The sequence below is a fragment of the Populus alba genome, chromosome 16 (assembly GCF_005239225.2).
Source record: "Populus alba chromosome 16, ASM523922v2, whole genome shotgun sequence".
Taxonomy (NCBI): domain Eukaryota; kingdom Viridiplantae; phylum Streptophyta; class Magnoliopsida; order Malpighiales; family Salicaceae; genus Populus; species Populus alba.
Window position 1 is genome coordinate 1,575,881 of NC_133299.1, and position 60,948 is coordinate 1,636,828.

Below are 60,948 nucleotides of genomic sequence, written 5' to 3' on the forward strand. Positions count from 1 at the left end.
CCTGCGGGGGGGAAGAAGAAGAGAAACAGTGCCGTTCAAAACGGCACCGTTTGGTCTTTTTTTTTTTTTTTTTTTTTAAAACGCATGAAACGGCGTCGTTTTGGAGAAAACACGCCGTTTCATTTAAATGTGGCGCCAGAAATGCGCCAACGTTCACATCAGTCCCCCAATTATTTTTGTTCCTTTCAATTGCGTCCCTGCCAATTTCGGTCTTGTCCGCCAAGTTGGCCGCCTTTTCCACTTTGGTCCTTGGCCTCTAAATTTTGCAATTTAGCCCTCAATTGATCAATAAACTTCCAATTTCTTCAATTAGACCCCTCAATCAATTCCAAACAGCCCCCCTATCTTTGCGCCTTTTCCAAATTGGTCCCTGGTTTCGGATTTTCACAATTAAACCCCTAATTGGCCATTAAACTTCAATATTTATGCAATTAAGCCCCTGATTTGACTTAATAAATTCCTAAAAATCATAATTTGGCCCCAGAACTTTAATTTCTTCAATTTAAAGCCCAAATTGACTTAAAAAATCAATTTTCTTGCAATCAAATCCCCTATAAATCCAATAAAAAATCAATTAAACCCATAAACATCCAAATTTGGGCTTCTCTCCTCAAAATTCAAAATTTCCTTCTCAATAGGGTTCTCATCCTTCAAGAATATATTGTCAAAAATCCAATCTTTGTATCTTTATACTCCTTGATCAATTTTCTGACCATTTTCCGAGCGCTTCTGCCTCTTGTCATTTTTCTAACCTTCTTTGGCTATTTATTTTATTTTTTGCGGGGACCCAAAAATGGGTTACAACAATAATAATAAAATTATTTTTCTTGCTTTGAATGTTGTGAGGACAATTTAAACTTTTTCAACATCATATTGGTTATTAAAAAATTGTTAGAGGCCTGGTATGTTAGTTTTTTTTTATACAGTAAAATAACTCATTTACTCCTAGGGTCAAACAAATTTAGAATTATCAGCTCAAAACCTGCGCAGTTGCTTGCATTAAAGTATACAAGGTTCCTTACAACCCTGTAATATCATCAACAAGTTCTTAATATCCATGTATGCACCACAAGATGCACGTAAGCCAACAAGTTTCTTGCAGTCCAGGCTGATTTGCGTTATTATATTTTCCAAGTTTTTGAACTCCCAAGTATCAAATTCTCCAAATTTCTCAAGGCAGGAGACATGGAAAAAACAAATCAACTCAGAAATCACCTCCACAACTATATGCTTCGCAATATTCGAATTACAGATTTCAATACATGATTAATTGCAAGTAAACTGTGATATGAAAAGAGGAAATTTGAAGTCATGTAAAAGTTTGGAATTTCTAAAAAAAGAAATCAAAGCAATTTTTATAATTTCTTTCTTTTTTAAGGGTATCCTTCGACTAGCAACCGAGAATAAATTCTCTCCCAGACAATATCAAGAGCGCAACCCTTCACACTGCTTGCTGGATCAAAGGTTTGAACCCAGAAAAGTAAATTAAGGAAACATCCCTTTTTAACCTCTAAACCAACCCCTTTTTAACATTTTGTTTTCTAACATTAAAAGTGACTAAATATAATGTCGAGTTTAAGATTTTGAGCAGGTCAGAAAACCTACTCGTTGGCAATGTTCCTCAGAACCTCTGTATTACAGTCCCTTGGAAGACTAACAGCAGTGCAATTTCCATGGCTACGGCCAACTGTGATTTTGATAAATGCATCGGCAAAACATCGTCCAGTTTATATTTTCCCATGATTTTATCCAGCGAAGAACTCGAAGTCAACCAAATCTTCTCTCTATAAAGAAATCCCAGATTTCTAAACTCGATAGCCTCTCATTGATCCCTCATTCTCTCTCACACACTAAGGAATGTGGTACTTACAGGTAGAACTAGGAGATAGAGTTTGAGTTACTTGCTGCCATGGTGTTCTGAGATGGTTTCGCTGTTGTTTCAGTCTGCTTGATTACTTAGCTATGGTGTGCTCAACTCTCTTAATCGATCGAGCTAGTGCGTACGACCAGTTTTTACTGTACTCTCAGCTGTGGATTCAGAATACTTGCAACGATCACCTACTCTTGCATCCGATTTAGTTAAATCAAGTTAAGTTGAATTGGAAGGAGAGGGCTTCCTTCATCCGTTGGATATCCTAGTCAATTTAACCAGAGATTTTTTTTAAAAAAAATCACAACTAAAGATTACACAAAATCAAATCTTACGAAAATTAAAATACGAAAGTCAATAATTTTTCATCTACAAATCACAAACATCGATCATTGTATAAAATCATTGAATAAAATTGAAAAAATCTTAAAACAAAGTCAAATTAAGATCTAAACTATTATAGTTACGAAGAGACAAAAGTATATTTAATTGAGACAAAACAAGAGGTGGATTAAGATTATTTAATTGAGACAAAGTCAAAGATCTAAATTAAATAATGCATTAACAAAACAATAAAAGCCCAAAACGTAAATCCCTCATTTGCCTCACATGGTCTTGATCATAAATCAAGGATGATAGCAGGTATATTTGCACACTGTTTTTAGTATTCGATGGGCGTGGGATAATATATTCTCTGCACTATAGAACAAATTAAGATTATTAGCGGGGTTCGAAAACCCTAATTTTATCAATTAAATTAGTCGATAAATCAGAGATTTTCTGGTAGTCTACGAAATTTTCTAGTCGATGGATCCCATAAAAATGAGATGGCTCTCGCAGAAATGAGGCTATCAGCCCATACAGAAATTGAAGGATAAAAGCACCCCAGGAAATCAAGGATCCAATAGACTTGATCAAGCCTAATTGAAAAAAGGTAGCCCACCCACTCTAAAAAATTCATCTTGTATTAAAATATGACCGGTCATATTTCCTTAAAATATATATTTGGTGGAAGAAGCCTCATGTCCCCCCCCCCCCGGCGAATATTCCCTGTTTTCTTCATTATGTCATGTGTACAAGAGAGTGGAAATTCAATTATTATGGAAAACAAATCTCTTTGCTGCCTAATTACAGTTTGTATTTGACGACAAATAATTTTATGGAAGAAGTTTTTTTTTTTTTTTTGTAATTTACGAATGCATTCATAGAAATTTAATAAATGCAATATTAAAAAGAAAATTCGAAATTCAAGGAACCAGGTAATTCATAGCATATACATCCACAAAATAGAGGCACACAACGCAAAAAAAGCCACATGCGAAAAACTAATGTCATCCAAGCCTCAGGCACACAAGCAGCAAAAATAAAGTAAAGGTGATCATGAGCAGCGCCGGCCCCGTAACTGAACACCAACTTCAATATGAAATGTAACCATCATAAAGAAGGTCGTCAGGGTCAATTGCACAGTCATCTTCATAGTCATACAGCATTGAACCATCACACTTGAATGTCTTGATATGCGAAGCGAGCTCCAGTACCTCTTCATCATCAGAGTCAAAACCTATGCAGTCGCGTGCATCTAAATGTACAAGGTTTTTGCATCCTTGCAATATTATCACTAGATTCCCGAAATCGATCCGGGCCCTCCTGAGAATCAGGCACTTTATATTTGGAAGATTGACAATTGCCGATGCCTCTTCTTCCTGAATGGTTGCAGATGATATACTCAGGCCAGAGAATTTATTGCAGGCAAGGCTGATTTGGGTTATTATATTTTCCAAATTTATGGAACTTCCGAGCCACAAATTCTCCAAATGTTCACACTTCCCTATGAGGGATGGAACAATGGATGATTCAGAGCGTATAATATCATAGGGCAATGACAGAGTTATCAAGGCAGGACACCTGAAAAGAATCATTAAAACTTCTCATCTTCTTGTACCTTAAAACGCTCTTAAGAATATGTAAACAGGTGACAGTCTCTCAGTAGCATTTTTGTGAGTGTGTGTGTGTGTGTGTTCTAGTGTGAGTTTTTGTAAAGGGAAGAGAACTTACTCATCTGCAACGTACTTTGCAACTTCTTCTGTACAGCCATTTGGAAGAAAAAGACCAGTGCATTTCCCATGGCTACGACCAACAACAAATTTGGTAAATGCATCCACAGAACAGTTTTCAATTTTATATTTGTCCTTAAATCTATCAAGCAAGGTAGAATCCCATTCTAAGTCCAAATCTTTAGGGAAAACAAGATGCTTCCAACACGAAGGATCAAGGCTGGCTTTGTACCATGACTTGCACACGAAAGGGACATCTAATAGAAGTGATTCCATGCCCACCCTTCCAAGCACATTCACTAAGCAGTAAAACTCTAAATCCTCCCACTTTCTTTCTTCCATTTCTATACCTACAGAAAGAAAATGTTTTTCAGCAATTGTTCATACGTTGGATGAAAATTGGAAAAGATAGCCAGGCTGGAAGAGTAACATATCCAAACTACAAATCAAATATTTTGATTCCTTCATTGCCAACAATCAAGATTCATATGCCATTTCTTTCTAAGATCGTTAACCTGAACACAATATATATTTATATATACACAAACTAGCTATGCTCATGCGATTGTCCAGGCTAACTGTCAAAATACAGAAAAATAAAGGTAATTTTGCTTTCAAAACAAGTATCGGGGATAGTTTAACCATGGATCATACTCAACAAGTCAGTATCAATTTATAAACATCAGCTAAAAGTGGCAAGATCAAGATCATTACCTGAAATTCCAAGAATTGTGTGGCCAAAGTTGAAGACAGAATAAGGACGGTATACTCGATGGAGAGGAGATCATTACCTGGTGAAGTTCTCAGCGTTAAGAACGTCGATACCTTTACTCTTTAAACTATTGGCGTTCTCAGTCTCACTCTTCCTTTTTCTTTTCCTTTTTTGAGGTTTGCTTTAATGTTTTTTTAACCCCAGTGCACCTTCAGCTTCCTACTTATCACTAGACGCGTGGTAGACGTGCCCTCTTTATACTGAGTGGCGCATAAAAACATATCATGGATTGTTATCAATAATTAATTATTTATATTTTTTAATAATTAAAATATATTATTATCCTCTTTTTATTTATTATTTGCTTGAGTTTGGTATGGATTACTAGTCCCAAAACATTTGAGCCTTGTAAGGTTGCTAGACCCATGTACATGGATTTGCCAAGCTCAAGTATTGTGAGTTAGACATAATGCCGACCTAAATATCATGAGCAAGACATGTTGCCAAACCAAACTAAATTTATATCAAGTATAGTTGACAGACCCAACTAAATGACATGGTTTGCCATATTTAATGCATTTGGGTTTAGCATGATTGTTGTTGTTGTTGTTGTTATTAGTAATGTTATTATTATTGTTACTCTCCTTTTTCTTTTTTTCTTTTTTTCTTTTTTTATTGTTGTATTATTATTGTTGTTGTTGTTGTTATAATAATTAAAGTAAACTTGGGTCTCAAAAATTATTTATAAATGAAATATAAATAATTTATAAACAACAAATCATCACAAAAAATTAATTTAATGTTTTACATCTAAAAAATCAAATCATATTATTCCATTGAAATAATTCATTTTTATTTTTATTTTTATGAATTTATTATTTCTTCCATGGAAATGCTATCTTATCTCTCTCTCTTTTTTAACTATGTATTTTTTTTAAGTCAGTGCGTGGGTTTGGTATGACCCAAGCGCTTGGGCATAACAATCATGTCATACTCAAGCGTTTTGGATCTAACGACTATGTCAGAGCCATGCTAACAGGTCTGACAACAATATTAAACTCAATGTGCTAAAATGTTAGATTAGATTTTTATGATAATTTGTTGTTTATAAATAATTTCTGAACTTGAATTTTTGTTTTGGATACTTTAAAAATACTTTAAATATTTTTTTAATAAAAAATAAATTATAAAAAAATTAAATAGACATGGATGCCAAACCCAATGCGCTCCAAGTACTATTAAGGTTGCAAATCCAAGATGCTTGATTTTGACATTGCTGCCAAATCAAATTCGCTTTGGTATGACAAAATGGCTACCAAATATTTTTAATATTTTTTTACATTTTAAAAAAATTATTAACTTGTTAAAAAATGCAAATCAATATACTAGTTAGATCATAAAGCTCGTAATGAGAGGAGTCTTTTTTCTATATACTTATGTCTGATTTGTAATTTACTAGAACTAGCAATTAATTATTCTCTATAATATGAAAAATAATTAAATAATCTATTAATTGGCGTTGATTATCATCAATTTAGTAAATTTGTTTTTCACAAAAACCTTTCTTTTCGTATCCAAAACTCTCAATCTTTCCTATTTCTCTTTACTTTTGGTCTATTTTGAGTTATAGTGAAAAGTTTGCTTACTTCACAATTTTAAGGTTATTCTAATCTTCTAATCCATTTTTATGCTTTCAAAATTAGGTGTTGAATTAGATGTTTTTTTATTTGATAGGATCATGAAAAAAAAAAAAAGGAATTCAAATTAACTCAAGATTATGTGTTTCTACATTTAATGAGTCTTGGATCAAACAAAGCAATTAACGTTTAGAATTCTTTATTTTTCATTTGGAACAAAATCTTGACTCAAATCTATCCCATTAAAGTAAGAATACAAAAATTATTTTATGATAAAAAAAATTAGCCGAGATGCAAATAAACTAATTCGAATATCAACATTAATAATAAAAAAAAATATACTCTATGATCATTTGGTTTTTAGAATTATGAAACTATATAAAATAATTATTGCAACTTAAAATTTAATTTTTTTTAAAATAAAACTACACTTAATATTAACAATAACAATATCAATAACTAAAAATGTTTAGATAATTTTTTTTTTTAGGGTAATGAGCTCAATTTATCCTTGTATATTTATTCAAGTCTCCATTAATGTATCTCTATATTTCTAATTGTATATATTAATTATATCCCTTTATAATACCCAATTCTATTCTTGTGGTTTTCTATTTTTTTTTTTAGTTTAACGTGGGTGTCCGGGCCAGCTTGCGCGCACCTCGACTAATCCCACAGGCCCTGAAGTTAACGACCATGTAAGCTTCCAGTGGCCATCATATAAGCAACTCCAGGGCTTGAACCTGAGACCACAGAGGGAGCAAACCTCTTGGTCCCAAGCTCTTACCACTGGGCCACCACCAATTCTATTCTTGTGGTTTTCTATTTTATATGCACAAGATGTTATATTAGCAAGATTATTACCACCATAACACAATTCTAGCAATAATATTAACCTAATAACATAATCATTTGGTAAGAAGAAAATCTCGACTCAAGTAAGAAGACAAAAAATATTATATGATTGTTTGGTTTTAGGAATCTTGATTCTATATAAAATAATCATTCCAACTCAAAATTTAATTTTTTATATAAATAAAACTACAAAAATGACTTTATATTAACTCTAACAATACCAACTTATATTAGATAAATTATCTTAGGATATTGAGATCAATTTAACATTATATATTTAATCAAATTTCCTTTAATATATCTCTATATTTCCAATTGGATATATATTATATCCTTGCATAAAACCCGATTCTTAGATATGTTTTTCTATCTATATTTACAAAATTATAGATTTATTTTCAAAACACCCTTAAGCTATACAAGATTATAATTTTATTATTTTGAAAAAAATAAAATTATAATCTTGTTATCTTTAAAACGTTATTCCTGAGTAATTTTTAAAATTTTTATTTCTGAAGAAACTATGAGAAATTTTAATTGAGAAGGAAGCCCACCATTGAGGTAGGAGGGTAGTGGTTTCTACACTAATTAAGAGGTTTGCTAACAACAAATGTCATGACTTCCATTTCAGTAATCTTTTCTGAGAGTTTCAGAAATGATTTTGAAAAAAAATAATACCATCTTATTCTTTATGTTTGAAAACCTATAGCTTAATCTCTTCTCTGTCGAACATTATCTTATTCAGTATATGTTTAGTAAAGTTACCAAATGTATCCTAAATATTTTTGGCTTAATACCATGTTGGTTTTTGGCTAAATATTAAGATTTTCAAAGAATACATTTGAAATTATAAAAAAAAATGCAAATGTGTGGTCAACACAATCAAGGGACTAAGATGGTTTTTCAAATAACAAGGACTAAGTTATAATTTTGTTCAAAATATAAGGACTAAAGGATAATATGCTCAATTGTGAAGGGAACAAGTCTTAGTACCGTGTTTTGTATTCAATGTATGTTTTACATTCTGGTAGCTTTGGTAATTACATCTAGGCTTGTAATTTCTTCATGGACGAGAAAATCATGTTATTCACCCATTAAAGTGGCTCATCGGCTAGTTTGAAGTTATGCCATGGATTATGTGTGTATTACATGATTATAAGAGAAATTGTGTGCTTCATATTAAAGTAAATGTAAGAGAAAAGGACAGAGAAAGAAAAAAACGTAGAGAGAAAAAATGAAAATTGTATGTCACTGGGCCAGGCCTGGACAGGCGCCGGCGCTTAGTCACCCCGACTGCCTGATTACTTGTCCCGGACTAGGGAGACCAGATCAAATTCAGATAACTAGTTGATCCATAATTTGACTGTGCCCACCGAACTCAATCCAAGTGATGATAAGGAGTTTTTCTACTATTTGTTCCTCAAGCCGCCACTTGAAATAGTCATCCAACTCGTGCCACATTTGTCGAACTATTATTTGTTCATCAGTCATGATCTCCGACTTTTTCTACTTTTGTTTCTAAAACAAAAATAAACAAGATCATGATCCAGGGACTGTTTCTTACAACGTTGGTATTCCAAGTCATGACACATGAACAAAGCAAATGAAAAGTCTTTCTAAAGCAACGTGTTGTGTTGATTTCTTGTCGGAAAGAGAGACGATAACGTCAAGTCCAAAACTTATATATATATATATATATATATATATATATATATATATAGTCCATGCATTAATATATATTCATTTTGTCCAAATAATAGTTGAAGGCTTGAAGCCTCTGACCTCCACAAGCGAAGGCCTTCTTCCTCACCATTTCATATCCAGGTAACCTATTATTCTTTTCTCTCTTTCTCCTTTTTCTAATAAAGTACATGCCTTTTTTTTATTTGTCTATTATTTACTTTGACCTTTTATATCATGTATTCAACTGGGTTCATTTGATTTTTCTTTTCGTTTTTCGTGTGTTTGGTTGCTGGGAATTGATTTATAAGATTCAAACCCACCAAAAAAGATCGAATCTTTTCATTTCTACTATTTTATCAGCCTGTAAAGTTGATTTTTGATGCTGGGTTTTCTTTATTCTTTGCTCAAGTTTTGAGTTTCAAGTTTGTTCTCGGTTGGTTTGTGTGAGCTTTTGCATTTCTCTTGCTGTTGAATTGATTAGTGCGAGTTTTCTTCTTTGTTACTTGCTATGTTTGGTTGCTGAGAAAATTGAAAGGGAAACATGGAAAGATTAGGATTTGTTTAGTTTCTATTTGTAGATTGACTTAGCTAAAGTAAATAAATTGTTCCTTGATTCATGATGCATGGTTAGTTTAGCTGTTGTATTTGCTTATTTCTTTATTAAATTAGGGAATGGATGCCTATAAATCTTTAGTAGATTAAAGAAAGCTGTTTGTTCGTAGGAATGTTATATTCTAATTTTAACTTATCCAAAAAAAAAAAAGGGTATATTCGAATTTTGAAGTTTGTTATCATCTTGTATAGAAATTTGTGCATCTTAGCTTGGATTTGTTGATGTTGGCATAGTATGACTGAAAGGTATAGTAATGCAAGTGTGAGCTCGACTTCAAGTTTGAATAGCAGCTTTCCAGATACAGAGGATGACCAAACCATTGCAAGCATTTTAGCAGAAGAGGGAAATTCTCAAGTTGCAGGAAGGCTGGGGAAGAGACTCTCGCACTTGGACTCCATCCCGGTATTTTCCTTTCCACATCTGTATTTTCTAGTCCATACTACATGCTTGCATGTGTGTGACATTTCACATATTCTCAAGCTCACATGGGTGGTACATGTTTTTCTTCCATACGACAGAGAGGACCTTTTGAAGAATTATAGTAAATTTGGACCTCTACTGATCTTGTGCTCCACCAAACTGGTCTGTAGATATGTGATGCTAAACCAATCTATACTATAGTTTTGGGTGTTAGTTATGATGGGCGAAGCTGGGTTGTGATATCATTCCTTAATTTAAGCAAAACAATGGATAGTTCCGGGTACCCTTGTTGCAGCAAGGCTTTGAATTGATACAGTTCACGTGTATCTAACTTCCATCTATAGACAAGCAGCAGAAGTAGCTAACTGGAAATCTTCGGCCATCAAGTTTCTCCCCACAGTGAATCCTTCTGAAGTAAACAATAATCCGAACCTTAAAAATTAAGAAGCATGCCGAATCACCTGGTGAACCTGCATATACCTACCTAATAAGTCATCCTGAAAATATAAGATTAAAACTGTCAGTCTCTAAAATACAGAAGGAACCAGCTGTAAAACAATGAGAATTATTTGATATTTTTGGCCGCATAAGCCAAGCATACAATCGGTAGTTCCTTGCAGATAGTAAGGGTTGCATTGGTTCACTTTTTCTTCACATTAGCTCACAACAAGCATGTCTTTAGAGGAACTGAGTAGGAATTGCTCACTGGATTATGTTCGCCAAGGCTTCTTCAACAATTTCAGCAATTTTAGAACATATCCTGCACTTGCTTCTATGTTAGTGATTTGTTATATTTTTCTTTTAACCTAATATATTAACCAATGGCATGCATATTCGTCCTCTTTTCTTCTTCTTCTTCTTTTTTTTTTTTGCCTCATTTACCTCTGCTGTTGAGTAAGTTCTGTCTTTTTATTTAGTCATGTGAATGTTCATTGGTTCAATGTGTTGGCAGCACACTCCAAGGGTTAATGGTGAGATACCTGATGTGAATGATGCAACCTTAGACCATGAGCGGCTGTCTGAAAGGTTTGATGCTGTTATCCACCCTATATGCTGTTTCGTTTTCAGTCTCATATCATGCATTTCATTTTTAGCCTGTCTGTAATGTGGCATGCCAGTAAGTATTGCTATCTATTATTATGTGTTTGCCTTGTCTCACGGGTTCAATGAATTTTGTTTCAGTTGGTTGCATCCTTTCTACAGGCTTTGCATTTTTTATGGTTAAGTTAGCTTGGTGTTGCATGGCCCTATGGACATCTTTCTCCATTTATAGACTTCGCATTTTTTATGGTTAAGTTAGATCATCAAACTGGTTCAATGGCATGCTCACGCGCATGATTGTTGAAATATTGAATATATGGCATTTACCATCTGATGCCAAACGCTTGATTTCTTTTCTGTGCAAAATGGTTGGTTCATCTTTCAGTTGTCTTAGTAAGTGCTTTTTCAGGTTGGCTACATATGGTTTAGAAGAACTAAAAATCGAAGGTGATGGGAATTGCCAGGTGCGGCTACCATTACAAATTTCATTTTTCTGAACTGTTTATTCATGATTGTACATGTAAGGATGTTTGAAAGAGTCCCAAAGTCACTGTGAGAACTCTATTACAGAATATGCTTATAAATCACTGGTTTGACTTATTTGACAGTTTCGAGCATTAGCAGACCAGTTGTTTTGTAGTCCAGATTACCACAAACATGCAAGGAAACAAATAGTCAAGCAGGTAAGTTGGTAAATCTCCGCACACGATTGCACTAATTCATTATAACTTGGGAAAAATAGAGGTTGTGTTTTGGAAAAGCAGCCACTATTGGCCAACTTCAAATACATCCATGGGCCTGGTGGTATACACGAGTCTACATAGTGTTTTTTTTCTATGAAATTTCTGTCATGTTTCACTATTTTCCTTATTGTTTCATTCATCTTCCTTTTCAGCTAAAGCATCACAGAAAAATGTATGAAGGATATGTCCCAATGAAGTATAGAAGCTATGTGAAGAAGATGAAAAAGTTAGACTTCTATGGCGATGCCTACTAGTATTTTTTTCCCTGCAAAATTGGAAAGCATGCTTACAATAAATGTAGCTGCATTCTAATTCATTTTTTTGTGCGAACCTTACATGATACTAGGTCAGGGGAATGGGGGGATCATGTAACCCTACAAGCAGCTGCAGATAGAGTAAGTGGAGATTTATCTGTTTAGCTCCTTGATTGCTTTTTTCCTAATTAATTTATTGGATCTGTTTTTCTTAAGAACATAAATCATGAAACCTAATTGTTCTCATTCTTTGTAACTACTACTCACTTATGTGTGGAATGGGTATCCTCTGAACTTTTACGGGCATGCATTCAGTTTGGAGCCAAAATTTGTGTGTTAACATCTTTCCGGGACACATGCTATATCGAAATCTTTCCGAAAGACAGGAGTCCAACCAGAGGTAGATCTAAATCTGATACTATATCCCATATGTCATCGTTGCGATATTCTAATGTGTATAATGCTTATTATTAAATGGAACTCTGTGTTATGATTGATTCCCGTGGAGTAAATTGAAAGTCCAAATGCAAGTTCTTATTATCCTATCATTTGTAAGTCTTGCATGCTTTACCTATCTTGAGAAACTGAATATTTTATTTTACAATTATCACCTCCAATACCTTCTAATATCATGGGAATCTTGAAGCCAGTACCAGGATAAGGGTTGGGAGTTGAAAAGAAGAACTAACCTAACAAAGATCATTTTAACCACTTTTCTGCTTTTAGTATATTTGGATAAAATCTAACAGCTATAAGTTGAATGAAATTGCAGTAGTCTTGTTCTAATATTATGGCTGCTGTTCCTGTTTCCAGAAATTTGGCTAAGCTTTTGGAGTGAAGTTCATTACAATTCATTGTACGAAAATGGAGGTGAGGGACAAACCAATACTTGCAACATGTTTTTCCTTCAGCACTACAATTTTTTCTCTCTCTCATGTTACCTCCAAACTAATAACCTTCATGAAAACTGTCTGTTCCTACAGATGTTCCCACCAGAGTAGCAAGAAAAAAGTACTGGTTTTTCTAGATGTTTAACACGTCATCCGCAGATCGAGTTATCCACTGTTCCTTTGTTTTCTATACTTGTACGTAATACTCGAATAAGCAAGCAACCACAGAGTATATACGAAGCAAACATGTAACTTGATATTGAATGTAGATTATATTCATAGTTTTTATTTATTTATTTATTTTTTATTTTCTTAACTCATAAGCTTCTCGTCCGCAGAAAGTTCTAAGAGATTTCTGTCTAAAGGAAATAATCTTACTTCCTAGCTTTTCATTAACTTTTGCTGAGGTGCTTGTTGGAGCATCCTGAGCAACCCTGCTGCTTCACATGCGAACTTGGCAAGAATTTGGTACATATCTAGGAAGGAATCGAACAAACATGATAAATATGCAGAAGACTCATTACAACATTTCGCATCTAAATGCTATCCATTTAAGATGAATTCCAAGAAATTTGAGCCTTCTCCCCATCTATTTCTTGTATATATACAAGAAATCAGAAAATCATGTTGTTTGTGTTCAATATTCCTTCAAGGCGTTTCATTAGGTACCAGGTCGAACCCACAAAACGTCTTCTGAAGGATTTTGTATATGGCATTATTCAAGAGGTGATGGAACTATAAGCATCTTATTATTATTATTATTATTATTAATGTGAATGTTCAGGTCAGTTTGAGTATATTTTAATTAATTTTATAAGTTTTAAAATTAATAATTATATAAGTTTCTAGTGATTCTGAAATTTATGAAACTCAAATTAAATTAATAAGTTTTATGAAATAAATTTAAAATTTAACTAATATAATTATATTCAGGGAAAAAAAAAAAAAACAAGATCCTATGATACATTTTGTGTGGTCAAAAGAGCTTTAATGAGTATTCTCACTTGAAAGTTGCTGAAGATCTAGAGAACATAATGGAGCATCTGTAAAGAGATCCAGGACTGTACCATGTCCTGGTATTTCTGTCAGCCATGAAAAGAACTAGGAGATAAGCGCAAAATGAAAAGCATGAACTAATTTTTGTCCGTTCGATGCCATTAATAAAGTTGGAGTAAACTTCAAGAGATTCTAGGGCTTTTCATAGCTAATTATTGAGGTTTAAAGGCTGTAGATAAAGAGTTCTGTCGATAATCCATAAATTTCTGCGAAAACAAGTCCATGCGTAGTATATGAAATTGTTTAATGTTTAAGTTAGCGTAGAAGTAGAAGTAATGCGGTTTTAAAGGTTGTGTGTTATAAGTGATAGAAATAGTAAATGAAGATGATAAACGTGAAGGAATATAATTTTTTTTTTAGTGAATTAATAAATTTATTTTTCACATGGTAATTCAAGGAGTTTACATATATCCCATAAATCATGTTAATTTGCATGAAGACAAATTTTTATATAAAATATATATAATTTATTTTATAGATAATTATATGAAATAATAGCCTCGTGATTACATTCTTTGACTGTGAAAGAAAATAGATGTCTAATATTTCATGCAAATAAATGCCATATTTCAACCATACAAAACTTAATTGAAGAACATCAATATTTCATGGGACCTAATTAAGAAAAACAATACTTTGAGGGTCGAGATCATAATTTATGCATAGTTTGAGGTTATAACTTCTTTTCCTTTCTACTGCAACCGTCAGAACAACGCAGCTGATGTCTAAGATCTCACCACGTGTACTTTTTGCCACGTAGCCATTTCCTATTGGCTACTGTTTCAATTCATTTCCCACGTCAACACCCCTCCTCTGCCACCTGATTTAAGCCACTCCACTTTCTCTCCTCTTTTTCTCGTCAACCAAACAGAAAAAAAACATAAATCAATATCAGCTTCAAGTTCATACCACTTCTCTCTAGGAAATGCAATTCATCCTCTGGTATCTCCCTCTTTCCAGCTCTGCCTCTCTCTTTTTAAAAATATTAATTTTTTTTTTTTCAAAATATTTCAAGTTTTATACTTGTTATCCGGGAAATAAGAACCTGTCCAGACAGAGCACTGACCTTTCTTTTTCTTTCTTTCCCTTTCTTTTGCAGACGGATTGCTTCCTTCCTTCCTTACTTTCTTGATCGAGTGACAAGAATAAACTCGTGATCAAAATGAGTTTATTAAAATTAGGGTTCGGGTTAGTATTATTATTATTATCATTAAATTCAATTCCGTCAGAATCAGCTGTTTCGAGCATAGATCTAGGTTCGGAATGGATAAAAGTAGCGGTAGTAAACCTAAAACCAGGCCAAACCCCAATTTCTATAGCAATTAACGAAATGTCGAAGAGAAAAACCCCAGCTTTAGTTGCATTCCAATCTGGAACTCGGCTTTTAGGCGAAGAAGCATTGGGGATTGCTGCGCGGTATCCAGATAAAGTGTATTCACATTTGCGAGATATGTTAGGGAAATCGTATGAGAAAGTTAAGGGATTTCTGGAAGCAATGTATTTGCCGTATGATGCGGTGAAGGATTCGAGAGGGGCAGTTGCGTTTAGGGTTGAGGATGGGGATGAGGGTGGGAATGTGGGGTTGTATTCGGTGGAGGAGTTGTTGGGGATGATTTTGGGTTTTGCAGGGGATTTGGCGGAGTTTCATTCGAAGGTCGTGGTTAAGGATGCAGTGGTTGGAGTGCCGGCATATTTTGGGCAGGCGGAGAGGAGGGGTTTGGTTCAGGCGGCGCAATTGGCGGGGATTAATGTGCTTGCTTTGATTAATGAGCATTCTGGTGCTGCATTGCAATATGGGATTGATAAGGATTTTTCTAATGGGTCGCGGTATGTTGTGTTTTATGACATGGGTGCGAGTAGCACTTATGCTGCACTTGTTTACTTCTCAGCGTATAATGCTAAGGAGTTTGGAAAGACTGTGTCTGTTAATCAATTTCAGGTAAGTTTGGTTTCAGTAATTGGCATTTGGTGATCAGTGAGAATGTTTTGTTTGTTTTGTTCATTGTGTTGTGATAGATTTCTGTGTAAAAAAATGCATTATGTTTGAATATCGAAATAGGAGGCAGTGGATCCAAAAAAGAAATATCTTACTGAAAAGCTGCATTGTGGCCATTCTTCTTACATTAAGTCTGTGATTGTGGTTGCTTGTTCTGATCTGAATCGTGTCATTTGTGTTAGATGCTCCTCACCACTATCTTATGATAGCCTCAATGTTTTCACTTCCAGCCTTGTCCTATACAGCTTGTTGTTCTTCTTATGGATGATTAGTTCAGCACCGCTAGCAATGTTGTGAATGCTAATTATATTTCCAGGTTAAGGATGTCAGATGGGACCCAGAACTTGGAGGTCAGACTATGGAATCAAGGTTGGTGGAGTACTTTGCTGATGAGTTTAATAAACAAGTTGGAAATGGGGTTGATGTGAGGAAGTTTCCCAAGGCAATGGCTAAATTGAAGAAACAAGTCAAACGGACGAAAGAAATCTTGAGTGCAAACACTGTGGCCCCAATATCAGTTGAATCCCTCTATGATGATCGGGACTTCAGGTCAGTAGATTCTAAACAATTCCTTAAGTTCTTTTTGTTCATGTCTGTTTTCATGTACCTGTACTTTTTTTTCCCTACTGCACTGCCTCATTGCCTGCTGAGCAAATGTCTGGGTGCATATTTATGAGAATTTATTATTCCACTTTTTCTCACATTAGCCCCCTGTAATTTTTTTACACGATGAACATTCTTCTCTTTATGTGTGAAAAATTATCTTAACTGACTGTAATGTTGTTACAATACGCATGCATACTGGTGGTTAGACATTGAGTTGTGCTTGATGCTTATATTTCATCAGCACCTCTGTGGATATACCTTGCCCAAATCATTCAAACCATTATCTTTAATTTTTCTCCAGGAGCACCATAACACGTGAGAAGTTTGAAGAGCTCTGTGCAGATCTGTGGGACAGATCTCTTGTACCTCTCAAGGAAGTTCTGAAGCATTCAGGTTTAGACTTGGACGAGTTATATGCAGTAGAGCTTATAGGAGGTGCTACCAGAGTCCCTAAGTTGCAGGTTGGTACTATCTTCTTCAATTGTGTATAAGCCCACGAAAACTGATTAAGCTTCGTAACAATAGTTCAAATAAACTTAATGATAGTTGTTTAAAGCAATGGTATCTTAATCTACTACTATCACTGGTTTGAATAATACCTACTACTATCATTTTGTGTTTGCCTATACTATCCATCAATTTTAGCCATCTTAGTCTACCATTAGTCATGTCAACAATTTCCTCCTAAAATGAAGCTTCAGCTGGTAATCAAGCCCCACTGTGTCAGCTGCTGATATGTCTTTTTATTTGGTTCAACTGCCAATCTTTGTTCTTACTGTTTTGATTTGCACAATCTTGGAGAGCTAACAAGTCAGTAAAAAATCAATCTTTCATATCCCTTCTTTCTTTTTCTTTTTTTTTTTAATAAAAAAAACCCTGAATTATAGAAGAATGGTTACGGTGAAGATGATGTGTAAGCAGTAGAGGCCATGTGTTGTTACCACCATAAAAGAACAGGATAAGGGTAGTTTTATTATAAGGTCATTGTGATGTTAACGAATTGAAGTCAGCTCTTTAAGTTTCTGTTTGGAATAATCTCCTATACCATGCACTTAGCTGCTTATCAATTCATATCTCCCTTCAATCTTGAGCTTCTATTTCTGTGTTAGATCTGATTTGTGTTAAGGATGGAAATAAAAGAAAACTCTTTGGGCACATAACAGGCTAAGCTCCAGGAATTTCTTGGAAAGAATGAGCTGGACAAACATCTAGATGCCGATGAAGCTGTAGTTCTTGGTTCATCTTTACATGCTGCAAATTTGAGTGATGGAATCAAATTGAATCGCAAGCTAGGAATGGTTGATGGTTCATCATATGGATTGGTAGTTGAATTAGACGGACCTGATCTGCTGAAAGATGAGAGCACCAGGCAATTGCTTGTTCCTAGGATGAGAAAACTCCCCAGTAAGGTAAATAACATGGTAAAACGACTATCTTGTGTTTGGAAAGGTCAATCAGAAAAACCATTTTGATGCCCCAAATGCCTCAAAATTTGCTTTCCAGTTGTACTTATTATGCATGGATTATTTTATTTTATTTTACAGATGTTCAGATCCATCATTCATACAAAAGATTTTGAAGTTTCACTGTCATATGAGCCTGATCTTTTACCACCTGGTGTTACCTCCCCTGTTTTTGCTCAGTATTCTGTGTCTGGTCTAGCAGATGCAAGTGAGAAGTAAGGATATCTATACTCTGAATCATTTCTGGATTTATATAAGGCTCAATGCTTGTATCTTGAATCATTTTCCTTCACAAAAACTTCTAACATCACATTTCTCTTCTGTTCTTCCTTTGTGTTGCTAGGTATTCCTCTCGGAATTTGTCATCCCCCATCAAGGCAAATCTGCATTTCTCTCTTAGCAGAAGTGGAATTCTTTCTTTGGATCGAGCTGATGCTGTTATTGAAATATCAGAATGGGTGGAAGTTCCTAAAAAGAACCTGACTGTGGAAAACACAACCACCACATCTCCAAATATAACACTTGAAACTGACACTAAGAACACTACAGAAGAAAGTGATGAAAAGTTGAATTCTGATGGTGTGACTGACAACACATCCATCAACGTTACTGAAGAACCAAGTACTACTGAACCCATTACAGAGAAGAAGCTGAAAAGGCGGACTTTTAGGGTTCCCCTGAAGGTACAAACAAGCTTTCAGTTCTAAAAGTTTTTTCACTTGTATGCTAGAAAGTTTTATGATAGTGAGTTTTGTGTTTCACACCTCTATTGTTGCTTATTTCTATTGTTTATATTTATAGATTGTTGAGAAGACAGTGGGACCTGGAATGCCTCTGTCGGAAGAATATCTAGCTCAAGCTAAAAGAAAATTAGAAGAATTGAACGAAAAGGATGCAGAGCGAAGAAGAACTGCCGAGTTGAAAAATACTTTGGAAGGATATATATATTCTACTAAAGAAAAGGTTTGGAATTTTTGATCAATTCAACTTTTAGTTTAAAAATAAAGATTAGACTGTTCCATTTCTTGTGACGACCACCTTTCCTTGGAACTATTAATCTTGATTTGATTGCTATTATAAATTTAGAGTTTTATTATGAATAGTCAGCATTCCATTTCCTTTAATTTATTGTTGATATCCTTACCTGCTGTGCCAGCTTGAGACAACTGAAGAGTTTGAGAAAATTTCTACTGATGATGAACGGAAATCCTTCATTGAAAAGCTTGATGAGGTGAGCCTTTCTCTCTCTCTTTTTTCCAAGTATTTTTGGGAACTTAGAAGGGTCCATGATATTAGCTTCTCTGCCTAAACTTGTGACATGGGAGCATGTTGTATTGTTTTAGGTCCAAGAGTGGCTGTACACAGACGGTGAAGATGCCACAGCAAAAGAGTTTCAGGAACGCCTAGATTCACTAAAAGCTTTTGGTGACCCAATATTTTTCAGGTGTGATATTTTCTGGCTGTAGTTGGGGCATCTAATTAGATTCTAACTGTTGTTATTTACACAAGTGATTGGCTATTTGAATTATTAATTCCAACTTGTGAATTTTTTTGATATAGGTATAAAGAACTTTCAGCAAGACCAACAGCAATAGAGTTAGCTAGAAAGTACATTGGTGAGCTGCAACAGGTACTTCAGATACTGCATTTCAATCACATGCTTTATAAAAAATGTTTATTTTTCCTTGGGCTCAGATTATGTTGTCATTCACTATTGCCATCTTGATCATGAAGCTGGAAAAAAAAAAAAAAAAAAAAACCTAGTCCGGAAAAATGGATGAATTTATAATTAACTAATATGTTTATTTGTGGAAATGCACCCTTCCCAATGGATTTTACTATTCTTCTTTTTTTTTGGGTCCCATAATCCCTGTCACTTTGAAAAGTTAATCAAGGATCATTGTATTTTAAAAATATCCCCGGGGTGTGGAGGGGCTTTTGTTTATGGGACAGACAGCAGTCTTTTGCTGATCTGTCTATTTCAGCTGCTCAAATTGAATACGATAAAACTGTGGGACAGAGGAAGCGACATGTTGATATCTAGTAATCTACTTGCTTGGATAAAAGCTAAATACAGGAAAGAAAAAAAAAAAACCAAAGCTTTGATAGGCTAGCATTTCAACCATTCATTAAATATTATTTTCTTTGTGGCTTAATTTGAAGACAGCATAATAAGCACAGTGACCATTTCTTTTATCATTTCCTGCAGATTGTACAGGGCTGGGAGACAAAGAAACCTTGGCTTCCGAAGGACAGAGTAGATGAGGTTTTTTCCGCACCTTAATCTAACATGGCCTCCTCATGAGATTTTCTGGAATCTGTTTACGATTGGAACAATCTCTAGTGATGCTTACAAATGGATTTTGTGAATGTGTGGTTTTGCAGGTGGTGAGTGATGCTGACAAGTTAAAGAGTTGGCTGGATGAAAAGGAGGCTGAACAGAAGAAGTAAGTGTTCAAAGAGTTGGTTCTGCATACAAGGAGATTTTTATTATTTTATTTTCTTGCCTATGGGCATGTTCAAATCCAAGTGATTACAAAGTCGTTCTTCCTCCCTATTTCCCAACAGGGCTTCAGGATTCAGCACACCAGTACTGACATCTGAAGAAATATATTCGAAGGTGTTGAATCTGCAAGACAAGGTATTACTGCAAGTCTCAGCAACTTCTTTATTACGAAACGAGAATTTGATACCGCCGTAAAGATTTTCCTGCCTGTGTGTGCCATTTCAATTGATATTTGATTGGTGTTTATATAGGTCGCCAGTGTTAACAGAATTCCCAAGCCAAAGCCAAAAGTTGAGAAGCCTAAGAAGAACAAAACTGAGACCAGCGGAGACAACACGAACAGTGCTGACTCAACTTCTGGGGAGACTCCTGAAAAGGAGAAACAAACAACTGATTCAGATGGTTCCGCCGAAGAAAAAATCAACCCGGAGGGATCAGCTGATGAAAAAGCCAACCCAGAACCCGAAGTTCACGATGAGTTGTGATGATTAGATTAAACTGAAACGACTCTCAGGACCATTGTAGACAACATGCCTTCTGAGTTTAAAACATGGAGGCGCTCTCATAGGAAAAGAAAAGATGGGGGGGAGTACTGCTATTTTAATCAGCAGAAGAACACATTAGACCCTATTTTTCCAGGACGGCTGCTTATTTATCATCCTTGAGATTCATGATTGTCCTGGCTGACCATCTTTTGATATGCTGAAAGAACCATATAGAAAGAACTCCCCTTTTCTTTGTTAATTGTAGCACTCGTAAGATTATACCCACTGAAATTAAGGGGCATTTACTGAATTACCAGTTTACCCCTCTGGGAGTTTTGATCATGTTTATGTTTTTCCTTTCGCAACAATCTGATAGCTATAAACTTTCTATAATCGAGTAAGAGCATGCATGGAATTTAGTTTTTGCTCACATGATTTTGATGCTCTTGTTTTTCTTGATCTTACCAGTAAAGCAGAAGGTAAAGTCTGAGAATTAGTCTCTGGGTCAACCAAAAATTTTCCTTGATTTATAATTATGTTTTGGATAACAAGTTTCAGGTTAATAACTATCGCTCTAAATTTCAACAACTATCTTCCATGTTTAGTTTTAAATTCAAATACTAAGATAAATATTTAAAACTTAATATTAAATTTATTTAAATTCAGGGGATGCCATGAACTTGCGAGCAAAATCTTTGTGAACCCACAAGTGGGCTCACATGAGGCCGCCATAGGGCTGTGGTGGTATGTGGACTGTGCTCTTTTTAAGTTTGGCCCATTTGTTTCTCTGAAAAAACCTTCGGCGCCATAATGCCCAAGACAACCTTTTGGGCTTTCAAGGAAACCTCAAAATGGAGACATAAAAAATTGTCTCAAACTCATCAGTGTTTCGAATCATGAAGCAAAGGCTATTATCAGTTGGGGAACAAGGGAGCCATCATGTCTTCAGTCAAAACAAAAGAATAACCCAGTTAGGAAAATCGGGTCAAATCGAAGATGCAATCAAAGTTTTCACTCAAATGGCCCAGAAAAACACAGTCACATACAATTCAATGATCTCTGTCTATGCGAAAAATGGAAGAATCAATGCTGCACGCAACCTGTTCGATAAAATGCCTCGCAGAAATTTAGTTTCTTGGAACACTATGGTTTCTGGATACTTGCATAATGGGAAGTTTGATGAAGCTTATAAACTGTTTGTTATAATGCCTCGAAGGGACTTATTTTCTTGGACTTTGATGATTACTTGTTATACGCGTAATGGGGAGGTTGAGAAGGCGAGGGAGTTGTTTGATTCGCTTCCGTGTAGTTATAGGAAAGGTGTTGCTTGTTGGAACGCGATGATTTCAGGTTATGTGAAGAAAGGGAGAGTTAATGAAGCTAAGAGGTTGTTTGATGAAATGCCGGTTAAGAATTTAATTTCATGGAACTCAATGCTGGCTGGGTATACTCAGAATCGAAAAATGCGATTGGGTTTGGAGTTTTTCAATGAAATGGATGAACGCGACGTAGTTTCATGGAATTTGATGGTTGATGGGTTTATCCAAGTGGGTGATTTGGATTCTGCGTGGAAGTTTTTTCAAGAGATTCCAAAGCCTAATGTTGTTTCTTGGGTTACAATGTTAAGTGGGTATGCACGAAATGGAAATATTTTGGAGTCTAGGAGGCTCTTTGACCAAATGCCGAGTAGAAATATTGTTTCTTGGAATGCAATGATTTCTGCTTATGTTCAGAGATGTGAAATTGATGAGGCTAGTCGGTTATTTGAGGAGATGCCGGAGAGGGATTCTGTGTCATGGACTACTATGATTAATGGGTATGTTCGTGTTGGTAAGCTTGATGAAGCAAGAGAGTTGTTGAATGAAATGCCTTACAGGAACATTGGGGCCCAAACAGCAATGATTTCTGGTTACATACAATGTAATAAAGTGGATGAAGCTAGAAGATTCTTTGATGAGATAGGCACCTGGGATGTGGTTTGTTGGAACGCTATGATTGCAGGTTATGCACGCCATGGAAGAATCAATGAAGCTCTCTGTCTATCCAAACGAATGGTCAATAAAGACATGGTCACATGGAATACCATGATTTCTTGTTATGCTCAAGAAGGCCAAATGGATAGAGCCGTGAAGATCTTTGAAGAGATGGGGGAGAGGGATTTAGTATCTTGGAACTCATTAATTGCCGGTTTCATGCTAAATGGGCAGAATTTGGATGCTCTAAAAAGTTTTGCATTGATGGGGCATGAAGGTAAGAAACCTGATCAGTTAAGTTTTGCTTGTGGACTAAGTTCATGTGCCACTATTGCAGCCCTGCAAGTTGGGAACCAACTTCACCAGGTGGTTGTGAAGAGTGGTTATTTGAATTATTTAGTTGTCAACAATGCATTGATCACCATGTATGCTAAATGTGGAAGAATCTTGGAAGCTGAGCTTGTGTTCAATGGAATTTGTCATGCTGACGTCATTTCCTGGAATTCTTTGATTGGTGGGTATGCAATAAATGGATATGGAAAAGAGGCACTTAAACTCTTTGAGAAGATGGCTTTGGAAGGGATGGCTCCTGATGAAGTCACCTTCATTGGTATTTTGTCTGCATGTAATCATGCTGGCATGGTTGATCACGGCCTAAAATTGTTCAAATGCATGAGTAAAGTGTATGCTATAGAACCCTTGGCGGAGCACTATGCTTGTATGGTTGACTTGCTTGGACGGGTGGGGAGGTTAGACGAAGCCTTTGAAATAGTGAGGGGAATGAAGGTGAAAGCCACCGCAGGAGTATGGGGTGCATTACTCGGGGCTTGCCGGGCACATGGGAATCTGGAACTTGGAAGGCTAGCTGCTCACAAGCTTTCGGAATTTGAACCTCATAAAACATCAAATTATGTGCTCTTGTCAAACATTCACGCAGAAGCAAACAGATGGAATGAGGTGCAGGAAGTAAGGATGTTGATGAACGCAAGTAGCACGGTAAAAGAACCGGGATGCAGCTGGGTTGAGGTGAGAAATCAAGTGCACGGCTTTCTGTCTGATGATTCAACTCAGTCTAGACCGGATATTGGCGTTACTCTGGCAAGCTTAAATTCTCACATAAGAAACGCATTTCACATCTCTGAAGTCTCTGCTTGACTATACGATTTTACTTTGGAGGTCACAGTGTTTGTTCATCTGTGTTCTATTAGCAACTTGTACATTAGGAAATATACAATTCAATGTAAACCATGTAAACTCAGAACAGAATGCCTCAGTCTTGAGCTGATTCATTTCTTTTCGTCTAACCATATTTTTGAAATTGTTATGATTCTTTTAATTTTTAAATTATTATTTTTTATTTTTGGATAAAATCTGAAAAAAAATATTTAATAATAACATAACTAAGCTAAAAAGAACCTTCCAGCCTAATTTGAAGGTCTTTCATCAGTGAACCAAGGATGTAGAATTTCCTAATAAAATTTAAACATCATCCAATTATCACTCTATATAACTCAGACCTCTTCTTATTAAATATCTGTACAGAGCTCTTCACATAGCTCAGTGATGAAAGATCAACAACTGTCAGATCAGAAGCACTTACATTGATGGAGAAAGGCGAAGTAGAAGTTTCCATTTATTTCTAACTGACGAGTTCCAAAAGATAACAGCACAGTTATACAAAAGAGAAGCAACTCCATTGAAAGAACCAACTAAAAGAAACCACATTAAACATTGGTCACAGTCTTGATTATCCAAATGTCATAAGCTGCCATTTAACACAAAACAACCTTTGTCAAGAAACAATCTTTCCTGTCGTTTTCCTCTATACGTAAGAATTTCATTTGGGATTGAGGCCTGGTTACATCCCCATAAATTTCCTCTAGGATGCTTTGCCACTTGAAAACATCGAGTCAGACATATTCAAGTCTATTTGGAAATGCTTGCAAGCATTTTCAAATCCGGCTTTGTCATTGCCTTTTTTCTGCATGACTCAGCTTATTTAGCTTTCTTGCCATTAATGTCACTGTACACAAGGCGTGGATTTATAAGCGATCAAAATGTGTTTGGTTAGAGGAACAAAGACATAAATATAAAATAAATATATAAATAAATGCGTTTTTGTTATAGTTTTAAAATGAATTTCTGTATTTTTAAAATAATTTAAAATAAGAGTTATAAGGGGATATATCTTTTTTGTTTTTTTTGTTTTTCTCTTCTATTTCTAGATAGTAATCAAATGCTTGGTGATAGAACTATGAGACTCCATATAACATTTTCATCCCTTCTAGTTAGTTTCTGATTCTTCTTCTCTGCTGCTGGAAGCCGCAAATAGCACTTACCATTCTGCCTCCCTCCCACTGCGACACAGACAATGGTAATTTGAGTTTGGCTTGCTGTATATTGTGTTTTTTCTATGGATCGAAGGAACAAAAAGACAAAATTAAAGGGCCAGATCGTAAAAAACCCTCTTAAATTTCAGGAAAAAAAGAGAGAAAATTATGTTAATTTCCATTAGCTATTAACAATTGGAATAACATCTAAACGTTTTGAAACTTATAGGGTAACATCGAAAATTCTTAAGATACAAAAGTAGAAGTGCAACATTGATGACTATATATGCATCGTAATTTGCATTGTAGCAATCACCAAGTCCTTTTATTTACAGATCTATTGAGATTTTATTCCAAACCTGTGCAGGAGTAGAATAACTTGTGATTTTATCCCAGCTATACTAACAACAACATATACTGATATGATCAAGGATTGGATTGAAACGACTTTCCTTTCGAACCCCTTTGTGTCTGTATGAATATAATGAGAAACTACAAGATCCTATACATCTCTATCTATGGATATGTCGAAGTATATCAGACTCTTATTTCTTTACATTATTGAAGTTTCCTTCAGCTTCTCAGACCTTCAAAATTCTTTGTACGATTCCTGGAATATAAGAAATGTGTGTTTGACCTTAATCGGATGACTCTAGCAAAGGTTTCTATAGTGCAATTAACTGTGACTGTAACCATTCAAATGTGACTTCTGCCATTTCCATGCAATCTGCAAACTCTTCTTAAGGTCAGTATATTGAGCTTTCCAGTTTAGCTCTTGTTTTATTTTGGAAGGGTCACTGAAGACCTCAGCATAGTCTCCTGGCCGGCGATTGAGGTATTCAACCTTTATGTCCACACCTGTTGCCTTCTTACATGCTTCGACAAACTCCTTCACTGATCTACCTGTGATTGAAAGGAATCAAGCAATCTTCAGGATCAAGAAATGCAAGAAAAACTGAAACACTCAAAATGGAAAAATATGAAATTGAATTTCAACAAAAAAAATATTGTAAAAAAACCTTTTCCAGTTCCAACATTGTAAATGCCAACTTTTCGAGGCTTTGCATGGGCAAGAGCTTTCACATGGGCATCGACCAGGTCAGTGACATCGATATAGTCCCGTACACACGTGCCATCTGCAGTTTTATAGTCTATCCCTTTAACCTGAAGCCATTGACATAAGCAGAACTTCACTTCCTTGATGTGAGTATGATCATATATATTAATGGATTAATATCATGGGGAGGTAGCCCCAACACTGAATTGTGATTTTCTGTTTTAAGTTACCTTGAGTCCTGGTATTATTCCTCGAGCTGCATCAAAACAAGCGCCAGAGATTCGGCCATGCACACGAAGTTCAGGTTGCGGAGCTTCCCCTAATCTTCCTTCTGGATCAGACCCAATAACATTGAAGTATCTGTAAACATGGGCATTATTTTGATCAGAGTGCTGGCTGCTGGACAACAGTGGAAGAAAGATATCTGTGAAATTAGATAAGGAAAATTCATGCAAAATCACTAAATTAATTTTCAGAGAACAGGGATAACTGATTCATCATCGAATTCAGAAATTGTACTTCAATGTCTGATAAATACTGTCGAAGTCCTCGATAGGACATCCAGGATTAAGCAGAGGGAAACATGGTACTAACAACAATCGAAGCCAGAGCACCACTTACCTTAGGATCATGACAGCCATGTCAGTGGTTTTTGAGAAGTCAATTATGATATCTTCTGCCATTTTCTTGGCTTTTCCATAGGGGTTGATTGGAAGCTGAAATCACACACCAGTTAAACGAGTGAAGCACGAGTAAAAATGAGCTATGGGGACATTTTGTTCTTGAGTCAGAATAATCTTCAACACAAGAATTACAAAATTCCTCTTTAGTTGAACAGACATGCTAGAGTCACTACTGGTCAACACCTCAAGGGGCTATTTCATATCTAAATGGTCTAATTCATATTATATTGTTTAGTTAAAGAAGAGGTTTCTGGCGTGTCATACGGGGGTTGAGCTACAACATTTGCATATTGGAGGGGGAAAACTCATCATAGTTGTCACACGTACGAGGCGTCGCGGTGATTGTCCATAAAAAAAAAAAAATATAATAGTCTATCTATGGTATATATAATGAAACAAGAAATTCTTGTCTTTTATCAATTAAATATGGACTGGAAATAATCACCTAGTATTCTGGTTACTAGGAACCCTAACTAATCTCAAAGACCGGGTACGGAGATTGGTTGCGTAAAAGTAAGGTATTAACACCCCAACTACACCTTACCTAAGGTAGGCTACATTGTTTGAATGTCTGATAAAATCTAAGATCTTGTTATGTTTTCTAATTGTTGGTCTGTTTAAGGTTAAAAAAAAAAATCATTTTTAATAAGGAGGTTTTTATCTTAATGGGGTAGAAACTAACTGTTCTAGCGTCGGAAAGAAATATTTTAATATCTGGAATACGTATTATGTGCAATGTCGTACCCCAAATACTAAAAGACAAACAAAATAAATTTTTTGTTATTTTTGTAATTTTGGCCAATGTTCTCTTGACTTTAATAAACTAGTTTATTAAAACCAAAATGCATGCTAAAACATTGTTTTTTGATATATGAAAAGCACAATATAATTTTTTTTTTAACTATGAGACACTTGGCCGTATGCACAAAAAAATATTTCTTTTTTAAATTTTTTGTATTTTTTGACAAAACCGGTATTTTAATACCGAATTCGTATTTTTTACGACATAAAATATAGATCAATATTAAGCAAAAGGCGTATAGCAAAAGATGGAAAAGTCACAAAATTTTGAAAATAAAATTTTCAATCAATTCAAATTTTTTTAACTTGGATGTATTCGGCCCAGTTCAGTGGGCTGGGCCAAACCTGGCCCAAATGCATGGGTTAGGCCAAAAAAAAAAGAACAATGGATGACCCTCCACTATTCACATGCAGCGTGAACATCGGAGGGTGACCAGAGAACGAAGGTAACGGTGGGCGTAACTAATCGGACGTCGACTAGCTGCTCATAATGCTGACAGTGGGGGGTGATGTCGTTGTGGTGGGGGATTGCGGTGGTTGACGTTGCTCCCTCCTCTGTTTTTTTTTCTTCTGTTTTTTCTTTCCTTTTCTCCTCCTCTTTTCTCTCTTTTCTGCTCTTCGTTCTTCCCCTCTTTCTTCTCCTCTCTCATTATGTTCTCTCTACTTCTTCCTTTTGTTATGCTCTCCCCCTCTGCATTTATAGGTAAAAACATAAGGGAGAGAGAGGTTGGGGTGGCCCCTATGCTGCCGCCCCAAACTGCCCAAGGGGTACATCCCCTCCATTCTTCCACGACGTGGCAAGCAAGTGAGTTGTATCAGTGTCTTTTTGAGGTTTAAGAGAGAGAGAGGGAGTCAATGAAAACAGGGGAGAAAAGTTTTCTTCTTCCCCTATTTCGCGTGTCCAGGGGAAGAAGAAGACCCACAGTGCCAGCAAAATGGCACTGTTTTCGATCCTTTTTTTTTTTTTTTTTTTCATGAATAGTATATGAAACAACGCCGTTTTGGACAAAACACGCCGTTTCATTTAAAAAAAAAAGGTGGCAAAAATGTGTCAGAGTTCACATTGGTCCTCAATTTGTTATTTGTTCAATCGAGTCCTTAATTGCAATTTTGATTTAAAAATCAATGTAATTGCATCCCTGCCAAAAATAAAACAATGGCCCTGAAGTTGGTCGCCTTTTTCATTTTGATCTTTGGTCTTGAATTTATGCAATTTGACCTTCAATTAAGCAATAAACTTCTAATCTCTTCAATTTGGCCCCTGATTCAGTTTAATTACAACCCCTCCATTTACATATGTTTTACATTTTGGTCCTTGGTTTTGGATTTCTTCAATTAAGTCCCTAATTGGCCATCAAACTTCAATATTTATGCAATTAAGCCCTTGATTTGACCAAATTATCTCTCAAAAATTATAATTTGACTATGAAACTTTAATTTCTTCCAATTAAAGCCCAAATTAACTCCAAAACCAATTTTTCTTACAATAAAAAACTCCACAAATTCAATTAAACCTTCAATAAAATTTAATTGAGTCCATAAACATCTGATTTTGGACTTTTCTTCCTCAAATTGAATTTTCTTTATCAACAGGGATTCTCATCAGTCAACAAAATACTGTCAAATTTTAATCTTTGTATTTTTAAACCTCTTCAACCACTTTTTAACCATTTTTTGAGTGTTCTCGCATCTTTTTTTCACTATTATATTTTTTGATAATATTTTTTTTTTATTTTTTTTGTATTTTATATTTTTTTTGCAGAGGGAAAAAATGTGAAATGGGTTATGACAATATTATAGATCCAAGAGTGATAGCGTAAACCAGAAACTTACCTGAGGAGTTTGTTCTGTAATCGGCATCTTAACAGGCTCGCCGTAAGTTGCACAAGTGCTAGAATAAATCAATGTCTTCACCTTATGTGCTGCCATTGCTTCTAAAACTACCAAGGTATTTGATGTGATGTTGTGATAATATCTGCACAGCATGGTAAAAGTTAATTCTAGAGACAACTGCTAGCAGATACTTTGAGATGACAAGGAAGAACTGTACTTGTATGAAAAACAATTTAGGACAGCGACCGGATGCAAACAGTAGATTTAGCAAGATAAATGTTCGAAATTGAAGATTCGAAGTATACCTGAGAGGCTCCATTGTACTCTCACCAGCATATGCAACAGCAGCGAAATGCATCACAGCATCTAATGCATTCTCAGCAAAGATTTTGTTTACAGCTTTTGCATCTCCCAAGTCTGCGTATATGAACAGTAACCGCCCTGGCTCCGGCAATAGATCTCGGAGAACTTTAACAGCGCCCAGATTCCCTCGAGAAACATTGTCCTGACAGAGAAGGCATAGAGATTATAAATCCAGAAAAGAATCCATCCCACCAACACAATTTCCAGCTAAAAAGTTATCTTCAATACCAGTCTGCTAAACAAAACCAAGATCAGATCCTCACAAGTTATAAAACCAAACACTTCTACAGGAACCCTCCTAAAATCCAACCACAAAACAAACAAAATATTGCAGTTCTGGTAAAGAAAGCACGCATGGCCAGTGTCAGAAAGGAAGCAAGAATAGAAAGAGAACATAGAGATTAACTAGCCAGAGAATCAGACAAACCTCTTCAAATATTCTAAGAGAACATGGAACTGATCAAGGAACTAGACAACCTTTTTAGTGATTTTAAGAGAGCAGAAGGACACCACATGAAGTGTCAAGGACTGAATGAGTTCTGAAGATAAGTAACTGGAATATTATATGAACATTTAAAGTCAACTTGTAGTAGGGATGTTGAATTTTCTACTTGGAAATGAATAAAGAATGGACCAGTAGTGAGGATGTGATGGAAAATTAAAGGTAAAGACTTTGAAAGTGGGTGATGAAACTGCCATTGTTGAGAAAGAGAGACTTGGACCAAGTTCAATGGTCTTCATGGATACGGAACCTTTTGAAATGAGAGGGAAATTCATGCAATGCAGAATAATAATTCCACATTTGTGTTTTCAAAAGCGAAAAGAAATTCGATGCATATATGTACACAAATACTCCAGCAATTGTATTTGGATCCCTTCTATATCCCTATAAATCAAAATTCTTCCCTCTCTCCTTTTAATAAACTTTTTTTTTTATTTAAATATATATTAAAAAAACTTTTAAAAAACAACCATTACTATAATTTTAAAAATATTCCGACTCTAGCACCCCAAATCCTAGTTCTTGCCAGGGAGAAATGGTTTGCGTATGGTACATGCAACCCATGGTCCCAATATATATATATAGGAGGTCCCTCTCATGCATTAATCAAGAGTTGTGGTGTCATGGGGTGGTTGGCGACCAAACGATCACTCAAGATTTGACTTGAACAGTGAGCGAATTGGTTCCATATTATCATCTTTAATTAAAAACAAAGACTCTGTCACACTCTTTTTTTTTTTTTTTAATAAATACATTAATAATCATATAAAATGACTCTTTCAAAATCTAATGATAGCTTTTACTTTTTATCAGACCATAAAAAATAAAAATTATTTAGTTAAATACATTTTTTTTCCACTAATTTTATAAAAAATATATTTCAAACCTTGAAAAACTAAAATACTTTGTTTTTTATTGACAAAGATGTACTTTTAATTTATTTTACAAATACAAATCCACCAAATATTAATTTTAAATCAAACATATATATTTTTAATCTAATGTTTTAATAGTAATTAAAAAACACTACAAAAAATCTACTCATATCTTAAAAAGAGTAGGTCAAATTATAAATGTCAAATCCATTTTGGAGATTAATCTCCTAAATAACTAAATTAGTAGATCAACTTAGAGTGTACTGAGATAAATAATTTTTATTAAAATAATAATGTTTTTGTTGTTCTAAAAGATATTGAACTAATTGGGTTTGGGGGTGTTTAGAAGTCTAGAAAAATGTTATTTTTTAAAGTATTTTTTTTATTTATAAATATATTAAAATAATATATATTTTTTATTTTTTAAAATTTATTTTTTACATTGGTATATTAAAATAATTCAAAAACATTAAATTTATTTTTAAAAATTTTAACAAAAAATAAATTGAACTTCAATGTCAAACAAGCACTTAGACTTAATTTAATTTATAAAATGAAATCACCAAAAAACCAGCTCAATTAAATAAATTTAATCAAATCAATATATCATTAGATTTAACTAAGATTAATCCAAGTTCAACTCAACTTGTCAAGTTGGGTTGAATTTAATTATTGCAGTTAAGAAAGTTACAATAAAACATATTTTAAGGTGTTTGTTTCCGTACCAGATTATTACTGTTAAAATCATCCACTTAAATCTATCTAAGACTCCCTTTGTTTTATGAAAAATAGATTTTTGAGAATTATTTTTAAAATTTTTTTGTGTTTGTTTATTATTAGAAAAATTAATCAATACAAAACATTTAATAGTCAAAGAAAAATTTGACTTGATTTTCAGGAAAATATTTTTCTTTTATTTTAGGTAAAAACACTTTAAAAAAATTATGAAAAATTTAGAAATATCTTATTATTTATTAATTAAATTAAATTAGATCCTCAATATTTTGATTGCTATATATTTTATTTTAAGTTTTTTTTTTCAATTTAATCCATTGAAAATTGATTTATTTTGATTTTTATGTTAATTTTGATCATAATTTATTTTTTTTTTTTTAATTAAAAAATTTTATTTATCAAATTTGATTCATATTTTTTAGATTGCTATTTATTTTTATTTAAAATAATTTGAGAAATTGTAATTTTTTTAATTTAATTATTTTTTTAACTTTTTTATTTGTCAAATTTTTTTATTATTATATTTTATTTAAAATAAATAATAAAAATATATATTGTTTTTAATTTTATCCTTTAATTTTTTATCTATAAGATTTTGTTTTGTTCCTTCAGTAAACTTGAAAAAAAAATATTAATAAATTATTTTTTAGTATTTTTATATAGCTAAATATTAAAAAAAAATTACTAATTTATTTTTAAAAATATTATTAAATATTTAAAAAATAATTTTCTTTTTAAAATTATATGTTTTTAAAAAATAGTTTTCAACCAACAATCAAATTGTAATTATGGATCAGAAAATATTTGGTGTTGATGTTTAAAAGTTTATATTTGTTGACCATCAAGGAAAAAAAACACACCTCTCCTTCCTCTTGCCCTTTCTTCTTCGATGCTGAATAATAATCCCTCTCTTCCTCTCTTTGTAGAAGAGAGGGGTTTCTTCCCTTCAAAATAAACCCTAAACTTCCCTTTATTTTCCTCTCCATACCATTCCTCTACACTCCCACCTCCTCCTTCTTTTGAGCAAATCTTAAATTACTCGCTTAAGGGTTTCTTTTTTCCAGTAAAAAACTAGAAAACGACGTATTTTGTTCTGGAAATCTAGGGTTTTCTTTCTTTTCCCTTTTTCTTCTTTGCTTGCTTGTTTGCAGGTTTTTGTAAATATGGAGCGATCTGATGGCAAGGATTTCAAAGAATTCACTGAATCTTCTTCAGGTTCTTACCTCTCTCGTGCTCCAATTATTTGATTTTTAGTCTTTTTTTATGATTCTATGTATTTGATTAAAAAAACTGATTCTTTTTGGGATTGGATTTAAGGTTTTTTTTTTTCCTTTTTCATGCTGGGATATGAAATATTATTAAAAAAAGAGAGAGCTTTTAGACTCTAAAGGGATTTTTATAGAATCTAAAATCTTGGGATTTAAGAAAGACTAGGTTTTTTTTTTTTTTTTTTTTTTTTTTTGGGGGGGGCCGGATTGTGATTCTGGGTAGGGATAGATTCTTTAGATTTGGGAATATACTTAAATTTAGCGTAGGGATGATTTTTGGGTTTTGTGTTTATGAAGTTTGTGGCTTTTTAAATCAAAATTCTCGTTCTTTTGTTGTTTGAATGAATATCGAGCTTTGAATTTTATTTATTTATTATCTTGCGATGCAAAGCAAGTTATGATATATGGTGAGTCAGTTGGTTTTGAATTGTGTGAGTATTAGTTTGGATAGCGTGATTTTAGGTTGGATCAGTTATGTGCTAGTTGGGTGCGTGGCTTTCGATAGTGGTGATTGGAACTTTACTAGATAGAATTGCTGTGATGCGATTTTGTTAGTGTATGCTATAGCTGAAAACTCATCTCGCATGGCAAGTTTTTATAGCTGATGCCCAGCTTCTGTTACGAATTTTTTTATTTTCTTGAACTTCTTCAGGTTCTCTCATCATATCAGGTCAATTTTATTGGGTGCACGATGGGGCTTATTTTGATGCATAATGTTTTTCTTGTTAGTTCTTGTCTTTTACTCCTCTGTGAAGGGTGCAATCTAGTCTTCTATACTAGAACGTGAATTCAGATAACTCATAGTTTTCCTACTTTATGAGTTTGTCAAGCTTGCTCTTCTGTTAACTCTGCAACTTCGTACCTTTTTTTTTCAAACTATCTTTCAGGTGCACTCTTTGATGCTTCACAGTACGAATTTTTTGGTCAACATGCTGTGGAAGAAGTGGATTTGGGTGGTTTAGAAGATGAGGGTGAGAATCTTTTGCTCGGGCCCACCAATGATGAGTACCGTTTATTTGATAGAGATGAAGTAAGATATTTTTTTTGCTTCTCTAATCCTTTCAGCATTTATTCTCACCATCGCTTTTTTACTGGAAACATTTTAATTCATGACTGCTGAATATAATTAGCTTAATGTTTTATCCATTTGAATATCTTTGATTATATGTGCCATATGTGTATTATTTTTGGATGCAGATATCAATTAAGATCTTGTTACCGAGTAATTGATTGTCATTATAGCTGGAGGCTTGATGTCGTTGTCTTCATTGTACATTTATTACTAAACTGGTAGTTTAGAGTTAATCTATCAAAACTAAGAAAGATTAAAACATAATACTGAACTAATTATGGCATTTTAAAACATTTTGTGTGTGTGTGTGTGTTCTGATTTTTGAAGTGGTAATTATTGTTTTGAAAACAAAGGAGGTTGCTGATATATAGTTCCATTTTCAAATGGTAATCACTCTTATAAATGATCTTTATATGTGTGCAAAATTAAGTTTCCCGGTCCTTTCTGGTTGCAGATATATGGTTCCATTTTTAAATGGTAATCACTCATAAATGATCTTTAGATGTTTGTATAATGAAGTTTCCCGGTCCTTCTTTCTCATGTATGAGATAAATTCATTTGTGACTTGAGAAAAGAAACTAAAACCTCTCATTTCATAAGTTGCATCTGATGTTTAGAAGCTTGATGGTAAGAAGTTGCCAGTCTGCTGTCAGCAGCCAAATGTTCTTCCTGTTGTTATCGTCAAAAAATGATCCTGTAGAGGAGAATGGCCTATTATGTGCTTAAACATAGCTATTTGATGTCAGCTACGTCTGTTCTTTCCTGTGTTTTTATCATTTCAGTGTCCATTGCAATGTTTGTTTAACTCTTATCTGAAGAGTTATTGAAAAAGAAAGATAAAACTTTTATTTGTTTGTCAGGTACTTTTCTGTTCTGTTGCAGCCAGCTATGGTGTACCACTGTTTGCTATACTATGACACATTTATAATCTAAAAAATATTCTTCATGCTTCTTAAGGCTGTGGTTGATTTTTCTTCTAAACATTTGATTATTCTTAAACAGTAATAGACTTGCCTTTTGTTTCAGAATCGAGTATTGATTTAACTTCTAGGGGCATGAATTGCTGCTGTAATGGCTCTCATTTTTGTTCTCTTCTTTTTTTCCTTTTGATTTCAGGGTGTATGTTTAGGATCTTTATCTGAAATTGATGATCTGGCAAGTACTTTTGCTAAGGTTAGATTCTTTAACTTTTATGGTTATGTATAACATAATACTCAATGAGTTTTGCATGTTTTATATTTCATTCCTATATGTTCTGTTTATTAAGATGTCAAGTTCAGTTATTATCATAGAAATTGTGAAGGGTGCAAAAGCTAGCTTGTAGATTTTTTGGTAAGTGCTTCAAAACTGCATGTTGCAGGGCCGCAACAAGGTTGAATTGGTTCTTATGATGCATCTCAATTTAAAAAATATCAAAATGAAGTTTTCTACTAGGGCCTGATGGTTTTGTCTGAGTAAAAGGGATAGATGCTAAGTTATGAGTTCAAGGAAGAGAGACAAAAAGTGGAAGGACAATTGTGTCGATTGTTCTCTTGATCTGAACATATTCTGTATCATTTGTTGGTTGTATTATACCTTCACCTCGATACCCACCTCCTCTTCATCTCTTATTGTTAATAAAAATTTAAGAATTTAGGAGCATGATAGAGCATTTTCACAAGGAGGATTAATTCATCTCCATAGCAGAATACAGGAAATGGAAAATTAAATCAATAAAAGTAAGGTATTGCAGCGCCAGTGAAATGTAAGCTGAAGATATCTTGTCAAATGCTGCAGAAGCAATGCTCAATTGAGAGGGCCTAGAAAGTAATCTTTCTACCCTATAGTTGCTGCTTGGGAGGGAGTGGGTCTTTGAACATTCTTGAACTGGTCAATTCAAATGCTCCAAATCACAACAAACATTGTAAACATGTCAAAAGTATTCTTCTACCTCAGTGAATTTCAGTACAACTACTACACACAAGATGTAGCACTCTTCCCCTTTCCAACCTTGCTTAATTCATCAAAAGCTAATTTCTGTCTATCATCTCGGTGTAGAAAAATAACTGAAAAACTCTGTTAAAAGAGTTCTATGTAGCACATGTATGCATTGAGGAGGTCAAATGAGGAAGGCCAAGATTCTCTATGAACTGCCTCAGAGAGTATGAACTGAACATGCATTTTCTGTTAGATGAGTTTTGGTTTCTAAACCTGAAACTGCCATCTTAAGTATTAGCTGGTCTAACATTAACTTTGAGATGAGCAACAATAATCAAATGCTTCCCTTGAGCTGGTCAGGCCCAAGCTAGGGAAGTTAGGATGAGCTCTTGTCATTATATCACATTATTCTTCTAGGATAATGCTCTCTATATTCTCTGCTACTATTGTTTATAATCATCTTGCCTCTGGTATCTTTTCCAACCTGTTTGAGGGATGCTTTCTAATTTTTTTTGTTGGATTGTGAATTTGTTGTCCACCTACACAGTTGAACCGAGTTGTAACTGGACCCAGGAATCCAGGAGTTATTGGTGACAGAGGATCTGGATCCTTTTCGAGGGAAAGTGAGTTCAACTGTTACTTTTTGTTTACATTATCTTGTTGCACTAAATCAAGAAGTTTACTAGACTTATTATTCTGTAAATTTGCTTTCTGAGTGCTGAGCATTTTATACGACCATGTGATTGGGGAGATTTGATTCTCATATAATTGTTGTCAGCTTATTTGTGAGCCAAAAAGTATTATTGAATAGAAATGCTTTCATTCTTTATTGTCGGCTTGAAAGTGAATTATCACCTGAGTTTTCTTCTCCATTTTATTTAATTTACGAAGCATTTCATGATTGTTTTTCTGACTTTATTGAGTTTTTTCTATAAGCCTGATAATTTGTCTGATATTTTTAGCAGGAGTCCTTACATATGTATGCAGGTCAGAAGTCATTCCCATCAATAAGATGGAGTGGCTTCTTGGCTAAACTTAATTTATTTATTTTTTTGGTTCCTGCTAACCATTTTGAGATTGATTTAGTCAGTCTCATGAACTTCTGGTACATCCATCATATCACTTTGCGGCAATTAGTATGAACAATTTTGTTGTGCCAGATGGTTGCTTGTCCCCCGGTTTCTTAACTGAAAGAAGTAATAAGATATTTTGGGTATATGCGTACTTCTCATCACGTGCTGGCAACTAGTGCAAATGATTTCTGTGGTGTTTCCCAGTGTGCAAAATAAGATGCAGTTCCCATAACTTTATTTGATGATTAATATTGATATATTTCCACTTTCTAGTGTACCATAGTTATTAGTATGCAGTGTGGCATATAATTTTTTTAGGTCAGTGTTGCTTCAATGGTGGTGTCTAAGTATATCTTCTGCCATGATATTTAATAGCATTTTCTTTTTCAGGCTCATCTGCCACTGATTGGGCACAAGATGGAGAGTTTACGAGTTGGTTAGATCATCAAATGTTTAATGCAGAAAATTCTCAGGATAGCGAGAGATGGTCATCACAGCCCCAACCTTCTTCTGCTTGTTTCTCAGAATCAAAACCTTTGTACAGAACTTCCTCATATCCCCAGCAGCCACAACAGCTTCAGCACTTCTCAAGTGAACCAATTCCTGTACCCAAATCAAATTTCACATCTTTCCCTCCTCCTGGTTGTTCGCCACACCACCTTAATGTTGCTTCTCGTGCTGGTGGACTGCAGTCACACTTGTCTGCCCCGAATCTGTCTCCTCTGTCCAACTCTAATCTTCATCTGGCTGGTTTACAGCATGGGTTACATTATGGTGGAAATCTGGCCCAGATCACGTCTCCTGGCCTTTCTTTTAATAACAGGCCACAAAAACATTGGGTTAATCATGCTGGCTTATTACATGTAGATCAGTCTAGGCTCTTACAGAGTATACTGCAACAACAATTATCGCATCAAAATGGCCTATTGTCTTCCCAATTGATGTCACCACAGCAGCAATTGCAACAGCAGAGACTGCACCCTTCAGTTCAACCATCTTTGGCTCATTTTGCAGCAATGCAATCTCAACTCTTTAATGCACATCCTTCATCATTACATATCAGGGAGCAAAAACATAAATCATCCCAAAGAAACCGGCGCTTTTCACAAGGCTCTGACACTAGTAGTCAGAAAAGTGATGGTGGCTGGGTGCAATTTCGATCCAAGCATATGACAGCTGATGAAATTGAGAGTATTCTCAAAATGCAGCATGCTGCTACTCATAGCAATGACCCATATATAGACGATTACTACCACCAAGCTTCTCTTGCCAAAAGATCTACTGGGTCGAGAACGAAAAACAATTTCTGCCCGTCTCACTTGAAGGAGCTACCTTCTCGATCTCGTAACAGTGCGGACCAGCATTCTCATCTCCATTTTGATGCACTTGGGAAGATGCCCCTCCCTTCCATACGGAGGCCTCATCCCCTTCTTGAAGTAGATCCTCCTGGTTCTGGTGATGGAAACTCTGAACAAATGTCTGAGAGGCCTTTGGAACAGGAACCTATGCTTGCAGCTAGAATCACCATTGAAGATAGCCTGTCTCTTCTTCTTGATGTAGATGATATTGACCGTTTCCTGCAGTGTAATCAGCCCCAAGATGGTGGGGCTCAGCTCAGACGTAGGCGGCAGAACTTGCTTGAAGGATTGGCAGCGTCACTTCAGCTTGTTGACCCACTTGGCCAAACTGGCAAAACTGCTGGACTTGCCTCAAATGATGACATTGTGTTCCTGCGGTTAGTATCACTTCCCAAGGGTCGAAAGCTCACCTGCAAGTTTCTTCAGCTTCTATATCCCGGGAGTGAACTCACTCGTGTTGTCTGCATGGCTATTTTCCGTCACTTGAGGTTTTTGTTTGGTGGCATTCCCTCAGATACGGGAGCAGCTGACACAACTACAAATCTCACAAAGACAGTTTCTGCATGTGTAAGTGGCATGGATCTTCATGCATTGAGTGCTTGCCTTGTAGCCATAGTTTGTTCTTCAGAGCAGCCACCATTTCGGCCTCTTGGTAGCCCTGCTGGGGATGGAGCCACAGTTATTTTGAAGTGTCTTCTTGAAAGAGCTAGTAAACTATTACATGGTCCCCAGGCTTCTTCCAACTGTGGTATGCCCAATTTTGCTCTCTGGCAGGCATCATTTGATGAATTTTTTGATCTTCTTATGAAGTACTGCCTGATTAAATACGACACTATACTGCAATCAGTATATGCAAAGACACCACCTAGTGCAGAAGGTATTGATTCAGAGGTGCGTGCAGCAACAAAACGAGAAATGCCTGTTGAGCTTTTAAGAGCTTGCCTTCCTCATACAAATGAACGCCAGATGGAACTTTTAAGACATTTTGGGCAGCAACGCAATACCATTACTGGCCTGAGTGCACATCCAGGGAATAGTGGTCACATAAACTCTGAATCAGTGAGGAGTTGACCGAGGAAAGAATTAAAGATATTTCAACTGGATGGCCAATCTGTTTACATCAATCTCTCGGCAAATTTGGACATGGAAATGGAACTAATGTGGTTTGGAGCTTGGAAGTGGCATGGATTCACCTTTATTGAGTCAGGTTTTTTAAGGGTTCATCTTTATCTTTCTAATATTTTCCTTTAAAGGATTATCCAGGACTCTCATCTTGTTAAGACTTGTTGTCATATGCATAAATGTGTATTATGGTGGAAAGAAAATATACATGGGAGATGGTGACTGGGAAGTCTTTTTATCTTTTTTATTCTTCCAAGGAGCTTTATTTTGGTGCTCGAAGTCGTAATTCCTGGCAAAAGTTAAAGCTTAGGGGATAGATTGTACAGGATAAACTCGCCCTTTTCTTTTGATCCGGCCTGGCCATTGGAAGTGAAGAGAGTTGTCATGGTGTCCAGTGTTCAGGACCATCAAGCGGGATGCACTTGCTGGAGAATGTTTCAGTCGGGCCTTACATACAAATTCTGTAATGGGGTATTCTGCTGTAACTGTAATAAATTGCGAAGGCAACGCATAAGAAATGTTCTGTTAGATTAAGGGAACTGAAAGTCCTGAATTAAATGTAGTAAATTTCTCTCGCATTTGCAGACATTTCTTAATAATGGGGGAGGGGGGGGTTTAAGAGCCTATGTTTCCCCTCCGTAACTTGTTTGCTCTATGCTAGGCATGTGCGTGTTGTTTAAACAGAAATTTGAACCTTCGACCTGGAGATGTTACGTTTTTACCTAGCTGTAAGACCACAAAAGAAAGGACGAGTCTTATCTTCCTATTTATTAACTTCTTTAATTGGAAACCTCTCCTGGTATACAAGGTTCCCGTCTTGATTGGCAACCCTTTCCATCTTTTTCTCTGATTAGATTTTATTTTGTGAATTATGAGGTATTTGGATTGACATCCCTTTTTTGAGGTTTTGATAAATGAATAATAATTTTCCTAATATGTATTGGGAGTAGCGTTCCTCATTAATTTTTACCAGTATCATGCATGGCCAAGGAAAATCATTATAATAGTTCTTTCCTCCTTAGCAAACTGAACTAGGAACTTCTTTGGACTGTTCAGGAGCTAAAATTACCAGTGGAGAAGAAGATATTAATTTTCCTGCTCTATTCTTGCCAAAAGTGAAAATGACCCTCAACCATTTTTATGCTTTATACATGGGTCTAGGGGATGCATTTCCCCTCAAAAGCTGTCTGTAGTTTTCTGAAGAATCAATGGAAGTGGTCCTCCATGGTTCATGAGATGATACAGGGGGTCTAGGGGATGCATTTCCCCGCAAAAGTTGTCTGTTGTTTTCTGAAGAATCAATTGAAGTGGTCCTCCATGGTTAATGCTCATCTCAATCAATGAGCTGTAATTCAACTGATTTCAATTTCATTTCCTTTTTTTTTTTATATATTTGTATTATTATGTGATTAATTGTGTTTGAAAATTTCCACTGCCGAACTTTTTACTTTATAACATTTCAAAAGAAAAGAATAAAAACAATTGTTGTCTCAGTAGCACTGCTCCAAAACACCAGAGTCTCTCCACTATTCTCCGTTGCTCCTGATTTGCTAAAGCTATGGCTGATAAGCCCCATGCAGTTCTTATCCCACTTCCATTTCAAAGCCATATAAAATCTATGCTAAAACTAGCCAAACTACTTCATCACAGAGGTTTTCACATAACCTTTGTCAATACTGAGTATAGCCATAGACGCTTACTTAAATCTAGAGGTCCTAATTCCCTCAACGGTTTGCTTGATTTTCGATTTGAAAACATTCCAGATGGGCTCCCTCATTCGGATATTGATGCTTCCCAAGATATCCTTGCACTTTTTGAGGCTATCAAGAACAACTCAATGGCTCCATTCATGAGTGACCTACTTAACAAGCTCAATGAGACAGCCACTTCTAATGTGCCCCCAATAACATGCATCGTGTCGGATTTCTCGCTATTCACTAATATCGCAGCTGCTGAAGAGCGAGGAATACCTATTGCACTACTTCAAACTGCCTCTGCTTGTTGCTTCATGTGCTTCAAACAACTTCGTCCACTCAAAGAAAAAGGTCTTGCACCAATTAAAGGTATGAAGGTCCTCTGTTTATCACCATTTTGGGGTTGTTAATATCTGGATTGCAATTTAGTAACAAAAATAAAGCTAAATGTAATTTTGAAGAGAATGATATCTTCTTTTTATTTCAGAGTAAGCAGAATTTATAATTTATATTGATGGTTTAACATCAAGATTCTATATTATTGCTTGTAATCAAGCCTAATTATCTATGGATAAGGAAACAAATAATTAAAGATTCAATTACAGTATTTGACTAAACTTGATTTCCTATTCTATGATTGATTTCCTATGCTGTGCTTGATTTTCTTTAACACTCCCTCTCAAGTTAGAGTGTATGTTAATTACACGCAACTTGCTAAGTAAAGTCTCAAACTGTGTGGAGCTTAAAGGCTTAGTAAACAAGTCTGCTGATTGGTGTGTAATTTGAATGTAGGTTGTCTGAATCATTCTTGCTTGAATTTTCTCACATATCAATTAATAGTCTATTTCTACGTGCTTGGTTTGCTCATGAAAGATGGGATTTGATGCTATATGCATTGCTGCTTATGTGTGATTTATCTGTAAGTCCTTCAAAATGTTTTTCAGCCATGTAATTTCGCAGCATGTAGTAGCCATGGAGCAATATTTAGCCTCTGCACTTGAACGTGATATTGTTGTCTGTTTCTTGGTTCTCCAAGAAACCAGTGCCTCTCCAAGTAAAATGTAGTAACAAGTAACTGATTTTCTCATGTCCTTACAACGAGTCCAATCAACATCACAAAATGCTTGTAACTGAAGTGCACTTGTGGACGATAACAGGATGCCTTGCACAGGTGTTTGTTTGATATATTTGAGCATTTTATAAGCCATGTCCAGATGGGGTTGGCGGGGCTTGTCCATGAATTGACTTAAGATATGCACAACATAAGTCAAATTCGGTCTAGTTATAGTCAGGTAGAGTAACTTGCCAACTAACCTCCTGTATGTTAGTCCATCCTCCAAAGCTTTTAATCGGATTGTGTTAGGGACACATTTTGCTCCAAAGGAAACTGAGATGGCTTGACACCCAAAAACCCCGTATCATCCAGAATGTCGAGTGCGTATTTTCTCTGTGACAGACTAATGCCATGTCATGATCTTGCAACCTCGATGCCAAGAAAGTATTTAAATTGCCCCAAGTCTTTAAGTTTGAATTGCTCGGACAAGAAAAGTTTGGTGCTCTCTATGTCCTGCAAATTATTCCCAGCTAATATCACATTATCAATATATATCAGTAATGCTAGAAAGTTACCATGATGGCTTCAGATGAATAAGGAATAATCAGACAGAGACTGATGGAATCCTGCAGCCTTGAGTGCACCAGACAACTTGACAAACCACTGTTTAGAAGCTTGTTCGAAGCCATATAGGGATTTATGAAGTTTGCAAACACGTGTCTCCCCTTTTTGCTCGAAGCCAGAAGGGAAAGTCATGTAAACGTCCTTATCCAAGTAACCATGCAAGAATGCATTGTTGGCATCTAACTGATGTAAATGCCAAGACCACGCAAAGCTGCCACACTAAGTAAGATTTGACAAGTGACCATCTTGGCTACAGGAGCAAAAGTTTCCTGATAATCAATGCCTTTAACTTGGTTATAGCCCTTAGCTACCAGCCATGCCTTATATCGTTTTACTATTCCATCGGCCTTTAACTTGATTTTGTATACCCACTTGCAGCCAATTGAATGTTTATAGGATGACAATGGTACCAAACTCTAAGTCCTAGTGGCCTGTAAAGTAACTATCTCATAGTGCATAACCTCACGCCATTGAGGATGTTGAACAACCTGTGAAAAACTGGTGGGTTCTTTAAGGAGGGTGAGTTGGGCAATATAAGCCTTGTGATAGGGACAAAGTTGAGTGTAAGATAAATAAGTAGAGAGGGGATAAGCAGTACTTGAAGTGTGAGCCATGTTCGTGAAGGATGTTGGGTCAGGCCTTAAAGAGATGAAAATCTTGCAAGTATGAAAGAGTGGTAATAGAACGACTACCACGATAAAGGGGAGGAATGGGCACAGGGGAAGAGTGGGTCTGTATGAGAGATAAATCAGGTTGTTGAGGGATAAGGGTGGCTGGAGATGGAGACTCTATGAGGAGAGCCAGAGGGGTATATAAGCTGGTGGAAGGAGGTGTCTAGGAATTGGGTGAGCTGGTGAGTGTAGGACAGGTAATTAGAGGGGGGAGGGGGTGCAAAGTCTATGTTGAAAGGTAAGGATAGAATGAGAGTGGGAGGTGAAAATGATGGGGCATCAGGTTTAGTATGTGATGCAGGTGTAAGAAAAGGTAATATGGATTCAAATAAAATGACATCCCTGGAGACTATTATTCTTTGTTTAGCTAGATCTAGAACTCTATACCCCTTTTCCCATAAGGATATCCAAGAAAGATACACCAAGATGCTCGAGAATCAAATTTGGAGCGACTTTGTGCATGGGTGGAAACAAAACATAAGCAACCAAATACACTTAAGTGTAAGTAATTAGGAACTGTGTTGAATATTTTTTTTCATATGGTGTTTTTCCATGGAGAATGGGGGTTGGTGTTTGATTTATGAGATAAGCGGAAGCAAGAATAGCGTCACTCCAAAATTGATTAAAAAGACTGGCTTGAAGAAGGCATGTGCCATATTTAACAAATGCCTATGTTTATGTTCGGCAATGTTATTTTGTTATGGAGTATTAAAGCAATTGGTTTGATGAATGATACCTTTGTGAGTGTAAAAGGTTTCAAGCTTGAAGTCAAGACCATTATCACTACGAACATTTTGACTTTGGAATCAAATTGATTTTCAGCCATGTTGATGAAGTTGACTAGAAGATCCCTAGTATCAAATTTCTGTTTCATAAGGTTAATCCATGTGCATCTAGTGTGATCATCAATGATAGTAAGAAAATATTTGGCACCTAAAATAGAAGAAACTTTATAACCACCCCAAATGTCAACATGGATTAAATCAAACAGAGATATAGTAGTAATGAAATTTGAAGAAAATGGAAGTCTTATTTGTTTTGCTAACGAACAAATCAAGCACTTGTCGTTAGAACAAGAATTGACTTTAGGAAATAATAGAGAGACTTTGGTTGAAGGATGCCTAAGACGTTGATGCCAAAGGTTTGGGTTGGAAGTTTTGGCATGGTTGCATGTTCCTTTCTTGGCTTGGTCGAGAAAGTAGAGACCCTTTATTTCATTTCTTGTCCCAATCATCTTCCCCGAACATCGGTCCTCAATCACACAAAATTGGCTTAGAAAAATGGTTATGCAAGAAGAATCAAATGCTAGTTTTCTAATGGAAATTAAATTCAATCAGAAATATGGGACACACGAAATATTATCAAGGATCAAATTAGGAGATAGATGAACTCTGCCTATGTGAGTTACTTGTGCTATTGATCCATTCGGTAATTCAACAATGTAGCCATTAATCGATCTTGAGTATGTGAACAGATTTTGATCATAAATCATATGATTCATGCATCCACTATCCAAAATCCAAGTGCTTATGTTGCCATTAGGAAAGAGTGAAAAAGCTTTACCTGAGAGCTCATCATGAGTTGGACAGTTACTAACATGATTGGCAGATGATATTTTAGTTTTTAACATACTGAGTATTTGTTTGTACTCTTCAGCTATTAAAGGAAAATTCATCTCCTTCCTTTCATTTGTGTGTGATGCAACTTGATATCCATTAGAAATTGCCAAATTAAACTCAGCTTCAGTCACTGCTTTCTTCTTGCGACAATATTCAGCCATATGTCCCTTCCAGTGGCAGAAAGTGCATCTGAGATGTGCGCGTCAATCCTTGGTGGTGTGATTTGTTTTGTTACATTTGGAGCATCTCTATTCAGTCTCAGTCTTATGGCTTGAATTCTTTACGGCAAAGACAACAGCCTGTGGTTGAACATGGCTTTTCCCGACTGTCACCTCTGAGTACTTCTCATGATGAAGAACCAATGAATATGCCTTGTTTACCGTGAGTAATGGATCCTGCAACAGAGTGTTACTATGAACACCCACGTATGAATCATTGAGACCCATGAGGAATTTCATGATTTTCTGTGTGTTCGGATATACAACCACTTCCTTAATTGATCCACAAGTGCATGTCGGAAAGCTGCAAAGTGCATCACGCTCATCCCATAAACCTTTAAGCTTTGTGAAGTAGGATCTCACAAACATGTTGCCCTGCACACAATTATGAATTTCATTCTCGATATTAAATAATTGAACCACATTCACATGTGAGAATCATTCTTGTAAATCAAGCCATATTTGTCTGGCATCCTTATAGTTGATGATGCTAATAGCAATATCTTTGGACATAGATCCCAACAACAAAGCTTTAACCAAACTATTACACCGATTCCATTGTTGATGCTTATTTGGTTTCTTCTCATCAAGCTTTTTCATTGAGCCATCTATGAATCCAATTTTGTTTTTGACTGTCAGCGCCATAGTCATGGATTGGCTCCATGTGCTATAGTTGTCTTCAACCAAGGGTTGTGGCATAAGGACAGCGCAAGGTTGATCTAAATGGTGAAGGTAAAGCTGGTGATTGGGATGATCCCATCTTGCACCTAAAGACGTGCTTCCTTGGTTTTCGTCTCCCATGAAAGTCGGCTAAAGGGTTTGTGTTTTATTTTGATACCTAGATTAATTGCTGTGACACCATGAAGAGAATGATATCTTCTTGTTTTATTTCAGAGTAAGCAAAGTTTACAATTTATATTGATAGTTTAACATCAAGACCCTATATTATTGTCTGTGATCAAGCCTAATTATCTATGAATAAGGAAATAAATAATTAAAGATTCAATTACAGTATTTGACTAAACTTGATTTCCTATTCTATGATTGATTTCCTATGCTGTGCTTGATTTCCTTTAACAAATTTTGTTTTGTACTTTTTGTGTTTTGCAGACGAGAGCTTTCTAACAAATGACTTCTTAAACAAAGTTATAGACTGGATTCCTGGAATGAAAGGTATACGTGTAAGAGATCTTCCGAGATTTTTTAGTTGGGCGGATCCCAATGATTGTTGGTTTAACCACAATATGGAATCAGCTGAGAAAGCTTGTAAAGCATCTGCTATTATTGTACATAGTTTTGATGCTTTGGAGCAAGAAGTTCTGAATGCTCTCTACTCAATGTTTCCTCGTGTTTATCCTATCGGCCCGCTTCAATTGCTTCTCAATCAAGTACCTGAAGATGACCTAAACTCCATTGGATGTAACCTGTGGAAAGAAGAGCCTGAATGTCTCCAGTGGCTTGACTCCAAGAAACCGAACTCGGTGGTTTATGTGAATTTTGGCAGTATAGTAGTCATGAATAAGGAACAGCTTATTGAATTTGGAATGGGACTTTCTGAAAGCAACCACTCTTTTGTATGGATTATAAGGCCTGACTTGGTCATTGGGCAGTCAGCTATTTTTCCAGCAGAGTTTATGGAAGAAACTAAAGAGAGGGGCTTTATTGCTAACTGGTGTCCCCAAGAAGAAGTCCTTAACCACCCATCAATCGGAGGCTTCATAACACATTGTGGATGGGGTTCCACAATTGAGAGCATTTCTTCGGGGGTGCCTATGCTTTGTTGCCCATTCTTCGGGGATCAACAAACAAATTGTAGGTACGCATGCAATGAATGGGGAATTGGAATGGAGATTGATAATGATATCAACAGAGAAAATGTGAAGACGCTTGTAAGGGAGCTGATGGAGGGAGAGAAAGGTAAGAAAATGAAGAAGCGAGCCATGGAGTGGAAAAAATTAGCAGTGGAGGCCACAGCTCCAAATGGTACATCATCCATGAATTTGGACAAGCTTATAAACGAAGTTCTTCTGTCACGAAATTAAGTCATCGCTCAAGCTTGAGCCATGGTTTTCAATTTGGTTGTTGGTGCTGTGTGTCTATTGATTTGGCATTGTTGAATTAAAGCATTAATCTTCATGGTTGTACTGGGGAAAGGGGATGGCTAGTTGGAGGGACACCCTGCTAGCCACTGGGATCAGTCTAAGATATCTTACTGATAAAGCATGGATTGTAGTGTGTCCATATCAGTTGGTATTCTAAATAAATCTTGTATTTTCCATATGAAAGTCTCATGTTTGAACTTTCAATATAGGGAAGATCGAGGGCGAACTTTAATGATTTAATCTTGAATGCCCATTTAATGCACTGCGGGCGGGCACGAGGACATTGTCAATCAAGCCACAGAGTTCAAATCCAACAGTTTGAGCCCAAGTTTAGCTAGCCATAATTCTAGATGTCATGTCCGAGAAAATAACAACAGGCCCAGAAAGCAGAAACGCTATTCCTGCCTGAGATGTCACAGCTGAAATTCTTTCAAAACTCACTTCCAGAACCAGATTTATTCCTAGCATTAGTTAGTTCACTTTAATTCCCGACTTGTACTTCTTGAACTTATTACACTATCAACACTCCAAACAAAACCCACGTTTTGTTTCGATGCCAGCCAAATCTCTTGCAACGACAACCAAAAAGATATCAAGTCACATAAGTTTACTATAGTTCTTGATGATTATATTCTCACGTTTACTTCTTGACATGGTCTTGTATGCCTTGCTGGTAGCAGTCAAGCTTATATTTGTTTAATTTCTCCGGTGATCGTGGGATCGGATTTTATTTATTCTTGTTATTTCTTTTCCTTTCTTGTTAATATCCGTTATAAACATATTTGAGTTGTTATCATAATTTCTTGACAGATGTTTTAGTAGATTATACTTTGTTTGAGAATAAACAGCTCTTTTCAGCTCTCTTTGCCAGAATAAGTCTCAAGCAACAATCTTGGTAAGATAAAAGAAGGACTGCGAAAAAGGATCCAAATCCAAGATCAAACGCATCTCATATAATGGAAAGCACATAGATTATATTAAAATGATGCAAGAGTCAAGAAGAAAAAGAATTTAGAAACTCTTTCCAACAAAATAATGCAGCTTCGAACAATCCCAGGACTCAAAAGAGAGTGAGAAAATATCGAAGATACAAAATATTGAGGCTCTTATTAACAACACCAGATCAATTAACAATTGACATATAGCACATTGAATTAAGATTATGAGTCAAACTCAAGTGAGTCTTCTTGACCTTTCATGACAGAGCACCTCGTTTATCAGCTTGTCCAAATTCATGGATGAGGAACCATGTGGAGCAGTTGCCTCTTCTGCTACTTTTTTCCATTCCATGGACCTGCTCTTCATTTTCTTACCTTCCTCTCCTTCCATCAACTCTCTCACAAGCTTCTCCACATTTTCTCCCTTGACGTTGCTATCAATTTCCATCCCAATTCCCCACTCATTGCATGTATACCGACAGTTTGTTCGCTGATCACCGAAGGATGGCCAACAAAGCATAGGCACCCCAGAAGAAATGCTCTCAATTGTGGAGCCCCATCCACAATGAGTTATAAAACCTCCAATTGAAGGGTGGCTGAGGACTTCTTCTTGTGGACACCAACTAGCAATGAAGCCCCTCTCTTTAGCCTCTTTCATAAACTCTGGTGGCAAAATAGGCGAGTCCCCGATGACCATATCAGGTCTTATTGCCCATAAAAATGGATGACCACTTTTAGCAAGTCCCATTCCAAATTCATTGAGCTGCTGCTTTGAGATGACTGCTATACTGCCAAAGTTCACATAAATTACTGATTTTGGTTCCTTGGAGTCAAGCCATTGCAGACACTCAGACTCTTCTTTCCACAGGTTACATCCAATGAACTTCAGATCATCTTCGGGCACTTGCTTGAGAAGCAACTGAAGTGGACCGATTGGAAAGACACGAGAATGCATAGAGAAAAGAGCATTCAAAACTTCTTGCTCCAAAGCATCAAAAGTATGCACAATAATCGCAGAAGCTTTAGAAGCACTCTCAGCTGCTTCCATGGCGTTGTTAAAAAACCAACCATTTGGATCCGTACTTCGAGAGAACCTTGGAATATCTCTTAAACGTAGACCCTTCATTCCTGGAATCCCGTCTATGATTCTGTCGGCGAAATCATTTGTTTGAAAGCTCTCGTCTACAAACACAAAGAACAGTTGGATGCAAATTCGGAGGTAATTTCAATCTTCAAAAACCAAAGGACAATAAAAGGTTGATTTCATATTCATACCATCTAGTGGCGCCAGGCCTTTCATTTTCAGTGCACGAAATTGTTTGGAGCACATGAAGACAGATGCAGATATAGTAAAGAACAAGGCAATAGGTATTCCTAGCATTTCAGCAGCACTGATAGCAAATGGCATCAGACCATCAGAGACAATACAAGTCACCGGGGGCACACCAGAATATGTTGTGTCATGAAGCTTGGCAAGCAGGTCATTAAATGAAGCCAGTTGGTTTTTCTTAAAATCTTCAGCAGATACAAGAGTATCAGAAGGAGGGACGCTGTCCGGAATGGTTTCAAATCGAAAATCATGCACGCCATTAAGGGAATCAGGACCTCTAGAATTAAGCAGGAGTCCATGATTGAACTCAGTATTGACAAAGGTTATGTGAAACCCTTTGTGGTGAAGTAGTTTGGCTAATTTTAGCATTGATTTTATGTGGCTTTGAAGTTGGAGGGGGATAAAAACTGCGTGAGGTTTTTCAGCCATGGCTTTCATGCTATGTTTCTTCTGTAGTGTCATATGAATGCTATTATATTAATTTGTTAGGGAACACTCTATGGTGTCAAGGTGTTAAAAGAAATAATTAAATCTAAAAATTTAAACAGTTAAGTAAGATCTAAATGTATCATTTATAAGATATTTTTTTTTTTTTTAAAAAACTTTTGTTTAATTATTTTTTATCAAATAAATAAAAATGATGAGATTCGAATGCACTTATAATTATTTGACCATTAAAATTTTAATATCATATTAAAAAATTGATTTTAATTTAAAAATTTTAATTATTAAATAAAATCTCAAAATATAATTTATATTATTTTTTAATAAAATAGATAAATTAAACTTTGAATTCATAGGGACCTACACACAGGAGAGATAATCTCTCAATGATGGATAGTATATCTAATCCAAAACCTTTTATTTTTAGGTTTATCTTATTTATATTCACCTCATTTTTTTTCACCCCAGCCATACTGTTATTGTAAACTACTTTGTACTCAGTTTTAATGTCAAAGAAACCGGGCAGCAGAATCTCTTATTGACAAAAAATCTCCGGTAGGCCCGAAGTTGAACCTGAATTTTGTACACACCTTCAAGTTTTCTTTCGAAAAGGGCTCATAATTGACCTCCTTTGTTATCAAGTCCAACCTGCATCTGCGCTCCTTCACGTGATTCCTCTGTATTGTCATAACTTTTTTTTTTTTTTTTCACTTTTCCCTACCATCTCTCGTCTGCCATGTCATTATTTATTTTTATTTTTATTCCTAGACATGGATCTTTCGGTTTTTTTTTTTTAAAGCCATTACATCTGCATGAATTTGTTTAAGATTGTTGATTTTGTACAAAACAGTAATCGAAGGATGAATTGGAAACGCATATATATATATATATATATATATATATATATATATATATATATATATATATATATATAATACAAATGAAATCTTAGCCTTCTCTAATAAACAATACAACAATATACACATCAACCCTGCTATAATCTTCTTTATAAGTATCACCACACCTCTTCTCAAATGTTGGTGGGTTGAACATGACATGGAATCTATGGTTTTTTTTTTTTTTTTTTTTCAAATTTGTTGATGATATATGCTACCAATGATCTTTCATGGTTAAAGCCAAGCAGCAGAATCTCTTATGATAGCTTCTTTTCTCATGTGTTGTTTGGAATCTTTGGCTTCATCGAAATGACGTTATTTTTAATGATGCTGCTCCTAACCTTCAAATTTGTTTCTCCATGATGCGTCAAAGTATTGCTTTATGACTGAGGCTTGATTCCAACTCTTTAGAGCTTAATATAAAGAATATTTAGTAGGGAGGAGTTGGTTTCTTATGATTTGTTTGTTCCCCCTATTTGTGGCTCTCCCTTGTTTCATGCAACAACTTTTGTGCTTTCCTTTACTTTGTTTGTTTATCTGATGTAAGTTAGACTATTATCTTTGTAGCCTTTTTTCTTAATAAAATTTTTGACTGTTAACAAAAAAAGAAGAAGAAGATAGTCAAACAAAAAATATCATCTTCAAGTTTCATTTATTGCATTGAAACTAAGAAACATTGTAAATTACACAAGACAATTGATAAACCCTAAAACAATGAAAATAAACATAATACTTAAAGGAAACTGCCAACAATTGATGATAGAATTAAACGACCAGTTACATCAATCTAGACCAGCATAAAGAAGTCTTGACATGGTACAATAATTGTCAACTAAACTAATTTTTAAGTTGTTTAATTACTTATGCCTCATCGTTACCTCATCCATCACAAACAACACCAATCAATGCAAAACCAAACAACATAGGCAAACATCTTTTCGGCACAGACACCACATTAAGCTCCAAAGGCAATTAGATGACAAGAAAAATCAAAAGTTTGGAGTGTTGATAGTGTGATGAATCCAAGAAATCTGGAAATAGTTGTTTCTGTTGTACATACTAGACCGAAAGCAAACACAAATAAAAAACACAAACAAGCAGATTTACATGGTTCCCCAAAACCGAGTACGTCCACAAAGGCAATAGATTGTATATTATTGGAGGAGTGATATAATCACTCAACTCAACCCAGTACAATCCCACAAAACCAGTGTTTCACTCTTACACTCGGTATTTCTCTCAAATCTGTTCTTTCACACTCTTGAAATTGCACTCACTTGCACTCACCACACTTTCTCTACACTTACACTTCACTTGCACACACTTACTCTCTACACTGTCTCCATTTATAGGAGAATTAAGAAGCATTGGCAACAAGCCATGTGCAGCCTAATAAATGCCAACCAACTACTACAATAAGAAAGTCATGGTGGTTGGAAAAAGTTGACAAACTTGCTACAAATCTCCATCTTAGCAAGATTTTTCCATCCAATCCTCATGATCAATCAATGATGCCTCCAATGCGCCATATGGCGCTGCACCCTGAAGGTGCTCAACATCGAGAGATGTTGATCAAGTCCAAACAATGTTGGAACTTGATCATTGAGACACATTTTATGAGCATGTCAGCTGGATTATCTGCGGTACCAATCTTTTGTAGCAGAATATCCCCTTCATCCACAATTTCTTGAACAAAATGAAATTGAACATCGATGTGCTTGGTGCGGGAATGATGAACCTGATTCTTTGCAAGACAAATAGCACTTTGACTATCACAATGGACATCCACGTGCTCTTGAACAATTCCCAAATCTTCAATCAACCCATGTAACCAAATAGCTTCCTTGAAAGCTTTTGTTACTGCCATGTACTCTGCCTCAGTTGTTGACAAAGCTACTATTGATTGTAAAGTTGACCTCTAACTTACAGGCCCTTTAGCAAGTGTAAACACATAGCCTATTGTGGAACGACGTTTGTCTAAGTCACCAGCATGGTCCGAATCCACATAACCAACTAAAGTTTATTCAAGTCTATCATCCCTTACAAACTTCAAACCAATATCAGTTGTGCCGTGAATGTACTGTAGAATCCACTTAACTGCCTGCTAGTGACCCTTTCCCGGATCATGCATATGCCTCTTCACCATACTGACAGCATGTGAAATATCTGGTCTCGTACAAACCATTGTATACATTAATGCACTAACTGCATTTGCATACAGAATTTGAGCCATATATTTGTGCTCTTCCTCTGTGTGTGGAGACATTGAAGCATTTAACTTAAAATGAGGAGTTAAAGGTGTGCTTATCGGCTTGGTCTTACCATCTACCCTAAATCTCTGTAGAATTTTCTTCAAGTATTGGGTCTGTGTCAAACAAACTATGTCTTTTCTTCTGTCTCTCTCTGAATCTCCATGCCAAGAATCTTCTTAGCTTCTCCAAGGTTTTCATTTCAAACTCAGTTCTCAATTAAGCTTTCAGTCTATCAATCTCCACCTTGCTCTTTGATGTAATCAATATATCATCCATATATAAGAGCAAATAGATGAAAGAACCACAAGAAGTTTGCGAAAATATACATAGTTGTCAAACTGACTCCGTGTGTATCCATGTTCTGTCATGAACTTATCAAATCGCTTATACCATTACCGAGGAGATTGTTTCAAGCCATACAATGACTTCTTCAGTTTACAAGCCCAATTCTCTTTCCCAGTGACTTTGAAACCATCTAGCTGAGACATGTAAATTTCCTATTCCAAATCTTCATATAGGAAGACAGTTTTTACATCAAGTTGGGCTAACTCTAAATCAAATTGTGCAACCAAGGCTAGCAGAATACAAATTGATGAATGCTTAAAAACTAGAGAGAATACCTCATTATAATCTATCCCCTCCTTCTAAGCATACCCTTTTGCTACCAATCTTGTTGTGAATCGGATGTTGTCTTTTCCAGGATTACCTTCCTTCTTGGCATATACCCACTTGCAACCAATTGTCTTTTTTCCCTTAGGGAGTTGTACCAAATCCCAAGTCTGATTTTTATGGAGAGATTTCATCTCTTCATCCATTGCCTCTTTCTATTTTGCACTTTCTATACTCTGTGCTGCTTCTTTGTAGGTGTAGGGGATTTCATCATCAATCACTGGAAGTGCATAAGCCACCATGTTACAATACCGGGCAGGTTTCTTGATAACTCTTTTCGGTTTACTCGTTGCAATGGATTCTTGTTGTGTGGTTGCTGGAGTTGTTGCATCCTCTTCATCTGAATCTTCTTCAGTAGGGATTGTCTGAATAGTCTTTATAGGGATGACTGAAGTCTCCAACTCCACCTGTTGTGCATCACCAGACTGTTTTTCCTTCTCCTGCGATTTCTCTTGCTGTGATATGCCAGATTCATCAAAAGTGACATCTCTACTCAAAATCACTTTCTTTGATTCAGAACACCAGAGTCTATAACCTTTTACTCCTCCACTAAAGCCCAACAATATAGCTTTCTTGGCTCTAGGATCTAGCTTGGACTTAGTAACATGATAATATGATGAGCAACCAAATACATGTATAGAGTCATAATCATTTGCAGGAGAGCCTGACCATACCTCCAAGGGGGTTCTTCCATTTAATGCTGCTGAAGGTAACCGATTAACAATATGACGGGCATAGCTTAATGCCTCGCCCCAGAACACTTTGCTTAGTCCTGAATATGATAGCATACATCAGACTTTCTCCACCAATGTGCGGTTTATGCGTTCTGCTACTCCATTTTGTTGTGGTGTTTTGCGCACAGTAAAATGTTGCTTGATCCCTTTATCCTGGCAAACTTCAAAGAAAGGATCTGAAGTGTACTCACCACCATTATCTGACTGAAGAGTTTTAACTCTTCTTCCAGTTTGAGGCTCCACCATTTTCTTCCATTTCAGAAAGATATCATGGACCTCATCCTTGTGTTTCATCATGTACACCAATTATTGGGGAATCCGACCGGTGATGTACTAATAATTGCTCATTGGAGGGTACACACACTGACACAATATTTAACGTGGTTCGACAAACCACCTACATCCACGAGAGAAGCCCTTTGATTATATAAGGAGAGAACAAGATTTACAATAATAGAGGAGGAGGAATTATTCCCTCTTTAGCTTCAACCTCACTCTATTTCTCTATTCTTAGTGCTGCAATGGCAACTACTGTTGGCTGCCCTTTGCAACCCACTCTCTCCTATATTTCTCACATCTTTGGCTCTACTATCTCTCTCTCAACTCTCTCTTTCTTAGTGCCTATTTATAGGCTTCAATGGCAGCTCCTTTTCTTCAACAACAGCAGCAGCACATGAGAATTGATGCATTTGTCAATGGTGGTTGCACCCACCATTAAAAATGGTAAACCTACTTCTTAGGGTAGGTTACACATTTATTGCACATTAATGGCAAATCCCAACAATTTCATTTATTCCTATCCTTAATTTATTTTTCTCCTGATAAGCCAAATATATGATTAGGAAAGCAACCCAAGTGGACATGAAACCTCCTTGGCGGAAGAGTCTAGGGCAAACACTAGACAATTCTTCAGATGAAGACAACATAAACCAGAGCAAAGTAATTTATTAAACCTTCGACACAGTTCCCTTGAACGGACTATCTTGTCCTTTGGGAGAAGACTCCACACGCAACAGTAGCCAGCCATATTATTTAGCAATAATTTAAATTAGAAAAGCTGAAGATATCATCATGCATGTTTATATGAACTATTATTAAACAATGAAATATTTAGCTACCAAGGTAAAATTTGCTGGTTAAATTTGACCAGTTCAATAATTATATCCAAAGTTATGGATGTTTTCGACATGCCGATTACTTCACGAAACTCAGGTATTTTCTCAAATTTAACCCTGATCCATCGAATCAGACTATCCATATAACTTAGTTATTATATATCCATAACCAACTATTTAGAACATTGTTATGTTATCAAGATTTAATTACTTATGCCTCATCGTTTCATAAATTAAATAAGTGGTCTCTTGAACGGGCACAAATCCCTCGAACGGTCTATCTTGTCCTTTGGTAAAATTACTACAACAAGTACTGCATCATTTAGGAAAAAGACTCAACAGTCAACACTAGCAATCACTACAAGATTTAACAGTTTTACCAATGGAATTTTTCCGTCTGCGTGAAACACATTCCGTCGGTAATTAATTTACCAATGGAATCATCGACGGAAATGATCTGTCGGTGAATCTTTCCTTGGTAATTTTTTTCCGTCAGTAAATCCGTTGGTAATAAAAAATATTATTACCGACGGATTTACTGACGGAACAGACGCATCGGTAATAATATTTTTTATTACCAACAGATTTATTGACAGAATTACCGACGGAATCCGCTGGTAATTATTTAAATTTTTTGTTAAAAAAATCATTTTATAAAATTATAAAATAATTAAATTAACATAAATCAACACTCTATAATATATACTCAAAATGCTTGGAAAAAATAAAAAGAAAATCAACTCAAACAAATTTGCAACAAATAAATAAAACAAAAAAATGAAGTTGCAATTGCTAACAATTTAAAAATCATATAAATAAATCAACTACAAATTGATCTCATATGAAACAAATATAGTGAAAAAAATCTTACCTTAATGTAGTTGCAAGTGAAGCTAAGAAGAGAAACAAAATGTCATAAAGCATATTAATTAAAAAAAAAACTTAGAGGATAAGAAAAGAAAGAAGAAGAAGACATACCCGAGCATGAAGGAGAAGAGAAGGAGATGAAGATAGAAGAGAAGAGAAAGAAATAGATATTGATGTCCTTTTACATATAGTGAAGAAGATGATGATGATGATGATGATGATGAAGAAGAGAAGAAGAGAATAAGAAATGAGTCTATCTCTTGTGAGATAAGAGGATTCAGGCTTTTTATTGGGCGCGTTAGCGACGTAATTACAGACAAAATTTCCGTCTGTAATATTTAATTTAAATTTTCAATTTCATAAAAAGTTTTCAGAAACCGCCAACAATCACCGATGATTTTTCAATCCATCGGTGATTTCGTCGCTAATCTTTAAATGAAACTTTCAAATTAATTTAATATTTTCAGAAAACCGCTAAATAACGCCGATGACTTTTCAATCCATTGGTGATTTTGTCCGTAAAGAACAACAATTAACACTGCAATTGGAAAGTGAACAGTTTTGGAGCTCTCTGGAAAATACCGACGGAAAATTCCGTCGGTGATTCCCTTTGTAATTAACATGATGAACAATGTTCACAGTTTACCAATGAATTTACTGATAGATTTTACCGATGGAATGTTTTCCGTCGGTAATTCCGTTGGTAAAAATGACACGTCATCATTTTTTTTTTGCCTTGTTTGAATTTTTTTCCGACGGTAATTCCTTCAATATATATTCTGTCAGTAAAATCCCTCGGAAATTTACCGATATAAATATTCCCTCGATATTTTTGTTTATATTTTATGATTTTTTGGTAATGAATGTTTGTATGAAATATAAGTGAGCAATGCACCGACACTAATGACCTTGGAAGCAATGCATTTGTCTTGAGCTTCAATTATCTTTCAATAAAGACACGGTTTTTATTTCATGACAAGAGCACTTCCATCACCAACTTGTCTAGATCGATGGATGATGAACCACTGGGGCCAATTGGCCTATGGATGATAATTAATCGCAGAATACATGAGATATTAATTGGAAATATATCAACTCTAGGAAACAACAAAGGAATAACGGTGTCTTTCTGTCTTGTCTTGAGCTTCAATTGTTTTCTTGTTATACGTCATAAGTTTGATTTCTTGACAAGAGCACTTCCGTCACCATCTTGTCTAAATTCATGGATGATGAACCACTTGGACGAGTGGCCTCGAGAGCTAACCTCTTCCACTCCATGGCTTTCTTCTTCATTTTCTTACCTTCTTCTCCTTCCATCAACTCTCTTACTTGTTTTTCCACATTTTCTCTCGTCACATTGCTATCAATCTCCATTCCAATTGCCCACTCATTGCATGTATACCGACAGTTTGTTTGCTGATCACCGAAGGACGGCCAACAAAGCATAGGCACGCCAGAAGAAATGCTCTCAATTGTGGAACCCCAACCACAATGTGTTAGAAAACCTCCAATAGATGGGTGGTTGAGAATTTCCTCTTGTGGACACCAACTACAAATAAAGCCCCTTTCTTTTGTTTCTCCAGTGAATTCTGGTGGCACTATCGCCGAGTCGCCGGTGATCATGTCAGGTCGTATTATCCATAAAAACGGGTGACCACTTTTCGAAAGTCCCATTCCAAATTCAACGAGCTGCTCTTTTGTAGCTACTGCTACGCTACCAAAATTCACATAAATTACTGAGCTGGGTTTCTTGGAATCAAGCCATTGGAGACACTCAACTTCTTCTTTCCATAGGTTACAATCAATAGAATTTAGATCATCTTCTTGAATTTGATTGAGAAGTAATTGAAGTGGACCGATGGTGTAGACACGAGGAAACATAGAGTAAAGGGCATTCAGAACCTCTTGCTCCAAAGCATCGAAAGTATGGAAAATGACTGCAGAACCTGAAGGAGATCTCCCAACAGATTCCATGGAGAAGTTAAACAGACAGTCATTTGGATCTGTTGTGCGCATAAAACTTGGAAGATCCCTCAATCGTATATCTTTCATTCCTGGAATCCAGTCTACTACTCTGTCTAGATAGCCATCTGTTAAAAAGCTCGCGTCTGCAATTTTAAATTGAATGCATGAGTAATTTTGTAAACGTTAGGGTTAATTTGTGAACATCATGCTTGTATACGAGTAAAATGACTCGAGATATATTGAAAGAGAGCAAAAGTCAATAGTTTGTGATGAAAGGTTGTGCTGAAAGAGGCAGTAATGATGAGACGAGCACCATCTCTACCAACTTTGCCATAGTATTTCGAAATAGAATCACTGTGCTAAGATCTTATAACCAATAAAAAGGAAAAACAAAGGACAAAATTATGTGGGCTAAAAAGGGAACATGGAAATACTCATAATTATGTGTACATGGACGAACATGAACTCGAGCATATTACAAAGAATTTTTATTAAAAAAAAGAAAAAGAACATAGTTAATTGGTCAAGAGAAACTTGAATTCCTTGTCCATACCTTTTAGGGGTGCAAGACCTTTTTCTTTGAGTGCTTGAAACTGTTTAAACCCCATGAAGCTGCAAGCAGAGATAGTAAAGAACAACGCAATAGGAATTTCGCGCTTCGCTGCAGCATCGATAGCGACAGGCATGAAACCATCAGAGACGATGCAAGTCACTGGGGGAACATCAGGTGATGCTGTGTCATTCAGCTTGTCTAGCAGGTCATTAAATGGCGCCAACAAGTTCTTCGTGGCAGCTTCACAAAGTCCGGGCAAATCTTGGGTGGCATTCTCATCGGAGGGAGGGAGGCCATCAGGAATGGATTCGAACTGAAAGTCCGGCAAACCTTTCAGGGAATCAGGTCCTCTAGATTTAAGTAAACGCCTGTGATTGAACTCTGTATTGACAAAGGTGATGTGAAAACCTTTGTAATGTAGTAGTTTTGCTAGTTTAAGCACTGACTTTATGTGGCTTTGAGCTGGGGCAGGGAGACATACTGCATGAGGCTTATGATCAGCTAAAATTTTACAAGTCATGCCTCGAGCTCGCTCTTTCTTTCTCTATTTCCTCTGCTACTTGAGTTTCTGCTATTCGATGTTAAAGTGAACACACCCATCACCGACTTATATCTATCAATTTTGAAGGACAAAACACTGCTAAATTAAACATGCTAAATTTTAGGGTATGGATTAATTAATTTTTCTAACAGTGTTACAGTAGCCAGCCATAATATTTATTAAACCGGTGGCTTTAACAGTGTTACAGTAGCCAGCCATAATATTTAGCAATAATTTATATTAGAAAAGCCTAGGATATCGTATACGTTTACATGCAATATTATTGAACAACGTATTAACAATACTCGCCTAGAAAACAACACTTTGTTTATATGAAACTTTTTTTTTTATTCCATCATGAAAGAAGTTCCGTCACCAACGTGTCTACATTCATGGATGATGAACCACTGGGGCTAATAGGCCAATGGATGATATTTAATAAGTGTTTGGGGATGCGGTTAAATTATGTTTTCTAAAAAATATTTTAATATCTGTAAATTAAAATAATCTAAAGCGGCGGGATTGACATAATTGCAAACATGCACCAGAGAACTGTTGGTCTAACCCCCTTTTTTTTTAATATTTTAATTTTAAATTAATTTTTTTCAGTATTTTTAAACTATATAGGATTTTAAAAATAAAATTTTTTAATATATATATATATATATATATATAATTTTAATGTAATTTCAGATAAAAAAACATGTTGAAAAATAATCTTTACTTTATTCCCAAACAAGCTCGTTTAGAAATAAGGTAGCTTTTCCTTTTTAAAAAGTGTATTTACCTTGAAATAAAATAGTAAATTATTATTTT

The 60,948-nt window shown here is 35.7% G+C and overlaps 9 protein-coding genes across 13 annotated transcripts; 5 read left to right on the forward strand and 4 right to left on the reverse strand.

The window, feature by feature from the left end:
• Window positions 1-3,097: 3,097 nt before the first annotated feature.
• On the reverse strand, window positions 3,098-4,868 carry LOC118033206 (putative F-box/LRR-repeat protein 23). Of its 2 annotated transcripts, none has more exons than XM_035038100.2 (3): window positions 4,716-4,868; window positions 3,926-4,274; window positions 3,098-3,775 (listed from the first exon to the last, which is right to left on the reverse strand). In XM_035038100.2, the coding sequence occupies exons 2-3, from the start codon at window positions 4,264-4,266 to the stop codon at window positions 3,286-3,288; spliced, it is 831 nt and encodes a 276-aa protein (XP_034893991.1). In that variant the 5' UTR covers window positions 4,267-4,274; window positions 4,716-4,868; the 3' UTR covers window positions 3,098-3,285. The 2 variants fall into 2 exon arrangements, with proteins under 2 accessions (XP_034893991.1, XP_034893990.1); XM_035038099.2 differs by having other exon boundaries at window positions 4,639-4,862.
• Window positions 4,869-8,613: 3,745 nt separating this feature from the next.
• LOC118033208 (OVARIAN TUMOR DOMAIN-containing deubiquitinating enzyme 11) lies at window positions 8,614-13,079 on the forward strand. Of its 3 annotated transcripts, none has more exons than XM_073405184.1 (10): window positions 8,614-8,952; window positions 9,715-9,826; window positions 10,797-10,870; window positions 11,295-11,349; window positions 11,494-11,568; window positions 11,781-11,854; window positions 11,975-12,023; window positions 12,198-12,282; window positions 12,696-12,752; window positions 12,866-13,079. In XM_073405184.1, the coding sequence occupies exons 1-10, from the start codon at window positions 8,732-8,734 to the stop codon at window positions 12,907-12,909; spliced, it is 846 nt and encodes a 281-aa protein (XP_073261285.1). In that variant the 5' UTR covers window positions 8,614-8,731; the 3' UTR covers window positions 12,910-13,079. The 3 variants fall into 3 exon arrangements, with proteins under 3 accessions (XP_073261285.1, XP_034893995.1, XP_073261286.1); XM_035038104.2 differs by having other exon boundaries at window positions 8,816-8,952; window positions 9,658-9,826; XM_073405185.1 differs by having other exon boundaries at window positions 8,839-8,952; window positions 9,616-9,826.
• Window positions 13,080-14,622: 1,543 nt separating this feature from the next.
• On the forward strand, window positions 14,623-21,226 carry LOC118033107 (heat shock 70 kDa protein 17). Its single transcript, XM_035037955.2, has 15 exons — window positions 14,623-14,770; window positions 14,928-15,767; window positions 16,141-16,373; window positions 16,732-16,891; window positions 17,594-17,839; window positions 17,975-18,108; window positions 18,237-18,576; window positions 18,695-18,856; window positions 19,050-19,124; window positions 19,237-19,337; window positions 19,454-19,523; window positions 20,103-20,159; window positions 20,279-20,340; window positions 20,462-20,534; window positions 20,651-21,226. Exons 2-15 carry the CDS (start codon window positions 14,991-14,993, stop codon window positions 20,882-20,884), a joined length of 2,724 nt encoding a protein of 907 aa, XP_034893846.1. The 5' UTR covers window positions 14,623-14,770; window positions 14,928-14,990; the 3' UTR covers window positions 20,885-21,226.
• A 227-nt stretch (window positions 21,227-21,453) lies between these two features.
• Window positions 21,454-24,161, forward strand: LOC118033108 (uncharacterized). The gene has a single exon (XM_035037956.2). It carries the CDS (start codon window positions 21,781-21,783, stop codon window positions 24,010-24,012), a length of 2,232 nt encoding a protein of 743 aa, XP_034893847.1. The 5' UTR covers window positions 21,454-21,780; the 3' UTR covers window positions 24,013-24,161.
• Window positions 24,162-25,397: 1,236 nt separating this feature from the next.
• On the reverse strand, window positions 25,398-30,506 carry LOC118033112 (probable UDP-arabinose 4-epimerase 3). Of its 2 annotated transcripts, none has more exons than XM_035037961.2 (7): window positions 30,153-30,345; window positions 29,867-30,066; window positions 29,562-29,703; window positions 26,866-26,960; window positions 26,475-26,604; window positions 26,207-26,351; window positions 25,398-26,090 (listed from the first exon to the last, which is right to left on the reverse strand). In XM_035037961.2, the coding sequence occupies exons 1-7, from the start codon at window positions 30,318-30,320 to the stop codon at window positions 25,864-25,866; spliced, it is 1,107 nt and encodes a 368-aa protein (XP_034893852.1). In that variant the 5' UTR covers window positions 30,321-30,345; the 3' UTR covers window positions 25,398-25,863. The 2 variants fall into 2 exon arrangements, with proteins under 2 accessions (XP_034893852.1, XP_034893853.1); XM_035037962.2 differs by lacking the exon at window positions 30,153-30,345 and adding an exon at window positions 30,352-30,506 and having other exon boundaries at window positions 25,402-26,090.
• A 2,369-nt stretch (window positions 30,507-32,875) lies between these two features.
• On the forward strand, window positions 32,876-40,501 carry LOC118033113 (protein PAT1 homolog 1). Its single transcript, XM_035037963.2, has 5 exons — window positions 32,876-33,251; window positions 34,192-34,334; window positions 35,493-35,549; window positions 36,841-36,916; window positions 37,757-40,501. The coding sequence occupies exons 1-5, from the start codon at window positions 33,200-33,202 to the stop codon at window positions 39,793-39,795; spliced, it is 2,367 nt and encodes a 788-aa protein (XP_034893854.1). The 5' UTR covers window positions 32,876-33,199; the 3' UTR covers window positions 39,796-40,501.
• A 144-nt stretch (window positions 40,502-40,645) lies between these two features.
• Window positions 40,646-48,004, forward strand: LOC118033130 (7-deoxyloganetin glucosyltransferase-like). Its single transcript, XM_035037990.2, has 2 exons — window positions 40,646-41,909; window positions 46,837-48,004. The coding sequence occupies exons 1-2, from the start codon at window positions 41,405-41,407 to the stop codon at window positions 47,766-47,768; spliced, it is 1,437 nt and encodes a 478-aa protein (XP_034893881.2). The 5' UTR covers window positions 40,646-41,404; the 3' UTR covers window positions 47,769-48,004.
• An 801-nt stretch (window positions 48,005-48,805) lies between these two features.
• Window positions 48,806-50,566, reverse strand: LOC118033118 (7-deoxyloganetin glucosyltransferase-like). The gene is made up of 2 exons (XM_035037976.2): window positions 50,042-50,566; window positions 48,806-49,948 (listed from the first exon to the last, which is right to left on the reverse strand). The coding sequence occupies exons 1-2, from the start codon at window positions 50,556-50,558 to the stop codon at window positions 49,002-49,004; spliced, it is 1,464 nt and encodes a 487-aa protein (XP_034893867.1). The 5' UTR covers window positions 50,559-50,566; the 3' UTR covers window positions 48,806-49,001.
• Window positions 50,567-58,220: 7,654 nt separating this feature from the next.
• On the reverse strand, window positions 58,221-60,157 carry LOC118033117 (7-deoxyloganetin glucosyltransferase-like). Its single transcript, XM_035037974.2, has 2 exons — window positions 59,592-60,157; window positions 58,221-59,181 (listed from the first exon to the last, which is right to left on the reverse strand). Exons 1-2 carry the CDS (start codon window positions 60,109-60,111, stop codon window positions 58,235-58,237), a joined length of 1,467 nt encoding a protein of 488 aa, XP_034893865.1. The 5' UTR covers window positions 60,112-60,157; the 3' UTR covers window positions 58,221-58,234.
• Between the last annotated feature and the right edge of the window lie 791 nt (window positions 60,158-60,948).

Excerpts from the sequence above, each read along its gene's own strand:
- LOC118033108 (XM_035037956.2), top strand. The coding sequence starts at position 21,781 with ATGAAGCAAAGGCTATTATCAGTTGGGGAACAAGGGAGCCATCATGTC.
- LOC118033118 (XM_035037976.2), bottom strand. The coding sequence starts at position 50,558 with ATGACACTACAGAAGAAACATAGCATGAAAGCCATGGCTGAAAAACCT. Across the intron at positions 49,949-50,041 it reads AGGCCTGGCGCCACTAGATG|ACGAGAGCTTTCAAACAAAT; the intron begins GTATGAATATGA and ends TTGTGTTTGTAG.
- LOC118033117 (XM_035037974.2), bottom strand. The coding sequence starts at position 60,111 with ATGACTTGTAAAATTTTAGCTGATCATAAGCCTCATGCAGTATGTCTC. Across the intron at positions 59,182-59,591 it reads AGGTCTTGCACCCCTAAAAG|ACGCGAGCTTTTTAACAGAT; the intron begins GTATGGACAAGG and ends TTAAAATTGCAG.
- LOC118033107 (XM_035037955.2), top strand. The coding sequence starts at position 14,991 with ATGAGTTTATTAAAATTAGGGTTCGGGTTAGTATTATTATTATTATCA. Across the intron at positions 15,768-16,140 it reads TGTCTGTTAATCAATTTCAG|GTTAAGGATGTCAGATGGGA; the intron begins GTAAGTTTGGTT and ends TTATATTTCCAG. Across the intron at positions 20,160-20,278 it reads CGAAGGACAGAGTAGATGAG|GTGGTGAGTGATGCTGACAA; the intron begins GTTTTTTCCGCA and ends GTGGTTTTGCAG.
- LOC118033112 (XM_035037961.2), bottom strand. The coding sequence starts at position 30,320 with ATGTTCTCTTTCTATTCTTGCTTCCTTTCTGACACTGGCCATGCGTGC. Across the intron at positions 26,961-29,561 it reads TTACAGAACAAACTCCTCAG|CTTCCAATCAACCCCTATGG; the intron begins GTAAGTTTCTGG and ends GTGTGATTTCAG. Across the intron at positions 26,352-26,474 it reads GAATAATACCAGGACTCAAG|GTTAAAGGGATAGACTATAA; the intron begins GTAACTTAAAAC and ends CAATGGCTTCAG.
- LOC118033130 (XM_035037990.2), top strand. The coding sequence starts at position 41,405 with ATGGCTGATAAGCCCCATGCAGTTCTTATCCCACTTCCATTTCAAAGC. Across the intron at positions 41,910-46,836 it reads AGGTCTTGCACCAATTAAAG|ACGAGAGCTTTCTAACAAAT; the intron begins GTATGAAGGTCC and ends TGTGTTTTGCAG.
- LOC118033113 (XM_035037963.2), top strand. The coding sequence starts at position 33,200 with ATGGAGCGATCTGATGGCAAGGATTTCAAAGAATTCACTGAATCTTCT. Across the intron at positions 33,252-34,191 it reads ATTCACTGAATCTTCTTCAG|GTGCACTCTTTGATGCTTCA; the intron begins GTTCTTACCTCT and ends ACTATCTTTCAG. Across the intron at positions 36,917-37,756 it reads TGGATCCTTTTCGAGGGAAA|GCTCATCTGCCACTGATTGG; the intron begins GTGAGTTCAACT and ends TTTCTTTTTCAG.
- LOC118033206 (XM_035038100.2), bottom strand. The coding sequence starts at position 4,266 with ATGGAAGAAAGAAAGTGGGAGGATTTAGAGTTTTACTGCTTAGTGAAT. Across the intron at positions 3,776-3,925 it reads GCAAAGTACGTTGCAGATGA|GTGTCCTGCCTTGATAACTC; the intron begins GTAAGTTCTCTT and ends GATTCTTTTCAG.
- LOC118033208 (XM_073405184.1), top strand. The coding sequence starts at position 8,732 with ATGAAAAGTCTTTCTAAAGCAACGTGTTGTGTTGATTTCTTGTCGGAA. Across the intron at positions 8,953-9,714 it reads CCTCACCATTTCATATCCAG|CTTTCCAGATACAGAGGATG; the intron begins GTAACCTATTAT and ends TTTGAATAGCAG. Across the intron at positions 11,350-11,493 it reads AAGGTGATGGGAATTGCCAG|TTTCGAGCATTAGCAGACCA; the intron begins GTGCGGCTACCA and ends CTTATTTGACAG.